Source organism: Salvelinus namaycush, unplaced genomic scaffold (assembly GCF_016432855.1).
Source record: "Salvelinus namaycush isolate Seneca unplaced genomic scaffold, SaNama_1.0 Scaffold107, whole genome shotgun sequence".
Lineage (NCBI taxonomy): Eukaryota > Metazoa > Chordata > Actinopteri > Salmoniformes > Salmonidae > Salvelinus > Salvelinus namaycush.
This window is the reverse complement of record NW_024057753.1, coordinates 161153-233241: the sequence shown is the minus strand read 5'-3', so window position 1 is coordinate 233241 and position 72089 is coordinate 161153. Positions and strand designations below refer to the sequence as shown.

The 72089-nt window shown below is 42.1% G+C and overlaps 2 protein-coding genes across 2 annotated transcripts in view; both read right to left on the bottom strand.

Annotated features, from left to right (window-relative positions):
• Positions 1 to 30614: 30614 nt before the first annotated feature.
• On the bottom strand, positions 30615 to 59538 carry LOC120035608 (putative adhesion G protein-coupled receptor E4P). Its single transcript, XM_038982205.1, has 13 exons — positions 59421 to 59538; positions 47747 to 47857; positions 47321 to 47474; positions 46912 to 47031; positions 45132 to 45346; positions 42415 to 42600; positions 34832 to 35026; positions 34107 to 34228; positions 33332 to 33427; positions 32934 to 33092; positions 31738 to 31909; positions 31367 to 31468; positions 30615 to 31277 (listed from the first exon to the last, which is right to left on the bottom strand). The coding sequence occupies exons 1-13, from the start codon at positions 59520 to 59522 to the stop codon at positions 31236 to 31238; spliced, it is 1776 nt and encodes a 591-aa protein (XP_038838133.1). The 5' UTR covers positions 59523 to 59538; the 3' UTR covers positions 30615 to 31235.
• Positions 59539 to 69490: 9952 nt separating this feature from the next.
• The window catches only part of LOC120035610 (adhesion G protein-coupled receptor E5-like), a 27949-nt gene continuing 25350 nt past the window's right edge, over positions 69491 to 72089 (bottom strand). The window contains exons 18-19 of the mRNA XM_038982206.1: positions 71965 to 72066; positions 69491 to 71778 (exon numbers count right to left, since the gene is read on the bottom strand). Coding sequence (XP_038838134.1) covers positions 71737 to 71778; positions 71965 to 72066 — 144 coding nt within the window. The 3' untranslated portion in view covers positions 69491 to 71736. The remainder of the gene's footprint in view (positions 71779 to 71964; positions 72067 to 72089) is intronic.

Sequence of the window (72089 nt, the reverse complement as noted above, 5' to 3'; positions counted from 1 at the left end):
TATATATTGTCCCTATAGTCTCCATAGTAGCTATTGTCACCATAGTCTCCATAGTATCTATTGTCCCTATAGTCTCTATAGTATATATTGTCCCTATAGTCTCTATAGTATCTATTGTCTCTATAGTCTCTATAGTATCTATTGTCACTATAGTCTCTATAGTATCTATTGTCCCTATAGTCTCCATAGTATCTATTGTCCCTATAGTCTCTATAGTATCTATTGTCACTATAGTCTCTATAGTATCTATTGTCCCTATAGTCTCCATAGTAGCTATTGTCCCTATAGTCTCCATAGTAGCTATTGTCCCTATAGTCTCTATAGTATCGATTGTCCCTATAGTCTCTATAGTATCTATTGTCACTATAGTCTCCATAGTAGCTATTTTCACTATAGTCTCTATAGTATCTATTGTCTCTATAGTCTCTATAGTATCTATTGTCACTATAGTCTCTATAGTATCTATTGTCACTATAGTCTCCATAGTATCTATTGTCCCTATAGTCTCTATAGTATCTATTGTCACTATAGTCTCCATAGTATCTATTGTCCCTATAGTCTCTATAGTATCTATTGTCACTATAGCATCTTTAGTATCTATTGTCCCTATAGTCTCTATAGTATCTATTGTCCCTATAGTCTCTATAGTATCTATTGTCCCTATAGTCTCCATAGTAGCTATTTTCACTATAGTCTCTATAGTATCTATTGTCTCTATAGTCTCTATAGTATCTATTGTCACTATAGTCTCTATAGTATCTATTGTCACTATAGTCTCCATAGTATCTATTGTCCCTATAGTCTCCATAGTATCTATTGTCCCTATAGTCTCTATAGTATCTATTGTCACTATAGCATCTTTAGTATCTATAGTCTCTATAGCATCTTTAGTCCCTTAGAATCTATAGTCTCTATGGACTGCATAGTCCTCCCATACATACATACATACATATATACAGTATGTAGTGATGTTTCCAGCTAAAGCAGTCAATTAATCAATCAATCAAGAGAAGACACATACACACAATGATGCCCTCTTGTGGGACTCACCTTCACAGTGTGTTTAGAGACTCTGAAACCAGGTTGACACTGGCAGTTGAAGCTCCCGAAGGTGTTGAGGCAAATGGCGTTCCTGCCACAAACCTGAGGTGTCTCCTGGCACTCATCGAGGTCTGAAGAGAGAAGGAAACATGTTGGTAGGGCAGTGAATCCCTAACCTCTCATCCAGTGATTCCCTAACATCTCATCCGGTAAATCCCTAAATTCTACTCCAGTGATTCCCTAATCGCTCCTCCAGTGATGCCCTAACCTCTCCACCAGTGATTCCCTAACCTCTCCTCCAGTGATTCCCTATCTTCTCCTTCAGTGATTCCCTAACCTCTCCTCCAGTGACTCCCTAACCTCTCCTCCAGTGATTCCCTAACCTCTCCTCCAGTGATTCCCTAACATATCCTCCAGTGATTCCCTAACCTTTCCTCCAGTGACTCCCTAACCTCTCCTCCAGTGATTCCCTAACCTCTCCTCCAGGTATTCCATAACCCTTCCTCCAGTGATTCCCTAACATTTCCTCCAGGTATTCCATAACCCTTCCTCCGGTGATTCCCTAACCTTTCCTCCAGTGACGCTCTACCCTCTCCTCCAGTGAATCCCTAACATATCCTCCAGTGATTCCCTACCCTTTCCTCCAGTTATTCAGTCAGCTCTCCTCCAGCGACTCCCTAACCTCTCCTCCAGTGATTCCCTAATCTCTCCTCCAGTGATTCCCTAACCTCTCCTCCAGTGATTCCCTAACCTCTCCTCCAGTGATTCCCTAACATTTCCTCCAGTGACTCCCTCAGTTCTACACCAGTGATCCCTTAACCTCTCCTTCAGTGACAATCACACCTCTCCTCCAGTGATGCTCTACCCTCTCCTCCAGTGACTCCCGCAGCTTTCCTCCAGTGACTCCCTCAGCTCTCCTCAAGTGATCCCCAAACCTCTCCTCCAGTGATTCCCTAACCTCTCCTAACCTTTCCTCCAGGTACTCCCTAACCCCTCCTCCAGTGACTCCCTAACCTCTCCTCCAGTACTTCCCTAACCCCTCCTCCAGTGACTCCCTAACCTCTCCTCCAGTGATTCCCTAACCTTTCCTAACCTTTCCTCCAGTGATTCCCTAACCTCTCCTCCAGTGACTCCCTAACCTCTCCTAACCTCTCCTCCGGTGATTCCCTAACCTCTCCTAACCTCTCCTCCAGTGATTCCCTAACCTCTCCTCCAGTGAGTCCCTAACCTCTCCTCCAGTGACTCCCTAACCTCTCCTCAAGTGATTCCCTAACCTCTCCTAACCTCTCCTCCAGTGACTCTCTAACCTCTCCTCCAGTGACTCCCTCAGCTCTCGTCCAGTGACTCCCTCAGCTCTCCTCCAGTGACTCCCTAACCTCTCCTCCAGTGACTCCCTAACCCCTCCTCCAGTGACTCCCTAACCTCTCCTCCAGTAATTCCCTAACCCCTCCTCCAGTGACTCCCTAACCTCTCATCCAGTGATTCCCTAACCTCTCCTACAGTGATGCTCTAACCTCTCCTACAGTGATGCTCTAACCTCTCGTCCAGTGATTCCCTAACCTCTCCTCAAGTGATTCCCTAACCTCTCCTAACCTCTCCTCCAGTGACTCTCTAACCTCTCCTCCAGTGACTCCCTCAGCTCTCCTCCAGTGACTCCCTCAGCTCTCCTCCAGTGACTCCCTAACCTCTCCTCCAGTGACTCCCTAACCCCTCCTCCAGTGACTCCCTAACCTCTCCTCCAGTAATTCCCTAACCCCTCCTCCAGTGACTCCCTAACCTCTCATCCAGTGATTCCCTAACCTCTCCTAAAGTGACTCCCTAACCTCTCCTCCAGTGATTCCCTAAACTCTCCTACAGTGATGCTCTAACCTCTCCTCCAGTGATTCCCTAACACATCCTCAAGTGATTCCCTACCCTTTCCTCCAGTGATTCCCTAACATTTCCTCCCGGTATTCCATAACCCTTCCTCCAGTGATTCCCTAACATTTCCTCCAGGTATTCCATAACCCTTCCTCCAGTGATTCCCTAACCTTTCATCCAGTGACGCTCTACCCTCTCCTCCAGTGATTCCCTAACATATCCTCCAGTGATTCCCAGCCTTTCCTCCAGTGATTCAGTCAGCTCTCCTCCAGCTACTCCCTAAACTCTCCTCCAGTGATTCCCTAACCTCTCCTCCAGTGATTCCCTAACCTCTCCTCCAGTGACTCCCTAACCTCTTCTCCAGTGACCCCCTAACCTCTCCTCCAGTGATTCCCTAACCGATCCTCCAGTGACTCCCTAACCTTTCCTCCAGTGACTCCCTAACCTCTCCTCCAGTGATTCCCTAACCTCTCCTTCAGTGACTCCCTAACCTCTCCTCCAGTGACTCCCTAACCCCTCCTCCAGTGACTCCCTAACCCCTCTCCAGTGACCCCCTAACCTCTCCTCCAGTGACCCCCTAACCTCTCCTCCAGTGACTCCCTAACCTCTCCTCCAGTGACTCCCTAGCCTCTCCTCCAGTGACTACCTAACCTCTCCTCTAGTGACTCCCTAATCTCTCATCCAGTGACTCCCTAATCTCTCCTCTAGTGATGTCCTAACCTCTCCTCCAGTGACTCCCTAACCTCTCCTCCAGTAACTCCCTAACCTCTCCGCCAGTGATTCCCTAACCTCTCCTAACCTCTCCTCCAGTGATTCCCTAACCTCTCCTCCAGTGACTCCCTAACCTCTCCTCCAGTGACTCCCTATCCTCTCCTCCAGTGATTCCCTAACCTCTCCTCCAGTGACTCCCTAATCTCTCCTACAGTACCTGGACAGTCCACGTGTTGGATGTATTCCAGAACTAACGTAGCTGAATTAAGGAATGAAAGTCTTGATGATCAGGTGACCATTAGAGTCAGCTGTGGTAGTTGTGGAATACATCAAAGAAGAGGACTGTCTGGGGGTACTAGAGGAGAGGTTGGGGAATCACTGATCTACAAATATGGCACAGAAAAGAGAAGATATTGCAAAAGTAATAACAAAAGTTTTGTTTCCTTGACACACATGGTCGTTGCTGTTTCTTCCACATGAACACAAAAATACATGTAATAACATTTAGAATAGCATCAAAACTGCACAAATAAAATGACTCTGCCAAAAGCCCCTTGACCTGTAACATTCTCTCTCACACACACACACACACACACACACACACACACACACACACACACACACACACACACACACACACACACACACACACACACACACACACACACTCACACACACACACACACACACACACACACACACACACACACACACACACACACACACACACACACACACACACACACACACACACACACACACACACACACACAGACATTTTGAATACTCACCCTTACACTCCCCAGTGAGAGGAGTAAACTTGAAAGTCGTTGTGGATACAAACCCAGGTAGACACTGACAGTAGAAGCTCCCCTGTGTGTTGTAACACGTGGTATTACTTCCACAGGGTGGGGCAATGTCCCACTAATTACACTCATCTATATCATCACATTGTTTTTTTGTTTTGAATATGAAGCCAGGGTCACAATCTATGGCCTCCAGGTTCCCCAGTAGAGTTAAATGAAGACCTGTGAGGAGAGAGAGAGGAGAAGGAAAGAAAATGGGAGGGAGAGACAGACATTATACTAGGTTACTAAACATACAGGGGAATAACACTCAAATACGATATTTTGGTATATGTTTCATTATGTTTTCCATGTCAGCAGTAAAGTTTTCAAGATATTGGACTTTTATGAAGAAAAGTGTCTCAATCCACATAATCATGATAATGTACAGTTTGTAACGGCTTTCTTCCTGGGCTGAAGGAGAGGACCAACATCCAGCGCGGTTATTGTTTAACATGTTTAATAGACGGTAAACTGTGAACACTTAACAACAATTCAAAACAACAAACGTGAAAGCCGAGACAGTCCTATCTGGTGCAGAACACAAACACAGAGACAGGAAACAAACACCCACAAAATCCCAACACAAAACAAGCCTCCTATATATGATTCTCAATCAGGGACAACGATTACCATCTGCCTCTGATTGAGAACCATATTAGGCTGGACATAGAAACAGACAAACTAGACACACAACATAGAATTCCCACCCAGCTCACGTCCTGACCAACACTAAACAAGCAAAACACATAATAACTCTGGTCAGGACGTTACAGTACCCCCCTCCTGAGGTGCGGACTCCGAACACACCCCTACAACTCAAGAGGAGGGTCTGGGTGGGCATCTGTCCGCGGTGGCGGCTCCGGCGGTGGACGAGGACACCACTCCACCACTGTCTTTGTCCCCCTCCTTAGCGTCCTTTGAGTGGCGACCCTCGCCCACAACCTTGGCCTAAGAATCCTCCCCAAGGCCCCCACATGATTTTGGAGGTAGCTCAGGACAGAGAGGTAGCTCAGGACAGAGAGGTAGCTCAGGACAGAGAGGTAGCTCAGGACAGAGAGGTAGCTCAGGACAGAGGGGCAACTCCGGACTAATGGCAGCTCCGGACTGAGTGGCAGCTCCGGACTGAGTGGCAGCTCCGGACTGAGTGGCAGCTCCGGACTGAGTGGCAGCTCCGGACTGAGTGGCAGCTCATGACTGAGTGGCAGCTCATGACTGAGTGGCAGCTCATGACTGTAGGGCAGCTCATGACTGTAGAGCAGCTCATGACTGTAGGGCAGCTCATGACTGTAGGGCAGCTCATGACTGTAGGGCAGCTCATGACTGTAGGGCAGCTCATGATTGTAGGGCAGCTCATGACTGTAGGGCAGCTCATGACTGTAGGGCAGCTCATGACTGGCTGACGGCTCTGGACGCTCATGGCTGACTGACGGCTCCGGCAGATCCTGTCTGGTTGGCGGCTCTGGCAGATCCTGTCTGGTTGGCGGCCCTGGCAGATCCTGACTGACGAATGGCTCTAGCGGCTCCTGACTGACGAACGGCTCTGACGGCTCGGGACAGACGGGCGGCTCTAACGGCTCGGGACAGACGGATGGCTCAGACGGCGCTGGGGAGACGGATGGCTCAGATGGCGCTGGGGAGACGGATGGCTCAGATGGCGCTGGGGAGACGCATGGCTCAGATGGCGCTGGGGAGACGGATGGCTCCGATGGCGCTTGGCAGACAGCCAGCTCTGACGGCGTTGGGCAGACGGACAGTTCAGACGGCGTTGGGCAGACGGGCAGTTCAGGCGCCGCTGGGCAGACGAGCAGTTCAGGCACCGCTGGGCAGACGGCAGACTCTGGCCGGCTGAGACGCACTATAGGCCTGATGCGTGGTGCCGGAACTGGAGGTACCGGGCTGAGGGCACGCACCTCAGGGCGAGTGCGGGGAGCAGGAACAGGGCACACTGGACTCTCGAGGCGCACTATAGGCCTGGTGCGTGGTGTCGGAACTGGAAGTACTGGGCTGGAGACACGCACCATAGGGAGAGTGCGTGGAGGAGGAACAGGGCTCTGGAGATGCACTGGAAGCCTGGTGCGTGGTGTAGGCACTGGTGGTACTGGGCTGGGGCGGGAAGGTGGCGCCGGATATACCGGACCGTGAAGGAGGACATGCGCTCTTGAGCACCGAGCCTCTCCAACCTTACCAGGTTGAATGGTCCCCGTAGCCCTGCCAGTGCGGCGAGGTGGAATAGCCCGCACTGGGCTATGCAGGCGAACCGGGGACACCACCTGTAAGGCTGGTGCCATGTACGCCGGCCCGAGGAGACGTACTGGAGGCCAGATATGTTGGGCCGGCTTCATGGCACCCGGCTCGATGCCCAACCTAGCCCTACCAGTGCGGCAAGGTGGAATAGCCCGCACTGGGCTAAGCACGCGTACTGGGGACACCGTGCGCTCCACCGCATAACACGGTGTCTGACCAGTACGACGCCCTCTCACTCCACGGTAAGCCCGGGGAGTTGGCTCAGGTATCCAACCCGGCTTCGCCACACTCCCCTTTAGCCCCCTTCCCAAGACATTTTTGGGTGAGCCTCTCGGGCTTCCAGCCTCTCTTACGTGCTGCCTCCTCAATCCACCGCTCCTGGGCTGTGGCTGCTTCCTTCTCCTCCCGAGAGCGGCGATTCTCTCCAACCTTAGCCCAGGGTCCTTCTCCGTTGAATATTTGCTCCCAAGACCATTCCTCCTGGTACCGCTGCTTCTGTTGCTGCTGCCCATTTCCACGCTGCTTGGTCCGGGTTTGGTGGGTGTTTCTCTAACGGCTGTCGTAGTCGTTCTCATCCTCAGATGAGGAGGAGCATGGATCGGACCAAGATGCGGATTGGTAAGTGTTCATTATTTAATGGAAATACAACAAACACTACAAAATACAAAAACCAACAAACGTGACTAACCCGAAACAGTCCTGTGTGGCCCAAACACTGACACAGGAACAAACACCCACAAAACACAAGTGAAACCCAGGCTGTCTAAGTATGATTCTCAATCAGGGACAACGATTGACAGCTGTCTCTGATTGAGAATCATACCAGGCCGAACACAAAACCCCAACATAGAAAAACACACATAGACAACCCCACCCAACTCACGCCCTGACCAACTAAATAAATACAAAAACAAAGGAAAACAGGTCAGGAACGTGACACAGTTGAAGTCGGAAGTTTACATACACCTTAGCGAAATGCATTTAAACTCAGTTTTTCACAATTCCTGACATTAAATCCTAGGTAAACGTCCCTGTCTTAGGTCAGTTAGGATCACCACATTATTTTAAGAATGTGAAATGTCAGAATAATAGTAGAGAGAATGATTTATTTCAGCTTTTATCTTCTTTCACATTCCCAGTGGGTCAGAAGGTTACATACACTCAATTAGTATTTGGTGGCATTGCCTTTAACTTCTTATGGCTGCAGGGGCTGTATTGAGTATCTTGGATGAAAGGTGCACATAGGTGCCCAGAGTAAACGGCCTGCTCCTCAGTCATAGTTGCTAATAGTATTGGATAGAAAACACTCTGAAGTTTCTAAAACTGTTTGAATTATGTCTGTGAGTATAACAGAACTCATATGGCAGGCAAAAACCTAAGAGGTTCCACTTCCTGTTTGGATTTTCTCTGAGGCTGGTAGATTTTCAACCAAGCTCCCATTGAAATTACAGCGAGATATGGATGAGTTTTCACTTCCTACGGCTTCCACTAGATGTCAACAGTCAATAGAACTGTGTCTGATGACTCTACTGTGAAGGGGGGCCGAAGGAGACAGGAATGAGTAACCACTACCATGAGGTGACCACGCTTTGACCACGCGCGTTCATGTGAGAGGCAGCTCCGTTCCATCGCTCAACTGAAGTCAATGTAATTCTCCGGTTGGAACGTTATTCAAGATGTATGTTAACAACATTCTAAAGATTGATTCAATACATCGTTTGACATGTTTCTACTGACTGTTAGGGAACTTTTGGACATTTCGTCACGTTTTAGTGAACACGCTTTGTGACTTTGGAATTGTTTACCAAACCGCTAACCAAAGTAGCTAATTGGACATAAATAACGGACATTATCGAACAAATCAAGCATTTATTGTGGACCTGGGATTCCTGGGAGTGGATTCTGATGAAGATCATCAAAGGTAAGGGAATATTTACAATGTAATTTCGTATTTCTGTTGAATCCAACATGGCGGAGAAATTTTGTTTCTATCTGAGCGCCGTCTCAGATTATTGCATGGTTTGCTTTTTCCGTAAAGTTTTTTGAAATCTGACACAGCGGTTGCATTAAGAACAAGTGTATCTTTAATTCTATGTAAAACATTAATCTTTCATCAAAGTTTATCATGAATATTTCTGTATTTCTGTTATTTCTGAGTATTTCTGAGTATTTCTGAGTATTTCTGTTATTCCGCTGCCTCTGCAGCGGAATGTTGTCGAGGGTTTCCGCTAGCGGAACGTGTGTCTTGGAAAGGTTAAATTGGGGTCATAGGGGCTGCTTCGAAGGGTTAAAAATGTCACATCTTTCCAAAACTTCAAAACTTTGATTAGGCAACCCTCATGAACTGCAAATCAGTAATTTCTTCCAACAGATGTCCAAGAAAAAACTCACAGATACACACACACACACACACACACACACACACACACACACACACACACACACACACACACACACACACACACACACACACACACACACACACACACACACACACACACACACACACACACACACATACACACACACACACACACTCAGCTAGGATGAAGTGACACAGAGCGGGGCTTAATAACCTCTCTGGGATAGGCGGGACGCTTGCGTCCCACTTGGCCAATACCCAGGGAAAATGTAGAGCGCCAAATTCAAAGAAATGGTATAAAATCAAACTTTCATTAAATCACACATGTAAGATACCAAATTAAAGCTACACTCGTTGTGAATCCAGCCAACATGTCAGATTTCAAAAAGGCTTTTCGGCGAAAGCATAAGATGCTATTATCTGATGATAGCACAACAGTAAACAAAGAGAGTAGCATATTTCAACACTGCAGGCACGACACAAAACGCAGAAATAAAATATAAATCATGCCTTACCTTTGACGAGATTCTTTTGTTGGCACTCCAATATGTCCCAGAAACATCACAAATAGATTAATTTTGTTCGATTAATTCCGTCCATATATATCCAAATTGTCCATTTATTTGTCGCCTTTTGATCCAGAAAAAAACTGCTTCCAATATTGCACAACGTCACTACAAAATATCTAAAAAATTACCTCTAAACTTTGCTAAAACATTTCAAACTATTTTTGTAACACAACTGTAGGTATTTTTAAACGTTAATAATCGATCAAATTGAAGACGGGTCTATCTGTTTTCAATACAGGAGGGCAACAAACTAACGCTACTTTTTTAGTCTTGCGCAACTCTCAAACAGTACACATGACGTTACACTGTTTCCAGATGGCCGTTCTTCTTCATTTCACAAAGGAATAACCTCAACCTATTTCCAAAGACTGGTGACATCCAGTGGAAGCGGTAGGAACTGAAAACAGAGTGATTAGAAATCTAGTATCCCAATGAAATCTCATTGAACAGACAGTGACCCCCCATAAAAGAAAATGAATGGTTAGTCCTCGGGGTTTTGCCTGCTACATAAGTTCTATTACACTCACAGACATGATTCAAACAGTTTTAGAAACTTCAGTGTTTTCTATCCAAATCTACTAATAATATGCATATCTTATATTCTGGGGATGAGTAGAAGGAAGTTGAAATTGGGTACGCTATTTATCCAAAAGTGAAAATGCTGCCCCCTACCCCGAAGAGGGTAAGTTGAAAGTAAACACATATCCTCATTTGGGTAGGCTTTTACAGAATCCTGAGTTTAAAGTTTTTAAGTTAAGAATTGACTGATTTACATAGGGTTGAATGCAGTGTTTTTCACAAACTGCAGGTTGGTATATCAAACACCTTTAGGGAGAATTTAACCACTTCCGGTTGCTCCAGGAAGCTTAGAATCAACACAGCTAGACCTCATAGTGGCCTGATGGATTGTCATCGAAGACAGGTTCATAAGGCATTCATACCCCACATAGGCATCAGGTTGAATTTAGGGGAGCAGGCAATGTATTCCTATGGGGAGAGAAGTCATTGCAAGCTGTTTGATATAAACACCCTGTTTTCACTGTTAAGGGTTAATGCCACACGGTCAAGGTTAGGCGTGCACAGATCGGGAGGACCTCAGGAACATTCCTCAGGTTGAATTGTGCTTCTAACCCTAACGGTACTGCCGCTGTCACCCAAAAGCACCTGAAAATACTTTTTTGCACGGTCGCTGCGGTCAGACTGAGTTAGCTTCAGTCAAGCGGGGAATCTCGTTGAACTCGACACGGCATAGAGATTATGGTGATGCCATTGCAGGCTCTGTGGTTCTTTAATTGGGGTCATAGGGGCTGTTTCGAAGGGTTAAAAATTCACATCTTTCCAAAACTTCATACGTGTGATTAGGCAACCATCATGAACTGTAAATCAGTCATTTCTCCCATCAGATTTCCAAGAAAAACTCACACACACACACACACAGCAAGGATGGAGTGACACAGTGTGGGGCTTACAGACACACAGTGCCTGCAATAGTTACCTTCTTTCAAACTATCAAAGACTATCAAAGACCTAGAGCTCTGAAACTTAAGAAACCTGTTCTAGAGCTCAAGTCGATAGTGCACGGTCAGTTATGTGGCTCTAGAAGGTTCTCAGACCAAGAAACAGCCTCGTCAATTTGCAATAACTTCAATTCATTTTGACCATCACAAAAATAACGACATTTAGAAAATTCCCAGAGTCGCAAGACTAGGTGCATTAGAGACGGACCCTAACGTTTCTGTCCGAACATAACTACGTGTTTTATGTTTTTATTATGGTTTAAACAGATGGCGCTGTGAATTTTGGGCCTGCTCTGAAATATTTGATAGTTGGCTTCTAACCGGGTTGGACAAAGTGCGTTTGGTGTCAGTTTGTATCAGTTTGGTGTCAGAATTATATCTTATTGACTGATGGACACTGACTTGCTGGCTGACTTTTGTACATTTGCAATACGTTTAAACAGTGAAAAACCATCACCAAATGGACATGATGAAATCAACACAATGAGCGATGGAGAGGAACCACTATCACTGCATTTCTGCAGTATTTTTGAGCATGTCAAATTTGTGATGATAAATGCCCATTGACACATATTGCAAGTGGACAGCCGTGCACCTGGTGATCAGAACTGGTTACCAGGAGCCCAATAAACATTTTTTTAATGCCTTTAGGGGGTGCAAGGGGTCCACTGCTGGAGCACCCCCCACCCGTGCCCATTCAATAGGGCGCGCCCCTGGTCATTTTGGACGTTTTTCAAAACATAGTTAAAAAACGACAGAGTCCCACTTCTCTCTCATCATACATAGCAAATAGACCTTCTAGGTTGATTCAGGGCTTAACATAGTGATATATATCATTTGGGCAGTATAAATGCCATTTGTACATGGTTCACTGACTTTTGGGTTCGGAAGCCGACTTCCTATGATCATATATGGCAAATGGACACAACATCCAGATTTGGCACTTTCAAAACGTATATTTTGCATTAGGACATTTCTTATTGCATTTGGCAATGGTTCACTGACTTTTGACTTCGACTTTTGACTTCCTATGATAGCATATTGCAAATGGACAAAACATATGCCTTATGGACAACTCATAAAAAAATGTCAAAGGTATGTTTATAGAGTTCTTGTACATGTATAATTGACAAGAAAAATGAAAGCATTTTGAAAAACGTTCCAGAAAGCACTTTTTTAGAGGGTGATATATCACATTTTATATCAAATTTTCAACATTTGTCACTTGGGTCTTGACTTGATGTCCATTTGCAATATGAAAATGTATGGTGGTGCGCGCTCACCCTCTTAGGGATTTTTGCTGTATGACACTTGGCATTTGCCATATGCCATTTGCAATATGGTTTGAATGAATTGGCGTCCAATTAAGTGGTAATTGCCATTGTGTATATGTTTCGCCCAATGGCAATATGTTCCCATTCATTTTTGTCCAGTTCAAGAGGGTATTCCCTTACCATGGATGTAGTGTGAATGTTACAACCATGGATATAGTCTGAATGTTACAACCATGGATATAGTGTGAATGTTAAAACCATGGATACAGTGTGAATGTTAAAACCATGGATACAGTGTGAATGTTACAACCATGGATACAGTGTGAATGTTACAACCATGTACCAACCATGGATACAGTGTGAATGTTACAACCATGGATACAGTGTGAATGTTCCAACCATGGATACAGTGTGAATGTTACAACCATGGATACAGTGTGAATGTTACAACCATGTACCAACCATGGATACAGTGTGAATGTTACAACCATGGATACAGTGTGAATGTTACAACCATGGATACAGTGTGAATGTTACAACCATGGATACAGTGTGAATGTTACAACCATGTACCAACCATGGATACAGTGTGAATGTTACAACCATGGATACAGTGTGAATGTTACAACCATGGATACAGTGTGAATGTTACAACCATGGATACAGTGTGAATGTTACAACCATGGATACAGTGTGAATGTTACAACCCAACCATGGACAAAGTGTACATTTTACAACCCTATCTAATACATGTATAAACATCATGTACAAGATAGTGTATAGACAGTTTCTGTGTGTATATATACAGTTTTAGTGTGTATATGTACCGTTTTAGTGTGCATATAGACAGTTATACTGTGTATAGCCAGTTTTCGTGTGTATAGACAGTTTTAGTGTAGATAGAGAGTTTTAGTATCTATAGACAGTTTTAGTGTGTGTAGACAGTTTTAGTGTGTATACAGACAGTTTTAGTGTGTATACAGACAGTTTAAGTGTGTATACAGACAGTTTTAGTGTGTATACAGACAGTTTTAGTGTGTGTAGTGTCACGGCTCCTCCTCTGCAGTGCAGGGGCGGTTCCTCCTGCAGGCAGAGGAGGGTCGTTAGTGATTGGAGTCACCTGGGCTCTAAGTATTTAAACTGTCACTAATCTCTCTCTCTCTCTCTCTCTCTGCTCCTCCAGGTATGCTCATGATTTGTTTGTTCCTTTGTAGTTTTGCATAGTTTTCACTCAGTCATGTTCACACACACATATTCACGCATCCAAGCACTTTACATACACCTTACATTATGATACTACCACACCTCATTCCTTTTTCTTAGTTTAAGTTAATAGTTTGTTGTAGAATAAAGAACCTTTTTAAATTGGCCTATACCTGTTGTTCGTGTCCCCTCATTTTTGTCACAGGCTATGAGCCGGCTTGTGACAAGTGGGGGCTCATCCGGGATAGTAGTTAACTTGGGTTAGTTTAGTTCAGATTGACACATTTTTTTTGTTTGAGGGGATGTTTTGGTTGTGCCAATTTTGTTAAAGAGAGCGTTGAGAGCCATGTGTTCTTTTGGTTCAGTTAGTTTGGTTGCTAAGCAATTCACTCTGGGTTTTTCTGGGTTTTGTTCAGGTGGGAGTCCTCTCCTGTTCAGGCTTATCAGCGAGTGTCAATAGGAGGCTTGTGGTGTTTTTGTTTTAGGTGGCAGTGAACGTGGGTAGAGCATCCCTTTCCCTTTTCCCCTACATCGGCTCGGGAGCACCTCCGTGGTTATGGGAGGGCCGCCAGTTTCTGGTTGTCTTTTCCACTCCACTGGTTTTGTGTGCATAAAACCCCACCACATGTGACTGCACGAAGACCAGGGCCAGTTAGTTAGTTGTTTTGGAGGATAGTGGGGTGTGGCTCCTGTCCTTGAACCCAGACTGACAGCAGGTGAGTTGTGTATTTTTGGAGCATTTGTAATAGTTGTATTGGTTGAGGAAAATGTCTTCCATTTTGAGTAGTTTTGTTCAAGCTCCTTCAGAGGTAGCCTTAGAGTTGTGTACTAAGGATCAGTTAATTGAAATTGCTGAACATTATCAGATTGAGATTGTTGATAAAACAATTAAAAAGACTGTTAAAACTAGATTAACTTTTACTTGGTACTCATCCCGGATCCGGGAGCACCCCCCACAGTAAAAAAGCTGACTAGCATAGCCTAGCATAGCGTCACAAGTAAATACAAGCATCTAAATATCATTAAATCACAAGTCCAAGACACCAGATGAAAGATACAGATCTTGTGAATCCAGCCATCATTTCTGATTTTTAAAATGTTTTACAGGGAAGACACAATATGTAAATCTATTAGCTAACCACGTTAGCAAAAGACACCACTTTTTTTACTCCACCACTTTTTTACTCCATCAGTAGCTATCACTAATTCGACTAAATAAAGATATATATAGCCACTAACCAAGAAACAACTTCATAAGATGACAGTCTGATAACATATTTATGGTATAGGATATTTTTTTTTGAAAAATGTGCATTTTTCAGGTATAAATTACAGTTGTACATTGCAGCTGCAATCTGAAATAGCGTTGGAAGCAGCCGGAATAATTACAGAGACCGACGTCAATTACCAAAATACTCATCCTAAAACATTTCTGAAAAATACACAGCCTACAGCAATTGAAAGACAAAGATCTTGTGAATCCAGACAATATTTCAGATTTTCTAAGTGTTTTACAGGGAAGACACAATATGTAAATCTATTAGCTAACCACGATAGCAAAAGACACAACTTTTTTTCTCCACCATTTTTTTCCTGCATCAGTAGCTATCACTAATTCGACTAAATAAAGATATATATAGCCACTAACCAAGAAACAACTTCATAAGATGACAGTCTGATAACATATTTATGGTATAGGATATGTTTTTTTAGAAAAATGTGCATTTTTCAGGTATAAATCACAGTTGTACATTGCAGCTGCAATCTGAAATAGCGTTGGAAGCAGCCGGAATAATTACAGAGACCGACGTCAATTACCAAAATACTCATCCTAAAACATTTCTGAAAAATACACAGCCTACAGCAATCGAAAGACACAGATCTTGTGAATCCAGACAATATTTCAGATTTTCTAAGTGTTTTACAGCGAAAACACAATATATCGTTATATTAGCATACCACATGAGCTAACATCACACCAGCATTAAATCAAGGCAAAGGGGGCGATAACGTTATCGCCACCAAAATATATTAATTTTTTCACTAACCTTCTCAGAATTCTTCAGATGACAGTCCTGTAACATCATATTACACAATGCATATAGAGTTTGTTCGAAAATGTGCATATTTAGCATCACAAATCGTGGTTATGCAATGTAATCTGTCAAAACATGGCATGCATTCGGGCCGGCGCCATCTTGGAAAGGCACCTATGTTTACGATTATTTATCGATTAGATTGACTAAAAAAATACAGGTTGGACAGCTAATGAAAGATGCATTGGTTATTAATGCAACCGCTGATTTAGATTTTTAAAATTTACGTTACTAGACATACATTGTGAGTTACAGCCAGACTAGTGCCGCAAAAAATGGCTGACAACTGCGTTTACATTTTTCCACATAAATACGGAATAAAATCATAAATAACTCTTACTTTTGGACGAGCTTCCATCAGTATCTTGGGCAATGTGTCCTTTGTCCAAAAGAATCGTTGCTTTGTTGTAAAACGACCTCCTCAACTTCAGAACTAGCAGCTAACGATAGCTACACGGCACACACATGCCCAAATCATCAAACGCAATACTAAGGAAATTCAGAAAAATAGCAATATACTCGCATAAACTGATATAAATCGGTTTCAAATAACTTCGTTATGATGTTTCTAACACCTATATCGAATTAAATCACAGACGGATATATCTTTGATCAATAACGAGAGCTTTTGAGCATGCGATTCTGATGTTCTCCCTTGCGTCCTGGCGAGCGTCAAAAAGAAGGGTCATCTCACTCCATTCCCTTTTATAAACTCTGAGAAACACCTAGAGACACCATTCCACTTCTCATTGGTTACTGACATCCAGGGGAAGGCGGGTGCAGTTCATTTCGATCCATAGGGCATACACAGAGCTTAAAACTGATCCGAGATCAGAGACTATTTTTCAGAGCTTCGCATGTCCTGTCATGAGTTTCGCTGTAGAAAGAGTTCTGGTTCACCCACAGACATAATTCAAACGGTTTTAGAAACTAGAGATTGTTTTCTATCCAATAGTAATAATAATATGCATATTGTACGAGCAAGAATTGAGTATGAGGCAGTTTAATTTGGAGACGATATTTTCCAAAGTGGAAACAGCACCCCCTATATTGAGAAAAGGTTAAAGCTGGGTCTTAGGGAAATGGGTGTTTTTGACGGTCAGTCTGCTAGTAGTGAGGGTGCAAGTTTTCAGTCTAGCCCTTCATTAACTTTTGAGCAGCAGAGAGAGCTGTTGCAAATGCAGTTAGAGATAGTGCGATTGAGAAATGCTAATAGACCAGAAAGACTACCACAGTTTGATGTTTCACAGAATCTTCGTTTGTTGCCTAAATTTGATGAGTCAGATCCAGATACATACTTTACTTTATTTGAGCGTATTGCCGAAGCTAGAGCTTGGTCAGATTTGGACATGACTATGTTGTTGCAATGTGTACTTACAGGTAAAGCACGTGAGGCTTTTGCAGCACTGAGTGTAGCTGACAGTAAAGTTTTTGCTAAAGTTAAATCAGCAGTTCTGAAGGTCTACGAGCTTGTGCCAGAGGCATATCGTCAACGTTTTCGTTACAGGAAAAAGTTAGATTCACAAACCTATTCTGAGTTTGTTTGTGATTTGACTTCTGCATTTAATCGTTGGTGTACAGCTTCTGAAGTTAGTACTTTTGAGGGTCTGTCTAATTTGATTGTGTTAGAACAGTTCAAAAATTCTGTGTCTGACCAGGTTGCTACATACATGAATGAACGTAAAGTTAAGTCTCCAAGTGATGCAGCAATCCTTGCAGATGAGTACAGGCTAACACATAAAAGCCATTTTGAGTCAAACAGTGACATGTACCATGAAAATAACTTTACTCATAGGAATAGTAGGTCACGTTTTTTGGGGGGCTTCTTTCCAAAGGCCTCAGCAGAAGTTTGGGTCTGGAGGACTTAAAGCACCGGTAAATGCTAATACCTGTCGCTACTGTTTAGTTGAAGGACATTGGAAGAAAGATTGTCCTCGGCTTCATTCAAAACAGTCAGGTCAAGTTAAACCTGCTATGTTGGCAGCTCCTGTTACAGCCTCTGACCACCAGGGTGAGCTGTTTCAATCACTAGTTGAGTTTGATTCTCAGTCTTCCCACTGTGATTTTTCAGCCTTTATTTCAGATGGTGTTGAGTCCCTGGTAAATGGCAACCAAAATGTTTCAATCAAGATCTTAAGAGACACTGGAGCTTTAGATTATTTTATTCTGGAATCTGTTTTGCCGTTCTCTAAAGAGTCTGATACTGGCCGTTGTGTAATGGTATGTGGTATGGGTTTAGTTCCATTCTCTTGTCCTTTACATGAAGTTACCCTAAAATGTGGTCTAGTAGAGGGTGATGTAGATGTTGGGGTTAGACCCCAGTTGCCAGTAGAGGGAGTCCACATGATTTTGGGGAATGACTTGGCAGGTAGTAAGGTGTGGGCAGATGGCAAACTAAACATCTGTAAGAAGCAACCTTCAGTGTCCCCTGCAAGGGAATCTCCGGATCAAAACTGTGTGTCTCCTGAGATATTTCCAGTCTGTGCGGTTACCCGCGCGGCCTCTCGTAAGGAGATTGAGAGTAAGCCAGACAGTCTTGAGTTGCCAGTCAAACTCCAGACAGAACAGTTGACTAGTTCTAGAGATTCATTGATGGCTGAGCAAAAGGCCGATACTACTTTGGCTGATCTGTTTGATAAGGTTGTTCCTGATTCAGTGGTGAGGAATAGTGCTCAGTGTTATTTTCTTCTTGATGGGCTGTTGGTCAGGAAATGGATTCCACACTATGATCAGGGTCTAGGAGAACCAGTCTTTCAAATAGTTGTACCTACTACTTTGCGAAATAAAGTGTTGCAAACTTCACATGGTGATGTGGCAGGTCATATGGGTGTTCGTACACAGTTTTAGTGTGTATACAGACAGTTGTAGTGTGTGTAGACATTTTTAGTGTATATTGACAGTTTTAGTGTGTATACAGACAGTTTTAGTGTGTGTAGACATTTTTAGTGTATATTGACAGTTTTAGTGTGTTTATAGACAGTTTTAGTGTGTGTAGACAGTGTTTGTGTATATTGACAGTTTTAGTGTGTTTATAGACAGTTTTAGTGTGTGTAGACAGTGTTTGTGTATATTGACAGTTTTAGTGTGTTGATAGACAGTTTTAGTGTATATAGACAGTTTTAGTGTATATAGACAGTTTTAGTGTATATTGACAGTTTTAGTGTGTATACAGACAGTTTTAGTGTGTGTAGACAGTTTTACTGTGTATACAGACAGTTGTAGTGTGTATACAGACATTTTTAGTGTATATTGACAGTTGTAGTGTGTATACAGACATTTTTAGTGTATATTGACAGTTTTAGTGTGTTTATAGACAGTTTTAGCGTGTGTAGACAGTTTTAGTGTGTATACAGACAGTTGTAGTGTGTGTAGACATTTTTAGTGTATATTGACAGTTTTAGTGTGTATACAGACAGTTTTAGTGTGTGTAGACATTTTTGTGTATATTGACAGTTGTAGTGTGTATACAGACAGTTTTAGCGTGTGTAGACAGTTGTAGTGTATATTGACAGTTTTAGTGTGTATAGACAGTTTTAGTGTATATTGACAGTTTTAGTGTGTATACAGACAGTTTTAGTGTGTATAGACAGTTTTAGTGTATATTGACATTTTTAGTGTATATTGACAGTTTTAGTGTGTTTATAGACAGTTTTAGTGTGTGTAGACAGTGTTTGTGTATATTGACAGTTTTAGTGTGTTGATAGACAGTTTTAGTGTGTGTAGACACTTTTAGTGTATATTGACAGTTTTTGTGTGTTGATAGACAGTTTTAGTGTGTGTAGACAGTTTTAATGTGTATACAGACAGTTATAGTGTGTATACAGACATTTTTAGTGTGTGTAGACAGTTGTAGTATGTATACAGACATTTTTAGTGTAAATTGACAGTTTTAGTGTGTATACAGACAGTTTTAGTGTGTGTAGACATTTTTAGTGTATATTGACAGTTGTAGTGTGTATACAGACAGTTTTAGTGTGTGTAGACAGTTTTAGTGTGTGTAGACATTTTTTGTGTATATTGACAGTTTTAGTGTGTATACAGACAGTTTTAGTGTGTATAGACAGTTTTAGTGTGTGTAGACAGTGTTTGTGTATATTGACAGTTTTAGTGTGTTTATAGACAGTTTTAGTGTGTGTAGACAGTGTTTGTGTATATTGACAGTTTTAGTGTGTATAGACAGTTTTAGTGTTTATAGACAGTTTTAGTGTGTTTATAGACAGTTTTAGTGTGTGTAGACATTTTTAGTGTATATTGACAGTTTTAGTGTGTTTATAGACAGTTTTAGTGTGTATAGACATTTTTAGTGTATACAGACAGTTTTAGTGTGTTTATAGACAGTTTTAGTGAATATTGACAGTTTTAGTGTGTATACAGACAGTTTTAGTGTGTTTATAGACAGTTTTAGGTCAGCATGTGGTCAGCATGTGTTATGTTATTTGTTATATTTTTTATGTCATAATGTGTTTTGTTAAATGTCTAATACAGCTGTTTTTATCTCAATATCAAATAATTTCTGTGTTACTATGAAGAACCTTACTGTTATTGTTTTTCAATCAAAATGGTCAAAAAGGAATAAAAAATAAAAATAGCCTAGCTCTCATAATTTTTGTTTTGTTTATCTTCTCGTTTGCTTATTATAAGGAATTTGAAATGAGTTTTACTTGTACTTTTGGTGTATGTTAGCAATTACATTTTCTTTTGATATGTACTTAAGTATATTTAAAACCAACAACTTTTAGACTTTTACTCAAGTAGTGTTTTACTGGGTGACTTTCACTTTTATTTGAGTTGGTATGTATAGTTTCATTTTTCATTTTATACCAGGTTTCGGACTTACACCCAGTAAGGTATCTTTACTATCTTTACTTTTACTCAAGTATGACAATTGGGTACTTTTTCCACCACTGCAATTCACCATCTGATTGACACACACACACAATTCCTGTCTCAATTGTTTCAAGGCTTAAAAACCTGCCTTAACATGTCTCCTCCCCTTCATCTACACTGATTGAAGTCGATTTAACAAGTGACATCAATAAGGGATCATAACTTTCACCTGGGTTCACCTGGTCAGTCGATGTCATGGAAAGAACAGGTGTTATTAATGTGTTGTTCACTCAGTGTACACTACCGTTCAAAAGTTTGGGTACACTTGTTTTTGAAAGAAAAGCAATTTTTTTGGTTCATTAAAATAACATCAAATTGATCAGAAATAAAGTGTAGACATTGTTAATGTTGGAAATGACTGGAAATGGCAGATTTTTTATGGAATATCTACATAGGCGTACAGAGGCCCATTATCAGCAAACATCCATCCTGTGTTCCAATGGCATGTTGAGTTAGCTAATCCAAGTTTATAATTTTTGCAAATATGTTAGCACAGCTGAAAACTGTTGTTCTGATTAAATAAGCAATAAAACGGGCCTTCTTTAGACTAGTTGAGTATCTGGCGCATCAGCAATTGTGGATCCGATTACAGGCTCAAAATGGCCAGAAAGAAATAACTTTCTTCTGAAACTCGTCAGTCTATTCTTGTTCTGAGAAATGAAGGCTATTCCATGCGAGAAATTGCCAAGAAACTGTAGATCTCGCACAACGCTGTGTACTAAATCACATTTTTGACTGCACTGGGTTTTTTAGTTAAATTAGAAAGTGGCTTAATATCTGTTAGCTACAATGTTATGTTATGCTATAAGTTAGTATGTTAAGTTATGTGTTACTGTAATTAAGGTACGTTTAGGTAGTTATGTTATGAATGTAGTACTATGTTCAGGTAGTTATGTTATGGATGTAGTACTATGTTCAGGTAGTTATGTTATGGATGTAGTACTATGTTCAGGTAGTTATGTTATGGATGTTATGGATGTAGTACTATGTTCAGGTAGTTATGTTATGGATATTATGGATGTAGTACTATGTTCAGGTAGTTATGTTATGGATGTAGTACTATGTTCAGGTAGTTATGTTATGGATGTTATGGATGTAGTACTATGTTCAGGTAGTTGTGTTATGGATGTTATGGATGTAGTACTATGTTCAGGTAGTTATGTTATGGATGTAGTACTATGTTCAGGTAGTTATGTTATGGATGTTATGGATGTAGTACTATGTTCAGGTAGTTGTGTTATGGATGTTATGGATGTAGTACTATGTTCAGGTAGTTATGTTATGGTTGTTATGGATGTAGTACTATGTTCAGGTAGTTATGTTATGGATGTTATGGATGTAGTACTATGTTCAGGTAGTTATGTTATGGATATTATGGATGTAGTACTATGTTCAGGTAGTTATGTTATGGATGTAGTACTATGTTCAGGTAGTTATGTTATGGATGTAGTACTATGTTCAGGTAGTTATGTTATGGATGTTATGGATGTAGTACTATGTTCAGGTAGTTATGTTATGGATGTAGTACTATGTTCAGGTAGTTATGTTATGGATGTTATGTATGTAGTACTATGTTCAGGTAGTTATGTTATGGATGTTATGGATGTAGTACTATGTTCAGGTAGTTATGTTATGGATGTTATGGATGTAGTACTATGTTCAGGTAGTTATGTTATGGATGTTATGGATGTAGTACTATGTTCAGGTAGTTATGTTATGGATGTAGTACTATGTTCAGGTAGTTGTGTTATGGATGTAATGGATGTAGTACTATGTTCAGGTAGTTATGTTATGGATGTTATGGATGTAGTACTATGTTCAGGTAGTTATGTAATGGATGTAGTACTATGTTCAGGTAGTTATGTTATGGATGTTATGGATGTAGTACTATGGTTGTAACATTCACACTGTATCCAAGGTTGTAACATTCACACTGTATCCATGGTTGTAACATTCACACTGTATCCATGGTTGTAACATTCACACTGTATCCATGGTTGTAACATTCACACTGTATCCATGGTTGTAACATTCACACTGTATCCATGGTTGTAACATTGACACTGTATCCATGGTTGTAACATTCACACTGTATCCATGGTTGTAACATTCACACTGTATCCATGGTTGTAACATTCACACTGTATCCATGGTTGTAACATTCACACTGTATCCACGGTTGTAACATTCACACTGTATCCACGGTTGTAACATTCACACTGTATCCATGATTGTAACATTCACACTGTATCCATGGTTGTAACATTCACACTGTATCCATGGTTGTAACATTCACACTGTATCCATGGCTGTAACATTCACACTGTATCCACGGTTGTAACATTCACACTGTATCCATGGTTGTAACATTCACACTGTATCCATGGTTGTAACATTCACACTGTATCCATGGTTGTAACATTCACACTGTATCCATGGTTGTAACATTCACACTGTATCCACGGTTGTAACATTCACACTGTAACCAAGGTTGTAACATTCACACTGTATCCATGGTTGTAACATTCACACTGTATCCATGGTTGTAACATTCACACTGTATCCATGGTTGTAACATTCACACTGTATCCATGGTTGTAACATTCACACTGTATCCATGGTTGTAACATTCACACTGTATCCATGGTTGTAACATTCACACTGTATCCATGGTTGTAACATTCACACTGTATCCATGGTTGTAACATTCACACTGTATCCATGGTTGTAACATTCACACTGTATCCATGGTTGTAACATTCACACACAATATTCTATAGCAATTCAACTATAAATGACAGTGAATTATGAAAAAACACTCTCATTTTGTCACTCTCTCACACACAAACACAAAAACACACACACACACACATACGCACAAACACACAGATAGTCAAGTTCCAAAGATATCCAAGGTTAGACTCACCCAGAACAAGTAGAAGAGTTCTGGACCCCATCTCAAAGACAGACTGGTATTATATCCAGACAACTAGTAGGATCCTAATAAAACTAGTCCCACAAGAACAATCAGTCTGAGATTAAATCTGCTTTACTGTTGAATTCAGATTGAAGAAAATCCCAGTTTAACAAGGTTTTTATTCCGTATGATAAGTGGTGAGAAAATAAATACAATTTTCCCTCACAGTTTGAGCCACATGGGGTGAGAAAGAAAATATTTAGCTCCTCTCTCTGCTCTCTTCTTCCTCTTTCTGTTAGAACACCCCCCATTCTCTCTGTTTCACACTCCCCCTTCTCTCTCTTTCCTTCCTCTCTCTCTCTTTCTCTCACTCTTTCTATTTCGACCCTTCCTCTCCTTCCCCTTTCTTTCTCTCAATATCTTCTGATAAGTGTATATTTTTCTCTTCTTATACCCCTTGTTCCTCTCTAGTTCCCTCTCTTATTCCTGACATGGAAATTAGGTTTACTAATTCACTGCTCAATTCTCGCTGTCTCGCTCTCTCTCTCTCTCTCTCTCTCTCTCTCTCCCTCTCTTTGTCTCTCTCTCTCAGACATCTCTGAATAGCTTCTGAAACCAAGCCCAGAGGAACATAGTGCTGAGAGAGAAAGAGGAAGGGGAGAGGGAAAGAAAAAAAAAAGAGAGAGAGAGAGAGAGAGAGAGAGATAGTTATTCAACCACATAACCACTTTAAGCGTAGGCTCTTTTAAGACAATGTGTACATCCCAAATGAAACTACATGTTGCTGCCAATACAGGGATCTACTGTATAGAAACTGAAGTAGGACAGAAGTCATTAGAGAAGGGATCTACTGTATAGAAACTGAAGTAAGACAGAAGTCATTAGAGAAGGGATCTACTGTATAGAAACTGAAGTAGGACAGAAGTCATTAGAGAAGGGATCTACTGTATAGAAACTGAAGTAGGACAGAAGTCATTAGAGAAGGGATCTACTGTATAGAAACTGAAGTAGGACAGAAGTCATTAGAGAAGGGATCTACTGTATAGAAACTGAAGTAGCACAGAAGTCATTAGAGAAGGGATCTACTGTATAGAAACTGAAGTAGGACAGAAGTCATTAGAGAAGGGTGTGTGTGTGTGTGTGTGTGTGTGTGTGTGTGTGTGTGTGTGTGTGTGTGTGTGTGTGTGTGTGTGTGTGTGTGTGTGTGTGTGTGTGTGTGTGTGTGTGTGTGTGTGTGTGTGTGAAGATGACATCTACAGTAGGTTATTTGTAGCAATGATTTATTGTGTCTAAAATTACTGAAACACACCCACTCTCTCTCTCTCTCTCTCTCTCTCTCTCTCTCTCTCTCTCTCTCTCTCTCTCTCTCTCTCTCTCTCTCTCTCTCTCTCTCTCTCTCTCTCTCTCTCTCTCTCTCTCTCTCTCTCTCTCTCTCTCTCACACACACACACACACAAACACACTACTGAGTACACAGTCAAGTACAACACTAAGTTTAACTTCTTTGCAATAGGGGGTGCTATTTGCAATTTGTAATAAATTCGTTCTCAAATTAAACTGCCTCGTACTCAATTCTTGCTCGTACAATATGCATATTATTATTACTATTGGATAGAAAACACTCTCTAGTTTCTAAAACCGTTTGAATTATGTCTGTGCGTGAAACAGAACTGGACCAATTTCCCTATGTGGAGTTGAGAATGCAGAATTTTCCAACCTGTTCTCAGACCTGTGTATAACTCTGCCTGTCTTCTATTGGTTGAGATGCACTGCATACACCTTCCCCTGGGTGTCAGCGAATAGAGGGCCTTGAAATGGAGTCTCTAGGCAGATCCGAAAGTCTATAAATTGATTGGAATCACAGTGTCCTCTCTTTTGATTCTTCGCTCTGACGCAGGGAGGACCTTGGCATGTCGTTTTAGAAGCTCCCGTTTTAGGTCCTAGATATATCCGGCTCTGTTTTTATTCGATATAGGCTTTAAAGACATCATAATCTTGTTATTTTAAACCGAGTTATATCAGTTTATGTCAGTATATTGCGATTTTCGGGTATTTCATTTTCTGGCGTTGTAGGAAGTTGGGTATCTCTCTCTCGCATGCTATTGTTTACTGCTAATTGCAACGTGGAAGATGACTTTCTCCAACCCAGCAACGATTCTTTTGGACAAAGGACACCTATCCCAAGATTCTGATGAGAGGTCATCAAAAAGTAAATAAGAACTATTTATGCTGATAATTCATTGTTCTGTTGAAAAAAGTCAAATGCATAAGACGCCATTACTTGCAGTGTAGACATTGCTTTATCGCACGCTGTATTGCGCAGTAACGTTAATTTTAAAAATGTAATTCAGCGATTGCATTAAGAACTAATTTGTCTTTCAATTGCTGTCCAACCTGTATTTTTTTAGTCAAGTTTATGAATAGTTTTCGATAAGAATAGGTGCCTTTCCAAGATGGCGCCGGGCAGATTGCTTGAGGATTTGGACACTATTCTCATTGTATAAGCACGATTTGTGCCGCTAAATATGCACATTTTCGAACAAACTCTATATGCATTGTGTAATATGATGTTACAGGACTGTCATCTGAAGAATTCTGAGAAGGTTAGTGAAAAAATTAATATATTTTGGTGGTTTATACATTATCGCTATTTTTGCCTTGAATCAATGCTGGTGTGATGTTGGCTATTGTGGTAAGCTAATATAACGCTATATTGTGTTTTCGCTGTAAAACACTTAGAAAATCTGAAATATTGTCTGGATTCACAAGATCTGTGTCTTTCAATTGCTGTACGCTGTGTATTTTTAAGAAATGTTTTATGATGAGAAATTAGGTAATACACGTTGCTCTCTGTAGTTATTCTAGTCGCTTTGGTGGGAGTTGTGATGGTGGCTGCAATGGTAAACTATGATTTATACCTGAAATATGCACATTTTTCTAACAAAACATATGCTATACAATAAATATGTTATCAGACTGTCATCTGATGAAGTTGTTTCTTGGTTAGTGGCTATTTATATCTTTATTTGGTCGAATTTGTGATAGCTACTGATGGAGTAAAAAACTGGTGGAGAAAAAAAAGTGGTGTCTTTTGCTAACGTGGTTAGCTAATAGATTTACATATTGTGTCTTCCCTGTAAAACATTTAAAAAATCGGACATGTTGGCTGGATTCACAAGATGTGTACCTTTCATATGCTGTATTGGACTTGTTAATGTGTGAAAGTTAAATATTTAAAAAAAATATATTTTGAATTTCGCGCCCTGCACTTGAGCTGGCTGTTGTCATAAGTGTACCGACGTCGGGCTTGCAGCCATAAGAAGTTAACGAGAGAATCACTGACATGATGTCAGCTGGTCCTTTTGTGGCAGTGCTGAAATGCAGTGGAAATGTTTTGGGGGGATTCAGTTCATTTGCATGGCAAAGAGGGAATTTGCAATAAATTGCAATTCATCTGATCACTCTTCATAACATTCTGGAGTATATGCAAATTGCCATCATACAAACTGAGGCAGCAGACTTTGTGAAAATAAATATTTGTGTCATTCTCAAAACTTTTGGCCACGACTGTACACTACCGTTAAAAAGTTTGGGGTCACTTAGAAATGTCCTTGTTTTGAAATAAAAGCCCATTTTTTGTCCATTGAAATAACATCAAATTGATCAGAAAGTTCCTCTGTCCTGTAATTGTTTTCTTTTGTCCATCTTAATCTTTTCATTTTTTTGGCCGGTCTGAGATATGGGTTTTTCTCTGCAACTCTTCCTAGAAGGCCAACATCCCGCAGTCGCCTCTTCACAGTTGACGTTGAGACTGGTGTTTTGTGGGTACTATTTAATGAAGCTGCCAGTTGAGGACTTGTGAGGCTTGTTTCTCAAACTAGACACTCTAATGTACTTGTCCACTTGCTCAGTTGTTCACCGGGGCCTCCCATTCCTCTTTATATTCTGGTTAGAGCCAGTTTGCGTTGTTCTGTGAAGGGACTAGTACACAGCGTTGTACGAGATCTTCAGTTTCTTGGCAATTTCTCGCATGGAATAGCCTTCATTTCTCAGAACAAGAATAGACTGACGAGTTTCAGAAGAAAGTCTTTGTTTCTGGCCATTTTGAGCCTGTAATCGAACCCACAAATGCTGAATACTCAACTAGTCTAAAGAAGGCCAGTTTTATTGCTTCTTTTATCAGCACAACAGTTTTCAGCTTTGCTAACATTTGCAAAAGGTTTTTCTAATGATCAATTAGCATTTTATGATGATACACTTGGATTAGCTAACACAACGTGCCATTGGAACACAGGAGTGATGGTTGCTGATAATGGACCTCTGTACACCTATGTAGATATTCTATTACAAAATCAGTATTTTCCAGCTACAGTAGTCATTCACAACATTAACAATGTCTACACTGTATTTCTGATCAATTTGATGTTATTTTAACTTCTTATGGCTGCAGGGGGCGTTACTGAGTAGCCAGCTAAATCGTGCCCATTTCAAACGGCCTCGTACTCAATTCTTGCTTGTACAATATGCATATTATTATTATTATTGGATAGAAAACACTCTCTAGTTTCTATAGCCGTTGGAATTATGTCTCTGAGTGAAACAGAACTCATTCTATAGCACTTTTCCTGACAGGGAGTGAGATTTCAGAAATCTTGGCCCCTGATCTGGGGTCAGTTTTAAGGTCCCTGTAAATGCTATGAGGATACAAACACTGCCTACGTCTTCCTCTGGATGTCAGTACGTGGTGACGCTTTGAATGGAGTCGATTGCGCAATCAGGGCCTGTATAAAAGAGCACAAGGTGGAAGTAGCTTCCTTTTCTTCCTGCGCCTGACGCACGATGGACGTCGGACTGGCTCTCTTTCCAAGCTGTTGTTTAGCCAGTAATATTTCTCCGGTCATGTTTTTACTCGTTATAGGTGTTAAAAACATCATAAGGTAGTTAATTTAAACCGTTTTATAGCAATTTATATCCGTTTAGTGCGATTTTGAGGCATTCCTTTGTGATGCACTTTGAACCGCTGGGCATGTTTCCAGTACATGCCGAACGTTAGTGGCCATTTCGACAGGGCAAGAGGACATCTTTCGACCAAAAGACGATTAGACCGGAGAAAGGATTCATTGCCCAAGATTCTGATGGAAGATCAGCTCATAGTAAGAACTATTTATGATGATAAATCGTTGTTCTGTAGAAAAATGTTAAACGCATATTCCGCCATTGTTTTTGTTGTAGCTTCACTTGGCGAACCCTGTATTGCACAGTAAGGATAATTTTAGAAATGTAATTCAGCGATTGCATTAAGAACTAATTTGTCTTTCGATTCCTGTCAACCCTGTATTTTTTAGTCAAGTTTATGATTAGTTATCGATTAGACTAGATCACTCTCAAAGATGGCGCCCGACATTTTCAGACCAGTTTGGCTACTATTCTCATTGTATAACCACGATTTTTCTGGCTAAATATGCACATTTTCGAACAAACTCTATATGTATGTTGTAATATGATGTTACAGGAGTGTCATCGGAAGAATTCTGAGAAGGTTAGTGAAAAAATTTATATATTTTGGCGATGATAACGATATCGCTCTCTTTGGCTTGAATCAATGCTCGGGTAACGTTTGCATATGTGGTATGCTAATATAACGATTTATTGTGTTTTCGCTGTAAAACACTTAGAAAATCTGAAATGTTGTCTGAATTCACAAGATCTGTGTCTTTCCATTGCTATGCGCTGTGTATTTTTAAGAAATGTTTTATGATGAGTAAATTGGTAATACACGTTGCTCTCTGTAGTAATTCTAGTCGCTTTGGTGAGATTTGTGATGGTGGCTGCAATGGCAAACTATGATTTATACCTGAAATATGCACATTTTTCTAACAAAACCTATGCTATACAATAAATATGTTATCAGACTGTCATCTGATGAGGTTTTTTCTTGGTTAGTGGCTATCAATATCTTTATTTGGTCGAATTGGTGATAGCTACTGGTGGAGAGAAAAAATGGTGGACTAAGAAAAATGGTGTCTTTTGCTAACGTGGTTAGCTAACAGATTTACATATTTTGTCTTCCCTGTAAAACATTTTAAAAATCGGACATGTTGGCTTGATTCACAAGATGTGTACCTTTCATATGCTGTATTGGACTTGTTAATGTGTGAAAGTTAAATATAAAAAAAAAATAGATTTTGAATTTCGCGCCCTGCACTTGGAGCTGGATGTTGTCATAAGTGTACCGATGTCGGGACAGCCCGCCTAACAGGTTAATGGACAAATTATGTGCTTTTCTTTCATAAACAAGGACATTTCTAAGTGACCCCAAACGTTTTAACGGTAGTAGAGGTACATAGAGGTATCCATGGTAACACTTGATAATAAGTATCATGAATAAACCTTTTATCGATTTATAAACTATTTACAATTATATTTGTAAACATTTATAAGAATGTGTGAACATTACTAGCCTGAATGTAGAAACATGCATACTATTCGTAATAGTTATTAATAATTAATAATATTAATAATGTCTTTAAGTGTAACGGTTTTCTTCCTGGGATGAAGGAGAGGACCAAAAAGGCTAGTGTTAAACATAATTTAATAAAGAATGTCTGAACACTACAAACAACAAAACAATAAATGTGAAAACCAAAAACAGTCCTATCTGGTGCAGAACACAAAGACAGAAGACAACCACCCACAATCCCCAACACAAAACAAGCCACCTATATATGATTCTCAATCAGGGACAACGATTGACAGCTGCCTCTGATTGAGAACCATATTAGGCTGAACACAGAAACAGACAAACTAGACACACAACATAGAATGCCCACCCAGCTCACGTCCTGACCAACACTAAAACAAGCAACACACATAAGAACTATGGTCAGGACGTGACATTAAGAAAAATAAACATTTACAGTATAACAGTCCATTAGGTCACAACTAACACATATCTTCACATGTTTTTCTAAATCCCTTTGGATTTATTTGTGTAGAAATGTCACCATATGTTGTGCTCTTGGTAAGAAATAAGAAAGTAAGAAATATTGCTATAAATCTATTACATTCGTGTAAAGGAAGAAAGCTTCTGTTTATGATTATGGTTTCATCTATTTGACTGTAAAAATGACATAAAGAGGATATGGATTCCTATTGGATGACATGAAGATCATGTAACTTCTGATTGGATGACATAAAGACCATATGGATTACTATTGGATGACATGAAGATCACGTAACTTCTGATTGGATGACATTAAGACCATATGGATTCCTATTGGATGACATGAAGATCACATAACTTCTGATTGGATTACCTAATGCTTGATAAGACAGTGGTTAACATCAAGTTTGATATGAAGTGTCTAATCAGGGATGTAACTGAAGGATTTTGTGCACTGGCCAACCTGGCTAGAGGACTAACATTTTTACTATCCGGCGGGCTAGGTGGACACATGTTCTACTAACCTGGCCTGAACAGTACTATCCTCGGGCTGAGTGTTTCTGGGTTGTCACTATCTGGCCAAGATACTAAGTCAGAAACACTGCCCATTTCTACAATGTATCTTAACCACACCGCTAAACGCAAACCTTTGTTTTCATAAATGTTTACGATCGACCATTTTGACTTTACAGTTTGGCCATCTAGTGGGAACATTTGTCATGGGAGGAGGGGTAAAGAGATGCGTGGTGGGGGTTTGGTGACATCATATCTGCGACACCCCCATGTTTGTGGCGCTCCTTGACCCCTAGGACAGACAAATGTCAAAGGACAGAGGTTAACTTAATGAAAGGTGTTTGTGTGTGCGTATGTGTCTGTGTGTGTGTGTGTGTGTACCTGGGATTGGCTGGAAGAAGGGTTGGTAGTGTTGACCTCTGAGTATCTCTTCTTCTGTGGTGTGCAGATACAGGACAGCAGCTTGCAATACTCCTCTCTAACCTGATGAGGGCAGCAGAGCACAGTGTTACACACACACACACACACACACACACACACACACACACACACACTACACACACACACACATACACACACGCACACACACACACACACACACACACAACACACGACACAACACACACACAGCACACACACACACACACACACACCCAACAAACACACACAACACACACACACACACACACACACACACACACACACACACACACACACACACACACACACACACACACACACACACACCATACCGTTTTGTTCAGTAGGCAGTGCATGATGAACAGAAGTGCTCCCTGTAGAGAGTTGAGGATAGTGAAGAGATATGTCATGACCACTGTCCCATCCTCTTGGAACTGGAACACTCCAAATATCCACATAGTACCCAACACACACAGCTGGGCCACTGCTGTCACTGTGAACACCCTGGAGAGAGAGATGGAGCAGGAGGGGGAGGAGGGGAGGAGGGGGGAGGAGGGAGGGAGAATGAGGGAGGAGGAGGAGGAGGAAGGAAGGAGCGCGGGAGGTGGGAGGAGGGGGGGTGAGGGTGGGGGGGGGGGGTGAGGGTGGGGTGGGGTGGGAGGAGGGAGAGAGGGAGGAGGGAAAGGTTTTAGTACAGTTTTATTTAATGTACTATGGCAGCTAAATACTGAATTGCATAAATTCATTTATTCACACACACCAAGGATTTGTCACTGTCCATACATTCATTACATATCTACATTCACCTATCTCTCTGTTCCTCTATTTGTCTCTCTACATCACTATCTCTGTCTCTTCCCCTCTCTCTCTGTCACACCTGTGTTCCATTCCCTGTCTCCGGTGCTCGACGTCGCCGGTCTACTAACCTCCGGTCCTGGCAACCATAATTACGCACACCTGGCAACCCACATTACGCACACTTGCTCCCCCTCGGTACGCACACTTGGACTTCATCATTACCTTGATTACTTCCCCTGTATTTAGCCTGTCTTCAGGCAGTATTGGTTCCGTTCACATTGAGTTTATCTGCTTGTTCTCATTATTAAACTCTACTTCTGCACCTGCTTCCTGACTCCTAGTGTATAGGTTACACACTCTCTCTGTCTCTCTGTCTCTCTGTCTCTCTCTGTCTCTGTCTCTGTCTCTGTCTCTGTCTCTGTCTCTGTCTCTGTCTCTGTCTCTGTCTCTGTCTCTGTCTCTCCATCCCTTCATTACTAAACTCTCCTTCTGCACCTGCTTCCTGACTCCTAGTGCATAGGTTACACAATATCTCTCTCTGTCTCTGTCTCTGTCTCTGTCTCTGTCTCTGTCTCTCTCTCTCCATCCCTTCATTACTAAACTCTCCTTCTGCACCAGCTTCCTGACTCCTAGTATAGGTTACTCTCTCTCTCTCTCTCTCTCTCCCTCCAACTGTCTCTCAGTTTCACACTCTCTCTCGCTCTCCCCATCTCTCTCTCTCTCTCTTTACTTGATCTTGCGTAGGTTGGAGAGGTCAGGGTTGAGACTAGAGAACTTCTGGGCCAGCCTCCAGACAGTGATGATGAAGAAGAAAACGTTGAGAGTGATGATGGTGCACACTGGGCCGAAGAAACTCCAGATGAATCCTCTCTCCAGAGACAACCAACAGCTGACACACAGAAAGGATAACGTTAGAATTAGGTTAGATTAAAGTTAGAATTGGGTTATCTGTTGTTAATAACATGTTATATTTAAGTTTAATAAAACCTCTCTCCAGAGACAACCAACAGCTGACAGAGACAAGATAACATTAGAATAACGTTAGAATAATGTTATCTGGTGTTATTTATATGGGAGAGATTTGCTACACAGTTTCTCACACACCCACACACACAGACTCAGACTCACTGTTGTGTGGTACCGTATCCATCTGGGTAGGCGATAGCAGAGATGATGACTATAGCCAGTGGCAGTCCATATCCCACAGCATACAGGTACAGAGGTCTACAGTAAGAAGAAGAATCACAGATGTTCATAAAATACAGGTACGGAGGTTTACAATAAGAAGAAGAATCACAGAGGTTCATAAAATACAGGTACGGAGGTTTACAATAAGAAGAAGAATCACAGAGGTTCATAAAATACAAGTACAGAGGTTTACAGTAAGAAGAAGAATCACAGAGGTTCATAAAATACAGGTACAGAGGTTTACAATAAGACAAATTAAATATAAACATAAAATACAAGTACAGAGGTTTACAATAAGAAGAGGAATCAAAGAGCTTCATAAAATACAGGTACAGAGGTTTACAGTAGGGAGAAGAAACAAAGAGCTTCATAAAATACAGGTACAGAGGTTTACAGTAATAAGAAGAATCAAAGAGCTTCATAAAATACAGGTACAGATGTTTACAATAAGAAGAATCAAAGAGTTTAAAAAAATAGGAGTTAAAAGAAAATGTAACACACCAAGCTAACTAATAGCAAGATAAAATAAAGTTGTAAGAAATATATATGTATATAATGAAAATATATAATAGATTAGGAAATAATATAAATACACACATTCCTTATCTAAATGAATATAACATACATGTATAATAAAGAAATAAATACAAATATATACTCTAAATATATACTGATAGATACTAATTTATAACCATAGAGTAAATATATCCAATACCTGATGGTAGTGTTGAAGACCATGACCACCATGAGGTAGAGCTGAACCCCCTCTAACAACATCCAACTGAAGGATCCTAGGAAGAACAGGTGGAGGAGACCTGCTACAACCCTACATCCTCCCTGAGAGAGGAGAGGAGAGGAGAGGAGAGGAGAGGAGAGGAGAGGAGAGGAGAGGAGAGGAGAGGAGAGGAGAGGAGAGGAGAGGAGAGGAGAGGAGAGGAGAGGAGAGGAGAGGAGAGGAGAGGAGAGGAGAGAGAGGACAGGAGAGGAGAGGAGAGGAGAGGAGAGGAGAGGAGAGGAGAGGAGAGGAGAGGAGAGGAGAGGAGAGGAGAGGAGAGGAGAGGAGAGGAGAGGAGAGGAGAGGAGAGGAGAGAAACAGGGGAGTAGAGGGAGGAGCAGAGGGGCAAGAGGGAGGAGGAGAGGAGGGGAGAGGAGGAGAAGGGGAGGGGTTGGAAAGGAGAGGGGAGGAGGAGAGATGAATAAAAGTCAAATTGAATATTCAAAAACTTAAATTTAGATCTGACTGTATGTAAAAAGGGCTTATTTGTTGTTATGTGTTTGTCATCCTGGGTATAGAAGGGGGTACAAGATCCTAGGGGGGAGCAACACCAAATAAAAGTGACAAGGAATATATTAAAAAGAGAAATTGCTATATATACCTTGATCCCTCACACACACAAACTCAAACACATACACACACACTCCCCACATCTCTATACCCACCTTGCTCTGTGTGTGAGAGATGCCGATGAGGAAGACGAGGTCAGCGATGAAGAGGCAGACACAGAGGTGGAGGTGGATGGTGGTGCGTGTCCCCTGGATGGACCGACACAGCCAGAAAGTCAGGATGCACAGCAACAGACACACCACAGACACCGACAGACCCAGCCACGTCAACAGACGCAACTCAAAGGTGTGCTAGAGAGAGAGGGCGAGAGAGAGAGAGAGAGAGGGAGGGAGGGAGGGAGAGAGAGAGAGAGAGAGAGAGAGAGAAAGAGAGGGAGGGAGGGAGGGAGGGAGAGAGAGAGGGAGGGAGGGAGGGAGAGAGGGAGAGAGGGAGGGAGGGAGGGAGAGAGAGAGAGGGGGAGGGAGGGAGGGAGGGAGAGAGAGAGAGGGGGAGGGAGAGAGAGAGAGAGAGAGAGAGAGAGAGAGAGAGAGAGAGAGAGAGAAAGAGAGGGAGGGAGGGAGGGAGGGAGGGAGGGAGGGAGGGAGGGAGGGAGGGAGGGAGGGAGGGAGGGAGGGAGGGAGGGAGGGAGGGAGGGAGGGAGGGAGGGAGGGAGGGAGGGAGGGAGGGAGGGAGGGAGGGATTTACATAATATATAACATCAGTGGCGATCTGTAATTCAGGGCACCTGTTTCGAGGCCAACATTTTTTGCAACATAAAAATAATTTAAAAAATTATGTATATACAGTTGAAATCGGAGGTTTACATACACTTATGTTGGAGTCAATAAAACTCGTTTTTTTTCAACCTCTCGGAAAATGTCTTGTTAACAGTCTATAGCTTTGTCAAGTCGGTTAGGACATCTACTTTGTGCATGTGCATTTTCAAACAATTGTTTACAGACAGATCATTTCACTTATAATTCAATGTATCACAATTCCAGTGGGTCACAAGTTTACACACACTGAGTTGACTGTGCCTTTAAACAGCTTGGAAAATTCCAGAAAATTATGTAATGGCTTTAGAAGCTTCTGATAGGCTAATTGACATCATTTGAGTCAACTGGAGGTGTACCTGTGGATGTATTTCAAGGCTTACCTTCAAACTCAGTGCCTCTTTGCTTGACATCATGGGAAAATCAAAATAAATCAGCCAAGACCTCAGAAAAAAAGTTTGTAGACCTCCACAAGTCTGGTTCATCCTTGGGAGCAATTTCCAAATGCCTGAAGGTACCACGTTCATCTGTACAAACAATAGTACGCAAGTATAAACACCATACTTTGTTGCTAAAAGTGCAAATCAATCCCAGAACAACAGCAAAGGACATTGTGAAGAAGATGGAGGAAACCGGTACAAAGTATCTATATCCAGTCCTACGTATATTGACATAACCTGAAAAGCTGCTCAGCAAGGAAGAAGCCACTGCTCCAAAACTGCCAATAAAAAGCTAGACTACGGTTTGCAACTGCACATGGGGACAAAGATCATACTTTTTGGAGAAAGTTCCTCTGGCCTGATGAAACAAAAATAGAACTATTTGGCCATAATGACCACCATTATGTTTGGAGGAAAAAGGGGGAGGCTTGCAAGCCGAAGAACACCATCCCAACCCTGAAGCACGGGGTTGGCGGCATCATGTTGTGGGGTGCTTTGCTGCAGGAAGGACTGGTGCACTTCACAAACTGGACAGGATCATGAGGAAATAAAATGATGTGGATATATTGAAGCAACATCTCAAGACATCAGTCAGGAAGTTAAAGCTTTGTCGTAAATGGGTCTTCCAAATGGACAATGACCCCAAGCAAACTTACAAAGTTGTGTCAAATGGCTTAAGGACAACAATGTCAAGGTATTGGAGAGGCCATCACAAAGCCCTGACCTCAATCCTATAGAACATTTGTTGGCAGAACTGAAAAAGTGTGTGCGAGCAAGGAGGCCTACAAACCTGACTCAGTTACACCAGCTCTGTCAGGAGGAATGGGCCAAAATTTACCCAACTTATTGTGGGAAGCTTGTGGAAGGTTACCCGAAACGTTTGACCCAAGTTAAACAATTTAAAGGCAATGCAACCAAATTGAGTGTATGTAAACTTCTGACCAACTGGGAATGTGATGAAAGAAATAAAACCTGAAATAAATAATTCTCTCTACTATTATTCTGACATTTCACATTCTTAAAAAAAAGTGGTGATCCTAACTGAGCTAAGACAGGGAATTTTAACTAGGATTAAATGTCAGGAATTGTGAAAAACTGAGTTTAAATGTATTTGACAAAGGTATATGTAAACTTCCGACTTCAATTGTATAAATGTAGTTTTTGTTTTGTGCTTGACTGTTTTGCATGCTATTTTGGCATTAATACTTGTCACACATCAATTTGCAAACAATGTAAAAAAATAATAATATATATATCATTGAGTTAATAAAGCCACATACAAACATGGTCTCTTTTTAGTTTTCTTGAGTAAGGCAGCTCCATAATGCAGGCGTTTCAACTTAGCTCAGTGCTTTCTGTGGTGGTGGGGCGAGACAGCAGTAAATATCAGCATTGCGCCATGATTGGCTCAGTGTTCTGTCACTCATGGGGACACAACATCATCGCCAAGTTGAAGTCCTTAGTAAGGGTAAACATCCAACATTTCAGCCCTTTAGGTCCTGCCACAGAGTTATACTACAAGTGTCCTTCCAAGAAGGCTCAAGGTCATTGGCCACAGATAAAATGACGTCAAATCATGTTATATGTACAGTGGCTTTGATTGGACTGATCATGTCAACATCTTACTTTCAAAGTCTTAGCTAACAGTCACGATCATGAATCAAGTCGACAATCTACTGGCAAATAATTTTTTATCCTTGTCATATGAAGAGAAAAAATGAAGAGAAATTATAGATGAAACGTATCGGTGCTCATCGGCCATTGTCACATAAAGATTACACAACAAGTTGGAAAATCGCAAATTCAACAATAAGTGGTTTGTAAGGAATCAGTGGCTAAGTGCAAACAATGCAAAGCGACCCCTAGCCTTCTATTTAATGGAGTGGCTGTGTGTGTTTTCACCATTCAACCCCTAGCCTTCTATTTAATGGAGTGGCTGTGTGTGTTTTCACCATTCAACCCCTAGCCTTCTATTCAATGGAGTGGCTGTGTGTGTTTTCACCATTCAACCCCTAGCCTTCTATTTAATGGAGTGGCTGTGTGTTTTCACCATTCAACCCCTAGCCTTCTATTTAATGGAGTGGCTGTGTGTTTTCACCATTCAACCCCTAGCCTTCTATTCAATGGAGTGGCTGTGTGTGTTTTCACCATTCAACCCCTAGCCTTCTATTTAATGGAGTGGCTGTGTGTGTTTTCACCATTCAACCCCTAGCCTTCTATTCAATGGAGTGGCTGTGTGTTTTCACCATTCAACCCCTAGCCTTCTATTCAATGGAGTGGATGTGTGTGTTTTCACCATTCAACCCCTAGCCTTCCATTCAATGGAGTGGCTGTGTGTTTTCACCATTCAACCCCTAGCCTTCTATTCAATGGAGTGGCTGTGTGTTTTCACCATTCAACCCCTAGCCTTCTATTTAATGGAGTGGCTGTGTGTGTTTTCACCATTCAACCCCTAGCCTTCTATTCAATGGAGTGGATGTGTGTGTTTTCCCCAATCAACCCCTAGCCTTCTATTTAATGGAGTGGCTGTGTGTGTTTTCACCATTCAACCCCTAGCCTTCTATTTAATGGAGTGGCTGTGTGTTTTCACCATTCAACCCCTAGCCTTCTATTTAATGGAGTGGCTGTGTGTTTTTACCATTCAACCCCTAGCCTTCTATTTAATGGAGTGGATGTGTGTGTTTTTACCATTCAACCCCTAGCCTTCTATTCAATGGAGTGGCTGTGTGTTTTCACCATTCAACCCCTAGCCTTCTATTCAATGGAGTGGCTGTGTGTGTTTTCACCATTCAACCCCTAGCCTTCTATTTAATGGAGTGGCTGTGTGTTTTCACCATTCAACCCCTAGCCTTCTATTTAATGGAGTGGCTGTGTGTTTTCACCATTCAACCCCTAGCCTTCTCTTCAATGGAGTGGATGTGTGTGTTTTACCATTCAACCCCTAGCCTTCTATTTAATGGAGTGGCTGTGTGTTTTCACCATTCAACCCCTAGCCTTCTATTCAATGGAGTGGTTGTGTGTGTTTTTACCATTCAACCCCTAGCCTTCTATTCAATGGAGTGGATGTGTGTGTTTTTACCATTCAACCCCTAGCCTTCTATTCAATGGAGTGGATGTGTGTGTTTTTTTTCAGAGTTCCCAGCATACATCCAGAGAATGCCAGACTTTGACAGCAAAGTTCGGTGACAAGATTTGCCCACATAGGACCGCCGTGCCACCTTCATAAGATGACTCCAAAAATGTCTTGTATGCTGCTGCATAAATGATGTAGGATGCCAGGGAGACATGTATACTGTAGCTAAGAAATTAAAACTAAGTGTACGTTGTGTAGTAAGCTGTTAGTAGCCCATGTGCCTCACCCTAATCATTTGGTCTATTTTCACCAACGCGGGACTGTAAACATATCATTCGTAGCCGGTGTGTGCTTGTTTGATAACTTTTTGTGTACAGCTTTGACAGTGCTACTGATAGTAATGGTGTCGCTTGGCATACACACACATTCAGAACACACAACATTCTGTAATAGAATTGTGTTATATGACGTGTTTCTTTTTTGACATCAAATTCCCAAACGGCGTTCAATGTGCCTCGCCCTAATAATTTGGTCAATTTTCACCTCTTAATTTCGCCTACTTTTCTGACTTGGTGGTGCACATGTAGCCTATAACCTGTTTTAGAGAAATGTAATCATTGAATATTGTAAGAGCTTTCATTGTCTGTTAATCTGCCCCCTTCATTTATCCTATGTTTCTGACTTGTTGTACAGGGAGTACACTGTAAGAATGGCCCATGTTCTAAATTCTGTCAATGTAAATTTAAAAATTGCTGAACAAATAGTTATATTCACCACGTCCGTCGTCGCTTGCTCGCTCATTAATGTCTTAATCTAAATTACGTATTTCCTCTTATCTGCTTTTCTTCCCCTTATGACATAGTTTGTACATCTCAATTGTCAGTAGAAACCACTTTTGTTTAAGCAAGTCAGCCATATCAGCCATGTTTTTTTAAAGGCAGTAAATGAGGCTGAATGTTTTGCTGCCAGACAAGGCTCCGCTGATAGCCAGGTGTAGCAGTGGTAAGGTGTTGGGACTGCTGTTGGGACTCTGCTGTTGGGACAGCTTTATGTAGGCCCTATCAGTTTGTGGGCACCGTTTGTCACCGTTATATTGCAATTCATGTATTGTCTAGTGTTGTGTTGTGTAGTGGCTTTGCTGGCATGCATCCCACATTTATTTGGGTTTGCACCACCACCACTTCTCTCTCCCGGATCCGGGATCCTCCTCATCAAAAAAGCTGACTAGCATAGCCTAGCCTAACGGGACAGGGATATCATATAATATAATTTTCATGAAATCACAAGTCCAATACAGCAAATGAAAGATAAACATCTTGTGAATCCAGCCATTATTTCCGATTTTTAAAATGTTTTACAGCGAAAACACAATATGTATTTCTATTAGCTAACCACAATAGCCAAAGACTCAACCGCATATTTTCACCATGTTTCTACCGCATAGGTAGCTATCACAAAACCGACCAAATAGAGATATAATTAGTCACTAACCAAGAAACAACTTCATCAGATGACAGTCTTATAACATGTTATACAATACATTCATGTTTTGTTCGAAAAACGTGCATATTTGAGGTATAAATCATAGTTTTACATTGCAGCTACCATCACAAATAGCACTGAAGCAGCCAGAATAATTACAGAGAGCAACGTGAAATACTTAAATACTCATCATAAAACATTTATGAAAAATACATGGTGTACAGCAAATAAAAGATAAACATCTTGTGAATCCAGCCAATATTTCCGATTTTTTAAAGTGTTTTACAGCGAAAACACAATATAGAATTATATTAGCTTACCACAATAGCCAAACACACAAATGCATTTATTCACCGCAAAAGGTAGCTATCGCAAAAACCAGCAAAAGATATAAAATGAATCACTAACCTTGACCAACTTCATCAGATGACAGTCTTATAACATCAAGTTATACAATACACTTATGTTTTGTTCGAAAATGTGCATATTTAGAGCTGCAAACCGTGGTTATACATTGTGAATATGTAGCATCGATTCACCAGAATGTCCGAAGCTATTTTGGACACTCACCTAATCTGACCAAAGAACTCATCATAAACTTTACATAAAAATACTTGTTGTATGGCAAATGAAAGATACACTGGTTCTTGATGCAACCGCCGTGTTAGATTTTTAAAAATAACTTTACCATAACAAACAGCTTGCGTTATTGCGAGACAGCGCCCGCCAAAACGGCGGAGAATAAGAATCAACATTTTCCACAGAAATACGAAATAACATCATAAATTGTTCTTACTTTTGCTGAGCTTCCATCAGAATCTTGTACAAGGAGTCCTTGGTCCAGAATAAATCGTTGTTTGGTTTTAGAATGTCCTTTTCTTCTGTCGAATTCGCGCCACAATGCTAGCCAATGTTGATAACGTTCCCATTTTCTCTCGACGCAAAGAACGGAAAACTCCAAAAGTCCCAATAAACGTTGAATAATCTGATAAAACTCGGTTGAAAAAACATACTTTACGATGTTATTATCACATGTATCAAATCAAATCAGAGCCGGAGATATTCGCCGTGTATACCGAACGCTTATCAGAAGACAATATCGAGGTGCTTCGCGCGCCTTGGTAGACAAAGGAAATTCCTGACCTGCCACTCCAAAAGCTCTTGTTCGACCTCAGATCAAGCTAGACATCCCATTCCACCTTCCACTGCCTGTTGACATCTAGTGGAAGGAGTATGAAGTGCATGCATATCGATAAATATAAGGCAATTGAATAGGCAGGCCCTGAAACAGAGCCTCGTTTTCAGATTTTTCACTTCCTGCATGGAAGTTTGCTGCAAAATGAGTTCTGTTTTACTCACAGACATAATTCAAACAGTTTTAGAAACTTCTGAGTGTTTTCTATCCAATAGTAATAATAATATGCATATTGTATGATCTAGAAAAGAGTACGAGGCCATTTCATTTGGGAACAATTTTTTCCAAAGTGAAAACAGCGCCCCCCTATTGACAAGAAGTTTTAAAATGCTAAAATCACCACTTTATAACATCAAGATGCAGGGAGGAAGGGAAAGAGAGAATTAGCCTGTTAGCTAGTTTGGTTTGAAGACCCATCAGCAATATTTAAGAAAAAGAGCTCAGTTTTTGTTAAGCATCTTCAGCTATCTTCAATTGATTGAAAACAACACAGCCTTTAACTCATTACTCAACCTCCTCAACTGACAACATAGGAGCATTACCTTGACATCACCCAGTGTGTGTGTGTGTGTGTGTGTGTGTGTGTGTGTGTGTGTGTGTGTGTGTGTGTGTGTGTGTGTGTGTGTGTGTGTGTGTGTGTGTGTGTGTGTGTGTGTGTGTGTGTGTGTGTGTGTGTGTGTATGTGTGTATATGTGTGTGTGTGTGTATATGTGTGTGAATGTGTGTGTGTGTGTACCTTTACAGGGTAGAGGGCCATGAGAACAGCAAAGCTGCTAAGGTGGGTACAGGAACACACAGTGTGTGTAGCGTTAGACGTGACTTTGGTACAGCCACGCCTTGACCACGCCCCTCCCTCTTCATGGACACGCCCCTCCGACCAGAACACACAGGTATAGTTCATCTCCGCTGACTCCGCCCTCACCTGGGGTTGGGGGAGGGAGAGAGAGACAGAGAGAGACAGAGAGAGACAGAGAGAGAGAGAGAGAGAGACAGACAGAGAAACAGAGAGACAGAGAGAGAGAGAGACAGAGAAACAGAGAGAGAGAGAGAGCGAGAGAGAGAGAGAGAAAGACAGACAGACAGACAGACAGACAGACAGACAGACAGACAGACAGACAGACAGACAGACAGGCAGACAGGCAGACAGGCAGACAGACAGACAGACAGACAGACAGACAGACAGACAGACAGACAGACAGACAGACAGACAGACAGACAGACAGACAGACAGACAGACAGACAGACAGACAGAGAAACAGAGAGAAAGAGGAGGATGAGACATTGGCTAAGCACTTCTGAGAGAACTGTTTCTTCACCAGGTCAATGATTACTTCACTTATGGCATCGTCAGTATGTTAGGCCTTCGTCATTATGTTAGGCCATCGTCATTCTGTTTGGCCATCGTCATTATGTTAGGCCATCGTCATTATGTTAGGCCATCGTCAGTCTGTTAGGCCATCGTCATTATGTTAGGCCATCGTCAGTCTGATAGGCCATCGTCAGTCTATTAGGCCATCGTCAGTCTGTTAGGCCAAGGTCGGTATGTTAGGCCATCGTCAGTCTGTTAGGCCATCGTCAGTATGTTAGGCCATCGTCAGTCTATTAGGCCATCGTCAGTCTGTTAGGCCATCGTCGGTATGTTAGGCGATCGTCAGTATGTTAGGCGATCGTCAGTATGTTAGGCGATCGTCATTATGTTAGGCCATCGTCAGTCTGTAAAGCCATCGTCATTATGTTAGGCCATCGTCAGTATGTTAGGCCATCGTCAGTCTGTTAGGCGATCGTCATTATGTTAGGCCATCGTCAGTCTGTTAAGCCATCGTCATTATGTTAGGCCATCGTCAGTATGTTAGTCCATCGTCAGTATGTTAAGCCATCGTCAGTATGTTAGGCCATCCTCAGTATGTTAGGCCATCGTCAGTCTGTTAAGCCATCGTCAGTCTGTTAAGCCATCGTCAGTCTGTTAGGCCATCGTCATTATGTTAGGCCATCGTCATTATGTTAGGCCATCGTCAATATGTTAGGCCATCGTCATTATGTTAGGCCATCGTCAGTATGTTAGGCCATCGTCAGTATGTTAGGCCATCGTCAATATGTTAGGCCATCGTCAGTATGTTAGGCCATCGTCAATATGTTAGGCCATCGTCAATATGTTAGGCCATCGTCAGTATGTTAGGCCATCGTCAGTATGTTAGGCCATCGTCAGTCTGTTAGAACATCGTCAGTATGTTAGGTCATCGTCAGTATGTTAGGCCATCGTCAGTCTGTTAGGCCATCGTCAGTCTGTTAGGTCATCGTCGGTATGTTAGGCCATCGTCAGTCTGTTAGGTCATCGTCAGTCTGTTAGGCCATCGTCGGTCTGTTAGGCCATCGTCAGTATGTTAGGCCATCGTCAGTCTGTTAGGTCATCTTCAGTCTGTTAGGCCATCGTCGGTCTGTTAGGCCATCGTCAGTATGTTAGGCCATCGTCAGTCTGTTAGGTCATCGTCAGTATGTTAGGCCATCGTCAGTCTTTTAGGTCATCGTCGGTATGTTAGGCCATCGTCAGTCTGCTAGGTCATCGTCAGTATGTTAGGCCATCATCAGTCTGTTAGGTCATCGTCAGTATGTTAGGCCATCGTCAGTCTGTTAGGTCATCGTCGGTATGTTAGGCCATCATCAGCATGCGTCAGTATGTTAGGCCATCGTCATTATGTTAGGCCATCGTCAGTATGTTAGGCCATCGTCATTATGTTAGGCCATCGTCATTATGTTAGGCCATCGTCATTATGTTAGGCCATCGTCAGTATGTTAGGCCATCGTCATTATGTTAGGCCATCGTCAGTATGTTAGGCCATCGTCATTATGTTAGGCCATCGTCAGTATGTTAGGCCATCGTCGGTATGTTAGGCCATCGTCAGTATGTTAGGCCATCGTCGGTATGTTAGACCATCGTCGGTATGTTAGAACATCGTCAATATGTTAGGCCATCGTCAGTATGTTAGGCCATCGTCAGTCTGTTAGGCCATCGTCAGTCTGTTAGGTCATCGTCAGTCTGTTAGGCCATCGTCATTATGTTAGGCCATCGTCAGTATGTTAGGCCATCGTCAGTATGTTAGGCCATCGTCAGTATGTTAGGCCATCGTCGGTATGTTAGGCCATCGTCAGTATGTTAGGCCATCGTCGGTATGTTAGACCATCGTCGGTATGTTAGAACATCGTCAATATGTTAGGCCATCGTCAGTATGTTAGGCCATCGTCAGTCTGTTAGGCCATCGTCAGTATGTTAGGCCATCGTCAGTATGTTAGGCCATCGTCAGTATGTTAGGCCATCGTCGGTATGTTAGACCATCGTCGGTATGTGGAAAAATGCAAGTCCTAACTGTAGCTGTACGATTATGATATACTAGAATATTTACATTCTTGATATGTTAACATCAGCACTATGGCACATGTTATATTATTAAATGATACCTGTAGATGTTTGAAGGTGAGGATGACAGGCTGGGCGAGGTGTTCTGTTGCTGGGTTACTGACGAGAGCTGTTACAACCTTGGAACTGATCTGGTAGCTAGGCTTTGATGCTGTGGTGTTTGCTGTGTCTCTGTCTGTGTCAGTGAGGTACTGGAAGGAGTTGTTGACAGATCTCTCCACTGTCTTGTAACACACCAACCCAACCAGAGTGAAACCTGTGATGCACAGAATGAAGCAAGTTACCAGAATGTCTTGTAGCTTTCCCAGAATTCCCAGGTTTTTCAGGTTTCCTGGTTGGAAGATTCCTGGAATAAGGAGGTGCTTTGAAAAGCTGGTCATGGCTCACATCAACACCATTATCCCAGAAACCCTACACTCCAATTTGCATACCGCCCCAACAGATCCACAGATGATACAATCATTATTGTACTCCACACTGCCTTTTCCCACCTGGATTGGACCTATTCATTGACTACAGCTCAGAATTCAACACCATAGTGCCCTCAAAGCTCTTCACTAAGCTAAGGACCCTGGCACTAAACACCTCCCTCTGCATCTGGATCCTGGACTTCGTGAAAGGCCGCCCCCAGGTGATCCTCAACATGGGGGCCCCTCAGGGGTGCGTGATCAGTCCTCTCTTGTACTCCCTTTTCACCCACGACTCATGGCAAAGCAAGACTCCAACATCATCATTAAGTTTGCCAACGACAGAACAGTGGTAGGCCTGATCACCGACAACGAGGAGACATTCTATAGGGAGTAGGTCAGATACCTGGCCGTGTGGTGCCAGGATAACAACCTCTCCTTCAACGTGATCAAGACAAAGGAGATGATTGTGGACTACAGGAAAAGGAGGACTGAACACACCACCATTCTCATCGACAGGGCTGTAGTGGAGCAGGTTGAGAGCTTCAAGTTCCTTCTCAGGAGACTGAAAAGATTTGGCATGGGTCCTCAGATCCTCAAAAAGTTATACAGCTGCACCGTCGAGAGCATCCTGACTGGTTGCATCACTGCCTGGTATGGCAACAGCTCGGCCTCCGACCACAAGACACTACAGAGGGTAATGCGTATGGCCCAGTACATCACTGGGGCCAAGCTTCTTGCCATCCAGGAGCTCTATACCATGCGGTGTCAGAGGAAGGCCCTACAAATTGTCAAAGACTCCAGTCACTCTTGTCACAGACTGTTCTCTCTGCTACCGAACGGCAAGCAGTACCGGGGCATCAGGTCTAGGTCCAAGAGGCTTCTAAACAGCTTCTACCCCCCAAGCTATAAGACTCCTGAACACCTAGTCAAATAGCTACCCTCCCACCCCCTTTTTTACGCTGCTGCTACTCTCTTGTTATCATCTATGCATTGTCACTTTAATAACTCTACCTACATGTACATATTACCTCAATTACCTCGACTAACCAGTGCCCCCCACACATTGACTCTGTACCGGTACCCCTTGTATATAGCATCGCTACTGTTATTTTACTGCTGCTATTTAATATTTATTTTTCTTTTTGACTTCACACTTTTTTTTTTTTTAACTGCATTGTTGGTTAAGGGCTTGTAAGCATTTCACAGTAAGGTCTATAGCTGTTGCATTTGATGCCTGTGACAAACACAATTTTACTTTATTTGATTTGAATAAGCAGGAAATGCGGAAACCAGGATTTCTAGGCAACCTGGGAGTTTTTGGAAAGTTACTGGTACTAAAAGATACAGTACTTAGTTATAGAGATGATGATGATGATGATGATGATGATGATGATGATGAAGAGTATCCTACCTGGGTACGTCCCGTTGCCGGTGGCTGTCTCCCAGCTGGTGTCCAGTCGAGCGTTGTCATTGGCCAGGCTGATTGGCCCAGTGGGCGGAGTCTGTCCCCTCCTCACTGCAAGCTCTGCCTCTGTGTACAAGGACGAGGAGAAAGGTGAAGGAGGATGTGTGTGTGTGTGTAAATGTGAGTTTGTGTCTGGAAGTTCATGTGTGTGTGTGTGTGTGTGTGTGTGTGTGTGTGTGTGTGTGTGTGTGTGTGTGTGTGTGTGTGTGTGTGTGTGTGTGTGTGTATGTGTGTTTGTGTGTGTGTGTGTGTGTGTGTGTGTGTGTGTGTGTGTGTGTGTGTGTGTGTGTGTGTGTGTGTGTGTGTGTGTGTGTGTGTGTGTGTGTGTGTGTGTGTGTGTGTGTGTGTGTGTTACCTGTGTGGTCTGTTTCCATGGTGGTGTGGGTGTCTCTGAGCTGTGGCCCAATGAGCATCAAGGTGTCCTCCACGGCGCCTAGCAACCCACTCACCTCCCGGCTGTTGCTTAGGATACCTTGAGACAGGAGACTGTCTATCTCTGTGAAGACATTCTACACACAGGAAGCAGAAACAGGAAACAGGAAGTGAGTGAACGAGGTGTATATGTTCATATGCATGCATGATTTCACTGTGTGTGTGTGTGTGTGTGTGTGTGTGTGTGTGTGTGTGTGTGTGTGTGTGTGTGTGTGTGTGTGTGTGTGTGTGTGTGTGTGTGTGTGTGTGTGTGTGTGTGTGTGTGTATGTGTGTGTGTGTGTGTGTGTGTGTGTGTGTGTGTGTGTGTGTGTGTGTGTGTGTGTGTGTGTGTGTGTGTGTGTGTTTAACCTCCAGTAACACCTCTCCAGTCAGTCTCTCTCCGCCTGAGTCCCCAGAGTTACTAAACGCCAGACAGCTTTTCCTCATCAGAGACAGGAGACCAGCTAACCCTGGGACAGTCTGAGAGAGAGGAGAAGTTCATTGACATCATGTGGGTAAAAACAAATATACAAATATTGACATATATTGTAGTCCCAGAAGATAGCGCTTAAAAGTACTAATTAAAACAGCTTCTAAAGTGGTATTAGAGAGACAGAGAAAGAAAAAGAGAAAAAGAGAGAACGAGAGAGAGAGAGAGAGAGAGAGAGAGAGAGAGAGAGAGAGAGAGAGAGAGAGAGAGAGAGAGAGAGAGAGAGAGAGAGAGATTTTTCTGACTGCTCACTGACATATTGTATAAATGTTCTGGTTATTTTACTGACTGCTTACTGACATATTGTATAAATGTTCTGGTTATTTTACTGACTGCTCACTGCCGTATTCTATAATGTTCTGCTTGTTTTACTGACTGCTTCATGCCATATTCTATAAATGTTCTGGTTATTTTACTGACTGCTTACTGACATATTGTATAATGTTCTGGTTATTTTACTGACTGCTCACTGCCATATTCTATAAATGTTCTGGTTATTTTACTGACTGCTCACTGACATATTGTATAATGTTCTGGTTATTTTACTGACTGCTTACTGACATATTCTATAATGTTCTGGTTATTTTACTGACTGCTCACTGCCGTATTCTATAAATGTTCTGGTTATTTTACTGACTGCTCACTGACATATTGTATAATGTTCTGGTTATTTTACTGACTGCTTACTGACATATTCTATAAATGTTCTGGTTATTTTACTGACTGCTCACTGACATATTCTATAAATGTTCTGGTTATTTTACTGACTGCTCACTGCCGTATTCTATAAATGTTCTGGTTATTTTACTGACTGCTCACTGACATATTGTATAATGTTCTGGTTATTTTACTGACTGCTTACTGACATATTCTATAATGTTCTGCTTGTTTTACTGACTGCTTACTGACATATTGTATAAATGTTCTGGTTATTTTACTGACTGCTTACTGACATATTGTATAAATGTTCTGGTTATTTTACTGACTGCTTACTGACATATTGTATAAATGTTCTGGTTATTTTACTGACTGCTCACTGACATATTGTATAATGTTCTGGTTATTTTACTGACTGCTTACTGACATATTCTATAATGTTCTGGTTATTTTACTGACTGCTTACTGCCATATTCTATAAATGTTCTGGTTATTTTACTGACTGCTTACTGCCATATTGTATAAATGTTCTGGTTATTTTACTGACTGCTTACTGCCGTATTCTATAATGTTCTGGTTATTTTACTGACTGCTTACTGACATATTGTATAATGTTCTGGTTATTTTACTGACTGCTCACTGACATATTCTATAAATGTTCTGGTTATTTTACTGACTGCTCACTGCCATATTCTATAAATGTTCTGGTTATTTTACTGACTGCTCACTGACATATTCCATGAATGTCATCCTAAAGTATTAGTCATTATAAGTGACATCAGGAGTCTGGGTTTAGCACTCACCTGTCCAGTAGTCTGATCCGCTTTGACCTGGTCACAGGTCAGTACTGAAGAAAACACAAAACACTGCCATCACACCTGGATCGACACTACACAGCACATACATATTACAAAACACAACCATCACACCTGGATCGACACTACACAGCACATACATATTACAAAACACAACCATCACACCTGGATCGACACTACACAGCACATACATATTACAAAACACAACCATCACACCTGGATCGACACTACACAGCACATACATATTACAAAACACAACCATCACACCTGGATCGACACTACACAGCACATACATATTACAAAACACAACCATCACACCTGGATCGACACTACACAGCACATACATATTACAAAACACAACCATCACACCTGGATCGACACTACACAGCACATACATATTACAAAACACTGCAATCACACCTGGATCGACACTACACAGCACATACATATTACAAAACACTGCAATCACACCTGGATCGACACTACACAGCACATACATATTACAAAAATCAACCATCACACCAGGATCGACACTACACAGCACATACATATTACAAAACACAACCATCACACCTGGATCGACACTACACAGCACATACATATTACAAAACACAACCATCACACCTGGATCGACACTACACAGTACATACATATTACAAAACACAACCATCACAGCTGGATCGAAACTACACAGTACAACACAACAGAACATAACACAACAGGACACAGAACAACACAACACAATGAGAACTAACAACCATCACACGTGCATGTTATCTGCACCACAACACAACAACACAACACAACACAACAACACAACAACACAACACAACAACACAACAACACAACACAACAACACCACAACACAACAACACAACAACACAACACCACAACACAACAACACAACAACACAACACAACAACACAACAACACAACACCACAACACAACAACACAACAACACAACACAACACAACAACACAACACAACAACACAACACAACAACACAACAACACAACACCACAACACCACAACACAACAATTCAACACATACAAATGAAAACTGTCACATCCTTATCATGTTCATAGTAGATCCAAGTTGTTGCCATGGGTAACCATGTTTACCATCAGATACCAACTAACTAAGATACAAATGAAGACATGAGACAGAGAGGAAGTTGAGGTGGAGATTAAAACACCCAGAAACCCACAGCACACCAGTGCCGAAATATTACCATGGTAACCATCCTAGCACGCATCCCAAAAGACAGCCTATGACATAGTGCTCTATGGGCCCTGGTCTAATGTAGTGCACTATATAGGGAATAGGGCCCTGGTCTAATGTAGTGCACTATGTAGGGAATAGGGCCCTGGTCTAATGTAGTGCACTATACAGGGAATAGGGTGTCATTTGGGCCTCAACACTAGAAAGAGGAAGCTGCCAGTGGAATAACGGTTTCTACAGCAACAGAGTCCCAACTGTAATATAAGCACCACACTCAGATCAGTTTATATAGTCCCTTACTGATCATCATTATCTAGGCTTACACAGTAACTGAACATAGACCTGTCCATATGGGGCAGTTTGCACAGCAGTCACCTCTGTTTGTGGAAGTAGTTGGGGATCAGTGAGGGTAGTGACCTCTGTTTGGGGAAGTAGTTGGGGATCAGTGAGGGTAGTGACCTCTGTTTGTAGAAGTAGTTGGGGAACAGTGAGGGTAGTGACCTCTGTTTGTGGAAGTAGTTGGGGATCAGTGAGGGTAGTGACCTCTGTTTGTGGAAGTAGTTGGGGAACAGTGAGGGCAGTGACCTCTGTTTGTGGAAGTAGTTGGGGATCAGTGAGGGTAGTGACCTCTGTTTGTGGCAGTAGTATTGGGAACAGTGAGGGCAGTGACCTCTGTTTGTGGAAGTAGTTGGGGAACAGTGAGGGTAGTGACCTCTGTTTGTGGAAGTAGTTGGGGATCAGTGAGGGTAGTGACCTCTGTTTGTGGAAGTAGTTGGGGATCAGTGAGGGTAGTGACCTCTGTTTGTGGAAGTAGTTGGGGATCAGTGAGGGTAGTGACCTCTGTTTGTAGAAGTAGTATTGGGATCAGTGAGGGTAGTGACCTCTGTTTGTGGAAGTAGTTGGGGGTCAGTGAGGGTAGTAACCTCTGTTTGTGGAAGTAGTTGGGGATCAGTGAGGGTAGTGACCTCTGTTTGGGGCAGTAGTATTGGGAACAGTGAGGGTAGTGACCTATGTTTGTGGAAGTAGTTGGGGAACAGTGAGGGTAGTGACCTCTGTTTCTGGAAGTAGTTGGGGAACAGTGAGGGTAGTGCCCTCTGTTTGTGGAAGTAGTTGGGGATCAGTGAGGGTAGTGACCTCTGTTTGTGGAAGTAGTTGGGGATCAGTGAGGGTAGTGACCTCTGTTTGTAGAAGTAGTTGGGGATCAGTGAGGGTAGTGACCTCTGTTTGTGGAAGTAGTTGGGGATCAGTGAGGGTAGTGACCTCTGTTTGTGGAAGTAGTTGGGGATCAGTGAGGGTAGTGACCTCTGTTTGTGGAAGTAGTTGGGGATCAGTGAGGGTAGTGACCTCTGTTTGTGGAAGTAGTTGGGGATCAGTGAGGGTAGTGACCTCTGTTTCTGGAAGTAGTTGGGGAACAGTGAGGGTAGTGACCTCTGTTTGTGGAAGTAGTTGGGGATCAGTGAGGGTAGTGACCTCTGTTTGTGGAAGTAGTTGGGGATCAGTGAGGGTAGTGACCTCTGTTTGTGGAAGTAGTTGGGGATCAGTGAGGGTAGTGACCTCTGTTTGTGGAAGTAGTTGGGGATCAGTGAGGGTAGTGACCTCTGTTTCTGGAAGTAGTTGGGGAACAGTGAGGGTAGTGACCTCTGTTTGTGGAAGTAGTTGGGGATCAGTGAGGGTAGTGACCTCTGTTTGTGGAAGTAGTTGGGGATCAGTGAGGGTAGTGACCTCTGTTTGTGGAAGTAGTTGGGGATCAGTGAGGGTAGTGACCTCTGTTTGTGGAAGTAGTTGGGGAACAGTGAGGGCAGTGACCTCTGTTTGTGGAAGTAGTTGGGGATCAGTGAGGGTAGTGACCTCTGTTTGTGGCAGTAGTATTGGGAACAGTGAGGGCAGTGACCTCTGTTTGTGGAAGTAGTTGGGGAACAGTGAGGGTAGTGACCTCTGTTTGTGGAAGTAGTTGGGGAACAGTGAGGGTAGTGACCTCTGTTTGTGGAAGTAGTTGGGGATCAGTGAGGGTAGTAACCTCTGTTTGTGGAAGTAGTTGGGGATCAGTGAGGGTAGTGACCTCTGTTTGTAGAAGTAGTATTGGGATCAGTGAGGGTAGTGACCTCTGTTTGTGGAAGTAGTTGGGGGTCAGTGAGGGTAGTAACCTCTGTTTGTAGAAGTAGTTGGGGAACAGTGAGGGTAGTGACCTCTGTTTGTGGAAGTAGTTGGGGATCAGTGAGGGTAGTGACCTCTGTTTGTGGAAGTAGTTGGGGAACAGTGAGGGCAGTGACCTCTGTTTGTGGAAGTAGTTGGGGATCAGTGAGGGTAGTGACCTCTGTTTGTGGCAGTAGTATTGGGAACAGTGAGGGCAGTGACCTCTGTTTGTGGAAGTAGTTGGGGAACAGTGAGGGTAGTGACCTCTGTTTGTGGAAGTAGTTGGGGATCAGTGAGGGTAGTGACCTCTGTTTGTGGAAGTAGTTGGGGATCAGTGAGGGTAGTGACCTCTGTTTGTGGAAGTAGTTGGGGATCAGTGAGGGTAGTGACCTCTGTTTGTAGAAGTAGTATTGGGATCAGTGAGGGTAGTGACCTCTGTTTGTGGAAGTAGTTGGGGGTCAGTGAGGGTAGTAACCTCTGTTTGTGGAAGTAGTTGGGGATCAGTGAGGGTAGTGACCTCTGTTTGGGGCAGTAGTATTGGGAACAGTGAGGGTAGTGACCTATGTTTGTGGAAGTAGTTGGGGAACAGTGAGGGTAGTGACCTCTGTTTCTGGAAGTAGTTGGGGAACAGTGAGGGTAGTGACCTCTGTTTGTGGAAGTAGTTGGGGATCAGTGAGGGTAGTGACCTCTGTTTGTGGAAGTAGTTGGGGATCAGTGAGGGTAGTGACCTCTGTTTGTAGAAGTAGTTGGGGATCAGTGAGGGTAGTGACCTCTGTTTGTGGAAGTAGTTGGGGATCAGTGAGGGTAGTGACCTCTGTTTGTGGAAGTAGTTGGGGATCAGTGAGGGTAGTGACCTCTGTTTGTGGAAGTAGTTGGGGATCAGTGAGGGTAGTGACCTCTGTTTGTGGAAGTAGTTGGGGATCAGTGAGGGTAGTGACCTCTGTTTCTGGAAGTAGTTGGGGAACAGTGAGGGTAGTGACCTCTGTTTGTGGAAGTAGTTGGGGATCAGTGAGGGTAGTGACCTCTGTTTGTGGAAGTAGTTGGGGATCAGTGAGGGTAGTGACCTCTGTTTGTGGAAGTAGTTGGGGATCAGTGAGGGTAGTGACCTCTGTTTGTGGAAGTAGTTGGGGATCAGTGAGGGTAGTGACCTCTGTTTCTGGAAGTAGTTGGGGAACAGTGAGGGTAGTGACCTCTGTTTGTGGAAGTAGTTGGGGATCAGTGAGGGTAGTGACCTCTGTTTGTGGAAGTAGTTGGGGATCAGTGAGGGTAGTGACCTCTGTTTGTGGAAGTAGTTGGGGATCAGTGAGGGTAGTGACCTCTGTTTGTGGAAGTAGTTGGGGAACAGTGAGGGCAGTGACCTCTGTTTGTGGAAGTAGTTGGGGATCAGTGAGGGTAGTGACCTCTGTTTGTGGAAGTAGTTGGGGATCAGTGAGGGTAGTGACCTCTGTTTGGGACAGTAGTATTGGGAACAGTGAGGGTAGTGACCTCTGTTTGAGGAAGTAGTTGGGGATCAGTGAGGGTAGTAACCGCTGTTTGTAGAAGTAGTTGGGGATCAGTGAGGGTAGTGACCTCTGTTTGTGGAAGTAGTTGGGGATCAGTGAGGGTAGTGACCTCTGTTTGTAGAAGTAGTTGGGGATCAGTGAGGGTAGTAACCTCTGTTTGTGGAAGTAGTTGGTGATCAGTGAAGGTAGTGACCTCTGTTTGTAGAAGTAGTTGGGGATCAGTGAGGGTAGTGACCTCTGTTTGTAGAAGTAGTTGGGGATCAGTGAGGGTAGTGACCTCTGTTTGTAGAAGTAGTTGGGGATCAGTGAGGGTAGTAACCTCTGTTTGTGGAAGTAGTTGGTGATCAGTGAGGGTAGTGACCTTTGTTTGTAGAAGTAGTTGGGGATCAGTGAGGGTAGTGACCTCTGTTTGTAGAAGTAGTTGGGGATCAGTGAGGGTAGTGACCTCTGTTTGTAGAAGTAGTTGGGGATCAGTGAGGGTAGTGACCTCTGTTTGTGGAAGTAGTTGGGGAACAGTGAGGGTAGTGACCTCTGTTTGGGGCAGTAGTTGGGGATCAGTGAGGGTAGTAACCTCTGTTTGGGGCAGTAGTATTGAGAACAGTGAGGGTAGTGACCTCTGTTTGTGGAAGTAGTTGGGGATCAGTGAGGGTAGTGACCTCTGTTTGTGGAAGTAGTTGGGGATCAGTGAGGGTAGTGACCTCTGTTTGTGGAAGTAGTTGGGGATCAGTGAGGGTAGTGACCTCTGTTTGGGGCAGTAGTTGGGGATCAGTGAGGGTAGTAACCTCTGTTTGGGGCAGTAGTATTGAGAACAGTGAGGGTAGTGACCTCTGTTTGTGGAAGTAATTGGGGATCAGTGAGGGTAGTGACCTCTGTTTGTGGAAGTAGTTGGGGATCAGTGAGGGTAGTGACCTCTGTTTGGGGAAGTAGTTGGGGATCAGTGAGGGTAGTGACCTCTGTTTGGGGAAGTAGTTGGGGATCAGTGAGGGTAGTGACCTCTGTTTGTAGAAGTAGTTGGGGATCAGTGAGGGTAGTGACCTCTGTTTGAGGAAGTAGTTGGTGATCAGTGAGGGTAGTGACCTCTGTTTGGGGAAGTAGTTGGGGATCAGTGAGGGTAGTGACCTCTGTTTGTGGAAGTAGTTGGGGATCAGTGAGGGTAGTGACCTCTGTTTGTGGAAGTAGTTGGGGATCAGTGAGGGTAGTGACCTCTGTTTGTAGAAGTAGTTGGGGATCAGTGAGGGTAGTGACCTCTGTTTGTGGAAGTAGTTGGGGACAGTGAGGGTAGTGAACTCTGTTTGTGGAAGTAGTTGGGGATCAGTGAGGGTAGTAACCTCTGTTTGTGGAAGTAGTTGGGGAACAGTGAGGGCAGTGACCTCTGTTTGTGGAAGTAGTATTGGGAACAGTGAGGGTAGTAACCTCTGTTTGTGGAAGTAGTTGGGGAACAGTGAGGGTAGTAACCTCTGTTTGTGGAAGTAGTTGGGGAACAGTTAGGGCAGTGACCTCTGTTTGTGGAAGTAGTATTGGGAACAGTGAGGGTAGTAACCTCTGTTTGTGGAAGTAGTTGGGGAACAGTGAGGGTAGTAACCTCTGTTTGGGGCAGTAGTATTGAGAACAGTGAGGGTAGTGACCTCTGTTTGTGGAAGTAGTATTGGGAACAGTGAGGGTAGTAACCTCTGTTTGGGGCAGTAGTATTGAGAACAGTGAGGGTAGTAACCTCTGTTTGTAGAAGTAGTATTGGGAACAGTGAGGGTAGTGACCTCTGTTTGGGGCAGTAGTATTGGGAACAGTGAGGGTAGTGACCTCTGTTTGTGGAAGTAGTTGGGGATCAGTGAGGGTAGTGACCTCTGTTTGTGGAAGTAGTTGGGGATCAGTGAGGGTAGTAACCTCTGTTTGGGGCAGTAGTTGGGGATCAGTGAGGGTAGTAACCTCTGTTTGTGGAAGAAGTTGGTGATAAGTGAGGGTAGTGACCTCTGTTTGGGGCAGTAGTATTGAGAACAATGAGGGTAGTGACCTCTGTTTGTGGAAGTAGTTGGGGATCAGTGAGGGTAGTAACCTCTGTTTGGGGCAGTAGTATTGAGAACAATGAGGGTAGTGACCTCTGTTTGAGGAAGTAGTTGGGGATCAGTGAGGGTAGTGACCTCTGTTTGTGGAAGTAGTTGGTGATCAGTGAGGGTAGTGACCTCTGTTTGTGGCAGTAGTTGGGGAACAGTGAGGGTAGTGACCTCTGTTTGTAGAAGTAGTTGGGGATCAGTGAGGGTAGTGACCTCTGTTTGAGGAAGTAGTTGGTGATCAGTGAGGGTAGTGACCTCTGTTTGAGGAAGTAGTTGGTGATCAGTGAGGGTAGTGACCTCTGTTTGGGGAAGTAGTTGGGGATCAGTGAGGGTAGTAACCTCTGTTTGTGGAAGTAGTTGGGGATCAGTGAGGGTAGTGACCTCTGTTTGTAGAAGTAGTTGGGGATCAGTGAGGGTAGTGACCTCTGTTTGTGGAAGTAGTTGGGGATCAGTGAGGGTAGTGACCTCTGTTTGGGGCAGTAGTATTGAGAACAGTGAGGGTAGTGACCTCTGTTTGTGGAAGTAGTTGGGGATCAGTGAGGGTAGTGACCTCTGTTTGTGGAAGTAGTTGGTGATCAGTGAGGGTAGTGACCTCTGTTTGGGGCAGTAGTATTGAGAACAGTGAGGGTAGTGACCTCTGTTTGTGGAAGTAGTTGGGGATCAGTGAGGGTAGTGACCTCTGTTTGGGGCAGTAGTATTGAGAACAGTGAGGGTAGTGACCTCTGTTTGTGGAAGTAGTTGGGGATCAGTGAGGGTAGTGACCTCTGTTTGTGGAAGTAGTTGGGGATCAGTGAGGGTAGTGACCTCTGTTTGTAGAAGTAGTTGGGGATCAGTGAGGGTAGTGACCTCTGTTTGGGGCAGTAGTATTGGGAACAGTGAGGGTAGTGACCTCTGTTTGTGGAAGTAGTTGGGGATCAGTGAGGGTAGTGACCTCTGTTTGAGGAAGTAGTTGGTGTTCAGTGAGGGTAGTGACCTCTGTTTGGGGCAGTAGTTGGGGATCAGTGAGGGTAGTGACCTCTGTTTGTAGAAGTAGTTGGGGATCAGTGAGGGTAGTGACCTCTGTTTGTGGAAGTAGTTGGGGATCAGTGAGGGTAGTGACCTCTGTTTGTAGAAGTAGTTGGGGATCAGTGAGGGTAGTGACCTCTGTTTGTGGAAATAGTTGGGGATAAGTGAGGGTAGTGACCTCTGTTTGGGGCAGTAGTTGGGGAACAGTGAGGGTAGTGACCTCTGTTTGTAGAAGTAGTTGGGGATCAGTGAGGGTAGTGACCTCTGTTTGTAGAAGTAGTTGGGGATCAGTGAGGGTAGTGACCTCTGTTTGAGGAAGTAGTTGGTGATCAGTGAGGGTAGTGACCTCTGTTTGGGGCAGTAGTTGGGGATCAGTGAGGGTAATGACCTCTGTTTGTGGAAGCAGTTGGGGATCAGTGAGGGTAGTGACCTCTGTTTGTGGAAGTAGTTGGGGAACAGTGAGGGTAGTGACCTCTGTTTGTGGAAGTAGTTGGGGACATTGAGGGTAGTGACCTCTGTTTGTGGAAGTAGTTGGGGATCAGTGAGGGTAGTGACCTCTGTTTGGGGCAGTAGTATTGAGAACAGTGAGGGTAGTGACCTCTGTTTGTGGAAGTAGTATTGGGAACAGTGAGGGTAGTAACCTCTGTTTGTGGAAGTAGTATTGGGAACAGTGAGGGTAGTAACCTCTGTTTGGGGCAGTAGTATTGAGAACAGTGAGGGTAGTAACCTCTGTTTGTGGAAGTAGTATTGGGAACAGTGAGGGTAGTAACCTCTGTTTGGGGCAGTAGTATTGAGAACAGTGAGGGTAATGACCTCTGTTTGTGGAAGTAGTTGGGGACAGTGAGGGTAGTGACCTCTGTTTGGGGAAGTAGTATTGGGATCAGTGTACAACGTAAAACGTAACGTAAAACAACGTAAAACACCAAATAATGCATGCAGATCAGAATTAGGCCGATACCTGCTAATTATGAAAATCCAGAAAAGAGCCGTTAAATTCTACAACTACCTAAAAGGAAGTGATTCCCAAACCTTCCATAACAAAGCCATCACCTACAGAGAAATTAACCTGGAGAAGATCCCCCTTAGCAAGCTGGTCCTGGGGCTCTGTTCACAAACACAAACAGACCCCACAGAGACCCAGGACAGCAACACAATTAGACCCAACCAAATCATGAGAAAACAAAAAGATAATTACTTGACACATTGGAAAGAATTTACAAAAAAACTGCGCAAACTAGATGTCACGTCCTGACCATAGAAATCCTTTATTTTCTATGGTGGAGTAGGTCAGGGCGTGACTGGGGGGTGTTCTAGTTTATTATTTCTATGTGTTGTCTTGTTTTTGTATTTCTATGTTGGCCTGGTATGGTTCCCAATCAGAGGCAGCTGTTTATCGTTGTCTCTGATTAGGGATCATATTTAGGTAGTGGTCCCGTGTGGCTCAGTTGGTAGAGCATGGCGCTTGCAACGCCAGGGTTGTGGGATCAATTCCCACGGGGGGACCAGGGTTCAATTCCCACGGGGGGACCAGGATGAATATGTATGAACTTTCCAATTTGTAAGTTGCTCTGGATAAGAGCGTCTGCTAAATGACTTAAATGTAAATGTAGGTAGCCTTTTCCCACCTGTTGTTTGAGGGATCTTGTTTTTGTATTGTTGCTTTTGAGCCATACAAGGCTGTACGTTCGTTTGTTTGTTTCTCTTTATTGTTTTGTTGCTGGTTCACATTTAAATAAAATATGATGAACCCAAATCACGCTGTGCCTTGGTCTACCCATTTCCACGAGGTTTACACTAGAATGCTATCTGGCCCTCAACAGAGAGTACACAGTGGCAGAATCCCTGACCACTGTGACTGACCAAAACTTAAGGAAATCTTTGACTATGTACAGACTCAGTGAGCATAGCCTTGCTATTGAGAAAGGCTGCCGTAGGCAGACCTGGCTCTCAAGAGAAGACAGGCTATGTGCTCACTGCCCACAAAATGAGGTGGAAACTGAGCTGCACTTCCTAACTTATATATGACCATGAACTGAGACCCTCGCATCCCCCCCACACACACACACACACACACACACACACACACACACACACACACACACACACACACACACACACACACACACACACACACACACACACACACACACACACACACACAAATACTCACCAGTACACTGTCCAGAAAAGGTGAAGTTGACAGTCGTTGTGGATTTGAACCCAGGTAGACACTGACAGTAGAAGCTCTCCTGTGTGTTGTAACACGTGGCATTACTTCCACAGGGTGGGGCACTGTCCCACTCCTTACACTCATCTGAATTAACACATTGTTTTCTTGTTTTGAATATGAAGCCCAGGCCGCAATCTCTGGCCTCTAGGTTCCCCAGTCCAATGAAATGAAGACCTGTGAGGAGAGAGAGAGAGAGAGACAGAGAGACAGAGAGAGAGAGAGAGAGAGAGAGAGAGAGAGAGAGAGAGAGAGAGAGAGAGAGAGAGAGAGAGAGAGAGAGAGAGAGAGAGAGAGAGAGAGATATTATTATTTAAGTTATTTAACCAGACAACCACTTTAAGCTTAGGCTCTTTTAAGACAATGTGTACCTCCTAAATGAAACCATATTCCCTATATAGAGCACCATTAGTCAAAAGATGTTCACTATAGGGAATAGGGTGCCATTTGGGATCCAATATATAAATTAGTGATCGCCATGGGATATAGAACTACTAGTAATACTAAGCCTGTTATTGGTGCAGAATGTATTCTTTCTGATGTCACAGTGTGAAGTGTTCCAACAAGAGGGAACCTATCAACAAAACCATGTGGGATTGTTACTCAACACCACACTAATTTATGGTTTAAAGCCCTCAGATTGAACTCTGGACTTCAAAGCCAGTTCCACTATTTATTTGTATTCTTCCCCAATCAGGGACTGATTTAGGAACTCTCATTTTCATTGCAAAGTGAATTTCGTTTGGAGTAAAACTTTTCTGTTACTAAACGTTTTGCAACACTTTACAACTGTTTGCTACGGTCTTCATCTGAATGAACAGGCCGACAACCAGGGATGGAAGTTACGAATTTTGGGCACTTGTCAGCCAGGCTGGTAGATTATTATTAGCCCGGGTCCAAAATATGTGCCGTGAAATATTTAAAAATACAAAATGTCACAGACAGGCTAGTTTGGGAAATGTTCTACTAGCCAGATCTGAAAAGTACTAGCCTTGGACTAGCTTCAATCCCATCCCTGTCAACACCACAGTACTCTGGACCTCGTTGGGATGCAAAACAGTTTCTTCTTTATATTTCTGCATCCCAAATGGCACTCTATTCCGTAGGCTACTGTCCTATAGGCCCATGGGTAGAATCACCAGTAAAACACTTGTTCTCCACATTGCATATATTTGAATGTCTTCGTGGTGCCTACTTTTCCTGAATTTACCAAATTCACTCCATATCTCCCTAAATGTGTGCTGCCATCTGGGATTGCGAGGTAATCTGTCTCTAAAAGTTCACTACCATCTGGGTTTATGCTGTAATATGTCCCTAAAGGTGTGCTGCCACCTGGGATTATGCAGTAATCTGTCCCTGAAGGTGTGCTGCCACCTGGGTTTATGCTGTAATCTGTCCCTGAAGGTGTGCTGCCACCTGGGTTTATGCTGTAATCTGTCCCTAAAGGTGTGCTGCCACCTGGGATTATGTGGTAATCTGTCCCTAAAGGTGTGCTGCCACCTGGGTTTATGCTGTAATCTGTCCCTAAAGATGTGCTGCCACCTGGGATTATGCGGTAATCTGTCCCTGAAGGTGTGCTGCCACCTGGGTTTATGCTGTAATCTGTCCCTAAAGATGTGCTGCCACCTGGGATTATGTGGTAATCTGTCCCTAAAGGTGTGCTGCCACCTGGGATTACGCGGTAGTCTGTCCCTAAAGGTGTGCTGCCACCTGGGATTACGCAGTAATCTGTCCCTAAAGGTGTGCTGCCACTTGGGTTTATGCTGTAATCTCTTGTAGTAACTACTACTGAGTATCTGGACTAGGGAGTGAGTTTCACAAAATGTGTATTTAAACATTTATTTCACCATAGTTCACACATTTAATAACCCGTACCGACTGGTAAGGCATTCAGGATTATAGACTTGTCTTTGGTGACGGGAGAAGTGTCTGGGAAACAGCTAAACCAGAGGGTTGGGATGTGGACTTCAGCGGCTGAGCGAAGAGATGCTGTGTTTGGTTGATTTCACATTCAAATTAATGATTCTTAAGCATCTGGTTTATGGAACTTTATTCAATAGCTCATTTTCAAATTTCGCTAATTACTATTCGTTTTATAGTTGTTAAAAGTTGCTAATTAGTCACTTCAGAAATGTCATGTTGGAGGCAGGGGTTAGGTTCTCTGTATTTGTTCAGTGTTATTTTGAGTTAATTATATTGGAATTTTGCTCTATGTTAATTAATTTACATATTATGCTGATTAATTTATTAATATAAATCCATTAATTATTTGGGTCAAATTGTGATGTACTGAATTTTTGAGAAATATTGTCACTTCTCTGGTTAATACTCGTAAGTGTTCACCCACTTTGATTTCTTCACATTTCATTGTGCTAAAATGTGTTAAGTTTGTCTGGAAGCAAGACGTTGCTGGTTTTCTTTTTGTAGTCTGTAATTGCCTGTAGACCCTGCCACATACGTCTCATGTCTGAGCTGTTGAATTGTGACTCCACTTTGTCCCTGTACCGACATTTCTCTTGTTTGATTGCCTTGGAGGGAATAACTACACTGTTTATATTTGTCCATATACCCAGTCATCTTTCCATGGTTAAATGCGGTGGGTGATCATGATCATTCACATTTTTATTTGTTTTGCCCTTATTTTACCAGGTAAATTGACTGAGAACACATTCTCATTTACAGCAACGGCCTGGAGAATAGTTACAGGGGAGAGGAGGGGGCATGAATGAGCCAATTGTAATGATGATGCTAATGATGGTGATAGTAGTGATAATGATGACGATGATGATGATGATGATGATGATGATGATGATGATGATGATGATGATGATGATGATGATGACGACGATGATGACGACGATGATGATGATGATGATAGCAGTGATGATGATGACGATGATAGTAGTGATGATGATGATTAGTATTACTAGTATTAGTGAGGCTGGTGTGAGGATATCGGAGGATGTTACTGGTGTTGTTTCTAATGTCATACTGTCATTTATTCTCAACAAGGGGGAGCCTATCAACATGTGGGATTTTTAATATTCTACTAATCTCAAAATTGTTCAAAATTTATATTTTAGCTAGGTTACTAAACTGAAGTATAGGAGAGAAGACAGAGATATTATAGCTAGGTTACTAAAATGAAGTATAGTAGAGAAGACAGAGACATTATAGCTAGGTTACTAAACTGAAGTATAGGAGAGAAGACAGAGATATTATTACTTGGTTACTAAAAATAAAGGGGAATATCACTCAAAAACTATCTTTTGGTATTTCTTTCATTATGTTTTGCATATCAGCAGTAAAGTTGTCAAGATATTGGACTTCTAAGAAGAAAAGTGTCTCCAGCCACATCATCACGATAATTCATGTTTATAACTGAACACAGAACGAGTCCATGCAACTTACTATGTGACGTGTTAATTAACTTCTTATGGCTGGGGGCACAATTGAGTAGCTTGGTGCTCAGAGTTGCCCAGAGTAAACTGCCTGCTACTCAGTCCCAGAAGCTAAGATATGCATATGATTAGTGTATTTGGATAGAAAACACTCTGAAGTTTCTAGAATTGTTTGAATGATGTCTGTGAGTATAACAGAACTAATATGGCAGGCAAAAACCTGAGAAAAAATCCAACCAGGAAGTGGGAAATCTGAGGTTTGTAGTTTTTCAACTCATTCCCTATTGAAGATACAGTGGGATACTGGTCATATTGCACTTCCTACGGCTTCCACTAGATGTCAACAGTCTTTAGAACCTTGTTTGATGCGTCTACTGTGAATGAGGGGGGAATGAGAGGGGAATGAGTCAGAGGTCTGGCAGAGTGCCATTAGCTGACCATGCGCGTTCATGTGAAAGTTAGCTTGCTTTCCATTGCATTTCTACAGACAAAGAAATTCTCTGGTTGGCACATTATTGAAGATTTATGATAAAAACATCCTAAACACTGATTCTATACTTCGTTTGACATTTTTCTACGGACTGTAACGGAACTTTTTGACTTTTCGTCTGCTCGTCTGCTCACGCGACATGAATTTGGATTACTAAACGCGCGAACAAAAAGGAGGTATTTGGACATAAATGATTAACTTTATCGAACAAATCAAAAATGTATTGTGGAACTGGGATTCCTGGGAGTTCATTCTGATGAAGATCACCAAAGGTAAGTGAATATTTATAATAATATTTCTGACTTCTGTTGACTACATGTCACGAGAATTTTCAATCCCAATGATAATAACTATCAATCAATCAATAGCTTTCACCAATCCCCGAGGTTTGTAAGATCATGGGTATAATAATAATTAGTCAAAGACTCAGTTTATGCAAACAGATAGTACAGTTTATTCAGAGAACGTTCTAAAGTCCATTATACAAAGACATCCATTTTATACTTCCACACAAACAGTAGGTGAGTTTTATCTCTACAGCCAGCTCAAGTGCAGGGCGCAAAATTCTAAATATATATTTTTAAAATATTTAACTTTCACACATTAACAAGTCCAATACAGCAAAGGAAAGGTACACATCTTGTGAATCCAGCCAACATGTCCGATTTTTAAAATGTTTTACAGCGAAAACAGCACGTATATTTATGTTAGCTCACCACCAAATACAAAAAAGGACAGACATTTTTCACAGCACAGGTAGCATGCACAAAGCCAACCTAACTAACCAAGAACCAACCAAACTAACCAAGAAACAACTTCATCAGATGACAGTCTTATAACATGTTATACAATAAATCTATGTTTTGTTCGAAAAATGTGCATATTTCAGGTATAAATAATAGTTTACATTGCAGCTACAATCAGAAATTGCACTGAAAGCAGCCGCAATAATTACAGACACCAACGTCAAATACCTAATTACTCATCATAAAACATTTCTGAAAAATACATAGTGTACAGCAAATGAAAGACAGGCATCTTGTGATTCCAGCCAATATTTCCGATTTATTAAGTGTTTTACAGCGAAAACACAATATAGCGTTATATTAGCTTACCACAATAGCCAGAAACACAAGCCATTTCCCAGTAGCAAAGGTTAGCGATCGTAACAAACCAGTAAACGATATATAATTTTTGACTAACCTTGATATTCTTCATCAGATGACAGTCATATAACATCAGGTTATACATACACTTATGTTTTGTTCGAAAATGTGCATATTTAGAGCTGAAATCAGTGGTTATACATTGTGCTAACGTAGCTACTATTTCCCACAACGTCCGGATATTTTTCTGACACTTTTTCTGACACACATATTCTGACCAGATAGCTATTCATAAACATAACTAAAAAATACATGTTGTATAGGAAATGATAGATCCATTAGTTCTTAATGAAATCGCCGTGTTAGAATTCTAAAAATAACTTCATTACGACATCCAGCTTCGGTATAGCTAGAGTACCCAAAAGCTGGGCGCCGACGACTAGTTCACATGTACGACAGATATATGAAATAGCATCATAAAATGTTTCCTACTTTTGCTGATCTTTCATCAGAATGTTGGACAAGGGGTCCTTTGTCAAGAACAATCGTTGTTTGGATTTAGAACGGCCTCTTTCCCTCTCGATTTAGCAAGCACACTAGTCAAGTGGCACGAATCTCTCCATGTCAACAAACGGAAGAGAACAGAACACGGCAAAACTCCTGAAAAAATTTCAATAATCTGATTAAACTATATTGAAAAAACATACTTTACGATGATATTGTCACATGTATCAAATAAAATCAAAGCCGGAGATATTAGTCGTCCATAACGGCAGCTTATCAGAAGGCAAATCCAGGTGCCTCCTCACGCTCTCCAGAAAACAGGATATGGGTGACACGTCATACGAAGAGCTTGTATTCCACTTCAGACCAAGATAAACACTCAATTTCTTCTCTCACCGCCTCTTGACATCCAGGGGAAGGTGTATGAAGTGCATGTATACTAATACGTATCATGCCCATTTATAGGCAGGAAGTAGAACAGAGCCCCAATTTCAGACTTTCCACTTCCTGGTCAGGGAGTTTGTGCCAAATGAGTTCTGTTTTACTCACAGATATAATTCAAACGGTTTTAGAAACTAGAGAGTGTTTTCTATCCAATAGTAATAACAATATGCATATTGTACGAGCAAGAATTGAGTACGAGGCCGTTTGAAATGGGCACTTTTTATCTGGCTTTTTATCTGGCTACTAATATACGTGGTGTTTTCGTTGTAAAACATTTCGTTTTCGTTGTAAAACATTTAAAAAATTGGACATGTTGGCTGGATTCACAAGATGTTTATCTTTCATTTGCTGTATTGGACTTGTTAATGTGTGAAAGTTAAATATTTCTAAAATATATCTTTAGAATTTCGCGCCCTGCACTTGGACTGGCTGTTGTCATATGTGTACCGACACCGGGCCATAATTATCTGTTAGCTACTATGTTATGTTATGCTCTAAGTTAGTATATGTTATGTTATGTGTTACTGTATTTAAAGTACGTTCAGCTAGTTATGTTATGGATGTTATGGATGTAGTACTATGTTCAGGTAGTTATGTTATGGATGTTATGGATGTAGTACTATGTTCAGGTAGTTATGTTATGGATGTAGTACTATGTTCAGGTAGTTATGTTAAGGATGTAGTACTATGTTCAGGTAGTTATGTTATGGATGTAGTACTATGTTCAGGTAGTTATGTTATGGATGTAGTACTATGTTCAGGTAGTTATGTTATGGATGTTATGGATGTAGTACTATGTTCAGGTAGTTATGTTATGGATGTAGTACTATGTTCAGGTAGTTATGTTAAGGATGTAGTACTATGTTCAGGTAGTTATGTTATGGATGTAGTACTATGTTCAGGTAGTTATGTTATGGATGTAGTACTATGTTCAGGTAGTTATGCTATGGATGTAGTACTATGTTCAGGTAGTTATGTTATGGATGTAGAACTATGTTCAGGTAGTTATGTTATGGATGTAGAACTATGTTCAGGTAGTTATGTTATGGATGTAGTACTATGTTCAGGTAGTTATGTTATGGATGTAGTACTATGTTCAGGTAGTTATGTTATGGATGTTATGGATGTAGTACTATGTTCAGGTAGTTATGTCATGGATGTTATGGATGTAGAACTATGTTCAGGTAGTTATGCTATGGATGTAGAACTATGTTCAGGTAGTTATGTTATGGATGTAGTACTATGTTCAGGTAGTTATGTTATGGATGTAGTACTATGTTCAGGTAGTTATGTTATGGATGTAGTACTATGTTCAGGTAGTTATGTTATGGATGCAGTACTGTGTTCAGGTAGTTATGTTATGGATGTTATGGATGTAGTACTATGTTCAGGTAGTTATGTTATGGATGTTATGGATGTAGAACTATGTTCAGGTAGTTATGTTATGGATGTAGTACTATGTTCAGGTAGTTATGTTATGGATGTTATGGATGTAGTACTATGTTCAGGGGAGTGTCTGTTATTCATTGCTGTCAGATTGTCTCTGTTTCCAGGAAGCAACACAGTAACAGGACTGACACTAGTTGAGAGTCCCTGAATAAGTCAGAGCTGGGTTCTCTGTATGTGTGAATTTTTATGTGTGTGTGTATGTGTGTGTATGTGTGTGTGTGTGTTCTTGAGTGTGTGTGTGTATGTGTGTGTGTGTGTGTGTGTGTGTGTGTGTGTGTGTGTGTGTGTGTGTGTGTGTGTGTGTGTGTGTGTGTGTGTGTGTGTGTGTGTGTGTGTGTGTGTGTGTGTGTGTGTGTGTGTGTGTGTGTGTTTGCATCATAAAGACACTCAGTGTGTGCGAGGCCTGATGTCTATCTGAAATCTTTCAGTCATGATCTCACCCTCTACACAGAACACACACACTCCACAGGAAACGAAGTTGGTAGGTGACAAATTCAGTTATTTGTAAAGACACACAGAGCCTTCAGAAAGTATTCACAACCCTTTACTTTTCCACCTTTTGTTGTGTTTCAGCCTGAATTTAAATTGGATTAAATCTAAAACCGTCCTCCATGGTTGTAACATTCACATTGTATCCATGGTTGTAACATTCACATTGTAACCATGGTTGGATCATGGGTGCTACACGTTTGGAATATTCTGTAGCCAATCAACTATAACTGACAATGAATTCTGAAATACCACCTCTCTCATTTTGTCACTTTCTCACACGTACACACACATACACACACACCCCACACACACCCAAACACACAAACAAACGCACAAACACACAACTAGTCAAGTTCCAAAGATATCCAAGGTTAGACTCACCCAGAACAAGTAGAAGAGTTCTGGACCCCATCTCAAAGACAGACTGGTATTAGATCCAGACAACTAGTAGGATCCTAATAAAACTAGTCCCACAAGAACAATCAGTCTGAGATTAAATCTGCTTTGCTGTTGAATTCAGATTGAAGAAAATCCCAGTTTACAAGGTTTTAATTCTGTATGACAAGGGGGAGAAAATGTTCCCTCTCTTTAGAGACACCTCTAAGTGTGAACCACATGGAGTTAGAAACCACTGTTTAGCATTCCACTCCCCACTCCCTCTTTCTGTTAGAGCACGCCCCCTCTCTGAGAGAGAGAGAGAGAGAGAGAGAGAGAGAGAGAGAGAGAGAGAGAGAGAGAGAGAGAGAGAGAGAGAGAGAGAGAGAGAGTGTGTTTGCATGTGTGTGTTTGCGTGTGTGTGTGTGTGTGTGTGTGTGTGTGTGTGTGTGTGTGTGTGTGTGTGTGTGTGTGTGTGTGTGTGTGTGTGTGTGTGTGTGTGTGTGTGTGTGTGTGTGTGTGTGTGTGTGTGTGTGTGTGTGTTTGCATCATAAAGACACTCAGTGTGTGCGAGGCCTGATGTCTATCTGAAATCTTTCAGTCATGATCTCACCCTCTACACAGAACACACACACTCCACAGGAAACGAAGTTGGTAGGTGACAAATTCAGTTATTTGTAAAGACACACAGAGCCTTCAGAAAGTATTCACAACCCTTTACTTTTCCACCTTTTGTTGTGTTTCAGCCTGAATTTAAATTGGATTAAATCTAAAACCGTCCTCCATGGTTGTAACATTCACATTGTATCCATGGTTGTAACATTCACATTGTAACCATGGTTGGATCATGGGTGCTACACGTTTGGAATATTCTGTAGCCAATCAACTATAACTGACAATGAATTCTGAAATACCACCTCTCTCATTTTGTCACTTTCTCACACGTACACACACATACACACACACCCCACACACACCCAAACACACAAACAAACGCACAAACACACAACTAGTCAAGTTCCAAAGATATCCAAGGTTAGACTCACCCAGAACAAGTAGAAGAGTTCTGGACCCCATCTCAAAGACAGACTGGTATTAGATCCAGACAACTAGTAGGATCCTAATAAAACTAGTCCCACAAGAACAATCAGTCTGAGATTAAATCTGCTTTGCTGTTGAATTCAGATTGAAGAAAATCCCAGTTTACAAGGTTTTAATTCTGTATGACAAGGGGGAGAAAATGTTCCCTCTCTTTAGAGACACCTCTAAGTGTGAACCACATGGAGTTAGAAACCACTGTTTAGCATTCCACTCCCCACTCCCTCTTTCTGTTAGAGCACGCCCCCTCTCTGAGAGAGAGAGAGAGAGAGAGAGAGAGAGAGAGAGAGAGAGAGAGAGAGAGAGAGAGAGAGTGTGTTTGCATGTGTGTGTTTGCGTGTGTGTGTGTGTGTGTGTGTGTGTGTGTGTGTGTGTGTGTGTGTGTGTGTGTGTGTGTGTGTGTGTGTGTGTGTGTGTGTGTGTGTGTGTGTGTGTGTGTGTGTGTGTGTGTGTGTGTGTGTGTGTGTGTGGTAAGAAGACATCTACAGTAGGTTATTTGTAGCAATGTTTTATTGTGGCTAAAGCTTCCGAAACATACCCTCTCTCTCTCTCGCTCACACTCACACTCACACTCACACTCACACTCACACTCACACTCACACTCACACACACACACACACACACACACACACACACACACACACACACACACACACACACACACACTCACACACACACACACACACTACAGAGTACACAGTCAAGTACAACACTAAGTGCTTACATTCAGAACGGTGTTGATAAAGGACATGAAAATGGTACATTCTCTAAAAGTATAAAATACACAACTTGTCGAAGTAAAAGTGCAACAGAATAGAATAAAAAACATACAACATTGAATGTAGACTTTGTTTAGATTGTTTTAAGACTCTACTTTATCTCCATGGTTATTCTGAAACCAACGTCTAGGGTGGAACCTTAAAGGGGCAGTCTGGGATTCAAAAAGCAACAAACCGGTCGTCGGACTGGAGAAATGTAACCACTCTCAAAATCATAGACGGAGCTCTCGATGCAAGGACTGACCATCCATGAGATCAACATGATAGTTTTATCCATGTTTTAAACCTTTACATCGTGTACAAACAATGGAGTAAAACAAGCTTATAGTTGGGGTTCTGATGGGCAACGACTGTTGACCAGGTCACAAGGCAGTTTTAAGTAATATTCTACAAGAACCAAGAGCTATAAATCACTAAGTTAAAAGTAACAAAACTGGATGTACCAATCCTGGATGACCCCTTTAAGTTAGGTTTTGTTTTGGGTAAACTGATCCTAGATCTGTGCCTACTGAACTGTACAGTAATTTACTGTATTCTGATCCTAGATCTGTGCCTAACGACCTCTACAATGGCAGAACTGTACAGTAATTTACTGTATTCTGACCCTAGATCTGTGCCTAACGACCTCTACAATGGCAGAGCTGTACAGTAATTTACTGTATTCTGATCCTAGATCTGTACCTAACGACCTCTACAATGGCAGAACGGTACAGTACATTGTTACTACTTTATTCCTATACCTATACAACTATTGAAACGACTTTAACCCAACACCTAGCAACCTCGTCAAGCGGTTCAGATCTCTTGGCGTAACAGCTAATTTGTTAGGTTAACAGTTGCTGGACACAGGTTTAAGTCCAGGTCAGGATTGCTACACTATATTTTGTTGGCCAGTGATAAACAAACCAATGGTTTTAAGATGAAGCCATGAGTGACAATCCCTGTTAGAGAATCTGGATTTCATGTTTCTTCCCTCCTGATTCTGGAAATCTTCCCACTGGGATTTCTAAAACACCTGTTGGTAAATGCTGTTTTTGGACAGAAGCACTGCAAGTGTTCACAACAAATCTTATATTATCTCATTATATACATAGAGGTGACCATGGTAACACTTAAAAATAACTATCATGAATAAACCTTTTACCGATTTATAAACTATTTACAATTAAATTTGTAAACATTTATAAGAATGTGTAAATATTACCAGCCTTCCATTCCGTAAAAATGTACAACATTTCTAAATGATTTATAAACATGTATATTCATTTATAAAGGCTTATTCTTAAAAGTTATTAATAAAGTGTTAAAGATCAATACAACTTTACAGTATAACAGTTCATTAGGTCACAACTAACACATATCTTCACATAATGTTTTTCTAAATCCCTCTGGATTTATTTGCGTAGAAAAGTCACCTTATCTTGTGCTCTTGGTAATAAATATTACTATAAATCTATGTAAAATAGTACCTTTCTTTTGTGGTTGTGATAATTACATAAAGAGGATATTCATTTCTATTGGATGACATAAATATCATATAACTTTGATTGGATGACAAAGATGATATGGATTCCTATTGGATGACATGACATCTGCTTATACATCATTATATACCCCTGATGACATATATCTTCTGATTGGATGACATAAAGATCATATGGATTGCTATTGGACGACATAATGATGATATGGATTCCTATTTGTTGACATGAAGATCATATAACTTCTAATTGGATGACATGAAGATCACATAACTTCTGATTGGATAACCTAATGCTTGATAAGACAGGGGTTAACATCAAGTTTGATATGAAGTGTCTAATCATAGATGGAACTGAAGGATTTTGGGCACTGGCCAACCTGGCTAGTGGACTAACATTTTTACTATCCGTCGGGCTAGTTGGACACATATTCTACTAACCTGGCCTGAACAGTACTATCCTCGGGCTGAGTGTTTCTGGGTTGTCACTATCTGGCCAAGAGGCTATGTCAGAAAATCAAATATTTGTTTTCATAAATGTTTACGATGTCGAACGTTTTGACTTTACAGTTTGGCCATGTAGTGGGAACATTTGTCATGGGAGGAGTAGTAAAGAGGTGCATTATGGGGGTTTGGTGACGTCATATCTGCGACTCCCCCGTGGTCTCTGCGCTCCTTGACCCCTAGGACAGAAAAAGGACAGAGCTTAACTTAATGAAAGTGGTTTGTGTATGATTGTACTTGTGTGTGTGTGTGTGTGTGTGTGTGTGTGTGTGTGTGTGTGTGTGTGTGTGTGTGTGTGTGTGTGTGTGTGTGTGTGTGTGTGTGTGTGTGTGTGTGTGTGTGTGTGTGTGTGTGTGTGTGTGTACCTGGGATTGGCTGGAGGAAGGGTTGGTAGTGCTGACCTCTGAGTATCTCTTCTTCTGTGGTGTGCAGATACCGGACAGCAGCTTGCAATATTCCTCTCTAACCTGATGAGGGCAGCAGAGCACAG

Bases quoted from the DNA above. Each gene is read 5' to 3' on its own strand.
- LOC120035608 (XM_038982205.1), bottom strand. From the start codon at position 59,522: ATGCCACGTGTTACAACACACAGGAGAGCTTCTACTGTCAGTGTCTAC. The intron at 34,229-34,831 runs GTGGGTATAGAG...CTCCTCTCTCAG, and splicing joins TCTCTCACACACAGAGCAAG to GGAGGATGTAGGGTTGTAGC. The intron at 31,910-32,933 runs GTAAAGAGAGAG...CTCTCTCTCCAG, and splicing joins TCCAACCTACGCAAGATCAA to GGTGTTCACAGTGACAGCAG.